The sequence below is a fragment of the Medicago truncatula genome, chromosome 1, assembly GCF_003473485.1.
Source record: "Medicago truncatula cultivar Jemalong A17 chromosome 1, MtrunA17r5.0-ANR, whole genome shotgun sequence".
NCBI classification, from domain to species: domain Eukaryota; kingdom Viridiplantae; phylum Streptophyta; class Magnoliopsida; order Fabales; family Fabaceae; genus Medicago; species Medicago truncatula.
Window position 1 is genome coordinate 56,011,887 of NC_053042.1, and position 71,570 is coordinate 56,083,456.

General features: G+C 32.0%; 8 protein-coding genes and 1 pseudogene across 10 annotated transcripts in view; 5 read left to right on the forward strand and 4 right to left on the reverse strand.

Moving 5' to 3' along the window:
• Positions 1-12,415: 12,415 nt before the first annotated feature.
• LOC11440740 (chalcone--flavonone isomerase 1) lies at positions 12,416-13,757 on the forward strand. Its single transcript, XM_003592713.4, has 3 exons — positions 12,416-12,800; positions 12,936-13,159; positions 13,278-13,757. Exons 1-3 carry the CDS (start codon positions 12,542-12,544, stop codon positions 13,461-13,463), a joined length of 669 nt encoding a protein of 222 aa, XP_003592761.1. The 5' UTR covers positions 12,416-12,541; the 3' UTR covers positions 13,464-13,757.
• A 2,070-nt stretch (positions 13,758-15,827) lies between these two features.
• LOC120579426 (chalcone--flavonone isomerase 1B-1-like) lies at positions 15,828-17,413 on the forward strand (annotated as a pseudogene).
• Positions 17,414-19,031: 1,618 nt separating this feature from the next.
• Positions 19,032-20,707, forward strand: LOC11440741 (chalcone--flavonone isomerase 1B-2). The gene is made up of 4 exons (XM_003592715.3): positions 19,032-19,280; positions 19,529-19,687; positions 19,938-20,161; positions 20,256-20,707. The coding sequence occupies exons 1-4, from the start codon at positions 19,172-19,174 to the stop codon at positions 20,439-20,441; spliced, it is 678 nt and encodes a 225-aa protein (XP_003592763.1). The 5' UTR covers positions 19,032-19,171; the 3' UTR covers positions 20,442-20,707.
• Positions 20,708-22,141: 1,434 nt separating this feature from the next.
• On the forward strand, positions 22,142-25,118 carry LOC11424676 (chalcone--flavonone isomerase 1B-2). Its single transcript, XM_003592716.4, has 4 exons — positions 22,142-22,404; positions 23,207-23,365; positions 24,368-24,591; positions 24,684-25,118. The coding sequence occupies exons 1-4, from the start codon at positions 22,296-22,298 to the stop codon at positions 24,861-24,863; spliced, it is 672 nt and encodes a 223-aa protein (XP_003592764.3). The 5' UTR covers positions 22,142-22,295; the 3' UTR covers positions 24,864-25,118.
• Positions 25,119-28,223: 3,105 nt separating this feature from the next.
• Positions 28,224-29,556, reverse strand: LOC11445536 (chalcone--flavonone isomerase 2). The gene is made up of 3 exons (XM_003592718.4): positions 29,146-29,556; positions 28,796-29,025; positions 28,224-28,665 (listed from the first exon to the last, which is right to left on the reverse strand). Exons 1-3 carry the CDS (start codon positions 29,405-29,407, stop codon positions 28,483-28,485), a joined length of 675 nt encoding a protein of 224 aa, XP_003592766.1. The 5' UTR covers positions 29,408-29,556; the 3' UTR covers positions 28,224-28,482.
• A 4,304-nt stretch (positions 29,557-33,860) lies between these two features.
• On the reverse strand, positions 33,861-35,409 carry LOC11446745 (chalcone--flavonone isomerase 2). Its single transcript, XM_003592720.4, has 3 exons — positions 35,148-35,409; positions 34,180-34,409; positions 33,861-34,049 (listed from the first exon to the last, which is right to left on the reverse strand). The coding sequence occupies exons 1-3, from the start codon at positions 35,407-35,409 to the stop codon at positions 33,861-33,863; spliced, it is 681 nt and encodes a 226-aa protein (XP_003592768.2).
• A 2,247-nt stretch (positions 35,410-37,656) lies between these two features.
• LOC11428337 (cationic peroxidase 1) lies at positions 37,657-39,580 on the reverse strand. Its single transcript, XM_003592721.4, has 4 exons — positions 39,279-39,580; positions 38,868-39,059; positions 38,619-38,781; positions 37,657-38,315 (listed from the first exon to the last, which is right to left on the reverse strand). Exons 1-4 carry the CDS (start codon positions 39,492-39,494, stop codon positions 37,894-37,896), a joined length of 993 nt encoding a protein of 330 aa, XP_003592769.1. The 5' UTR covers positions 39,495-39,580; the 3' UTR covers positions 37,657-37,893.
• Positions 39,581-46,494: 6,914 nt separating this feature from the next.
• LOC11428338 (protein RDM16) lies at positions 46,495-52,330 on the reverse strand. Of its 3 annotated transcripts, none has more exons than XM_024772985.2 (7): positions 51,807-51,865; positions 51,184-51,267; positions 50,980-51,101; positions 50,384-50,830; positions 50,100-50,294; positions 49,831-49,991; positions 46,515-47,798 (listed from the first exon to the last, which is right to left on the reverse strand). In XM_024772985.2, the coding sequence occupies exons 3-7, from the start codon at positions 51,019-51,021 to the stop codon at positions 46,916-46,918; spliced, it is 1,728 nt and encodes a 575-aa protein (XP_024628753.1). In that variant the 5' UTR covers positions 51,022-51,101; positions 51,184-51,267; positions 51,807-51,865; the 3' UTR covers positions 46,515-46,915. The 3 variants fall into 3 exon arrangements, with proteins under 3 accessions (XP_003592771.3, XP_024628753.1, XP_024628756.1); XM_024772988.2 differs by having other exon boundaries at positions 50,384-50,852; XM_003592723.4 differs by having other exon boundaries at positions 46,495-47,798; positions 50,980-51,267; positions 51,807-52,330.
• A 16,605-nt stretch (positions 52,331-68,935) lies between these two features.
• LOC11421924 (ABC transporter G family member 1) overlaps positions 68,936-71,570 on the forward strand; it is a 2,787-nt gene continuing 152 nt past the window's right edge. The window contains exon 1 of the mRNA XM_003592710.4: positions 68,936-71,570. This exon is cut by the window's right edge and continues 152 nt beyond it. Within this exon, the coding sequence (XP_003592758.1) occupies positions 69,239-71,503 (2,265 nt within the window). The 5' untranslated portion in view covers positions 68,936-69,238 and the 3' untranslated portion in view covers positions 71,504-71,570.

Genomic DNA, 71,570 nt, shown 5'->3' on the forward strand with positions numbered 1-71,570 from the left:
TTTTTTAAAATTATATTTATAATTTTTCCAGATTTTTTCATTATTTTTTATTTTACCAGACTTTTTTAATCATTATTAATTTTTCCATTTTTTTTTAATTTTTTATGTTTTTTATTTTTATTTAAAAAAAATCACAAATGCCACGTGGCTACACGCGTGGCATGAAAAAAAAATAAAAATTGACGCGTCACTGCCACGTAGGAGATTCTACTGACACATTGGGGTGAAGGGTCAATCCTGAAGAATCTTCATTTTTTAAGGGTGGAATCTAAAAAAAAAAATTTACAGCGGCTAAAACCAAAAGTGCACTATATTACAGGGGTCAAAAACACTATTAACCCAAAAAGAAAAAACATACCACAACAAAACCCTAAGATCCTTTAAAAAAAACCTAAGATATCAGTACAAATTGAAGTTAAATTCAAAGGAAATATTTTGATTTCAAAACAGATTGAAAGAAAATAAAAGAAAATTATTTACACAAATAAGACAATTAATAATATAAAAATAACAAAATTTATTAATTTTTGTGATATAAATAATAAGTGTGCATGTTTTCGTGAACTTAACCCAGTTTATGAAGGACATTGCATAATAATTAATATATACAAAAGTTGGGATCGAACATCAGACATTCTAGTTATTCACTATAGGCCTAAAAGAACAAACAAAATTTTTGGATAGGATCCAATAAGATAGACCTTCTCCTTTGAAAATAAGACGTCCTCTCACCTGACTAAAGCATCTACACACAATAAAGATAAAGAAAGTGGTTTATGTTTTCAAACATTTAAAAACCTCTAATGGAAAATAAAAAAGATTTACTTTTTATTCAAGTTATCAATGTATACCAAGCAACATATTATTGATACGTTTTTCTTTGTTTCTGAATTCTTTATGTAATTTGAAATTAAGACAGAAGTAAAATGTAAAATTCTCGAGTAATCTACCTCCCTTCGAACTAGAAATTCTCTAAAATTGATAGGTGAATTTTTTAATTAATTGGTTATCTATATACTTATATAAAAAGAAATATCCCTTTAATTTACCATTTTGCCCCTATAAGGGGCAATTTGATAAATTACTAATTGGTTGAGTTTTTTTTAATGTTGGTCTATGAATTTCCATTTTTGCCCCTAATCAATTTTTTTAATTATTTTCTAATTTTTATATTTTTAATAACTTTTAATTATTTTTCAATTTTTAAATTTTTTCTCCCAAATTCAGTTGCTTCTACATTGCCGTTGTGGGTGATTAAGGTATCGTTTGACCCGACTTTTTTCAAACTTCTCTACATTTTTAAGGAGAAGTTAGGCCAAACACAATATCAATGAAGTACTTACTAAAAAAAGAACATTTTTTGAACGCATAAAATTGAATGGAATGAGCTTTGACCAGAAGTTGTTGAATGTTACTTTAAAAAACTACTTCTCGACAATTTATTTCACAAACACCTCTTTTCAACTCACGTTGTGAATCTTTTCTTTATTTTTTAATATTATATTTCAATATGTTTTTTTCTTCCATTTCACTTTATTTTTTTCAACCGTTCCATTTAATCTTTTAAGGAGGTTCCATTTAATTTTATCTTTTTTTCAAAGAAATTTTATCATCTTTTTATCACTTATATATTTAATTTCAATATCATTTAATCATCACAACCTCAAAAATATTTTTATTCATGTTGTCATTTAATGATTCCAAATATTTTTATTTCCTTTCTTCAACCTCGCGAATATATATACACACATTAACATTTAGAGTAATATTTTATGTCCGTCTATCTGTTTTTTTGTTACGCTGATGCATATAATTTTTTTAGTGTTGCTCTGTTGAGTGCTACTTCACAATTTTTTTTTTAACTATTTTACAATTTTTTATTTTTAACTATTTTTCAATTTTTTCTTCCAAATTCAGTTGCTTCTACACTTCCGTTGTGGGCGAATAAGATACCGTTTGACCCGGTATTTTTTCAACTTCTCTACATTTTTAAGGAGAAGTTAGGCCAAATACAATATCAATTAAGTACTTACTAAAAAATTACTTTTTTCAATGCATAAAATTGAATGGAATGAGCTTTGACCAAAAGTTGTTGAATGCTACTTCAAAAAACTACTTTTCGACAATTTATTTCACAAGTATCTCTCTTCAATTCACGTTGGAAACCTTTTCTTTTTTTTTTAAATATTATATTTCAATATGTTTTTTCTTCCATTTAATTTTTTTTAATCATTGCATTTAATTTTATTTAAGGAGGTCCCATTTAATTTTATTACCTTTTTTTCAAAGGAATATTATTATCTTTTTATCATTTATATATTTAATTTCAATATCGTTTAATCATCACAACCTCACATATATTTTTATTCACGCTGTCATTTAATGATACCAAATATTTTTATTTTCTTTCTTCAACCTCAAAATTACACACACACACATTAGTGTTTAGAGTAATACTTTACTTTATGTGCGTCTGATTTTTTGTTACGCTACTGCGTATAATTACTTTTGGCGTTGCATAATGCGTATGATTATTTTTATAAAATTTTGATTTTAATAAAAGTAAAATTGTAGATGTCTTTTCTTCAAAAAAAGTGTAGATGTCTTTTCTTCAAAATTGTAGAAAGAAAACATAATAAGATTTTGTCAAAGAAAAGAAAGATTATGATTGCTTTGGGAGAGAAATTCCAATTAGTTAGAGTAATTTCGTAGAAGACTAACAAATAATCAAAACCTAATTTGGTTAAGAGTGAAATTATAGTTTAGTTATACTATTATTCAAATCCAACTTAAATTAACCCTTTTTAAAAAATTTAATCAATTGATAAGAAACGGGTCACAAAAATGAAAAATAGAAAGAAAAAAAAACATTCAATTGGGGTATGTATGATTTAGGTGGCCATAGAAATCTTCTAACAAAAGCAGTAAGCATCGAGAAGTTGGATGATATATGAGAAGCGTGTGCAGAGGAAAGACGAAGAGTTATGTTTTTTGTTTTAATTGACTGCATAGCTATTGATGAAGTAACATGATTAGTTTAGATCCAATTGTTATTATTAAGTCCTCTCATATCTCATAATAATCACTCCTCTCATTTGAAATGCCTTATATATATATATATATATATATATATATATATATATATATATATATATATATATATATATATTGCACCTTTATATTGTAATAAACTATGCATATCTTTTTCTTATTCAAAAAAAATTAAACATATATGTTTCCATGACGCCAACAAATATAATATCATATAATATAAATTCCAACATTTATAATAATAATTTTTTTTTAAGAAATCATCGGGCTTCTTCATGAGATTGTCAAGACAATGCCAATTGGGACTAGAAAGAAATTGTGTACGAGCATTGTGTTGAAAGATAAATGGTATTATTTTCTAATTTGTCAGCATAAGATGATAGGATTTTGTATAAATTTGATAATGACCTGGAATATGTCTTTCCTTATGCAGTGAGAATATAGTTGATGTAACACTATGGGAAAAATATTTTGTAGCTTTGTCATTTATCATCTATTTACCTTGAGTTTTTTGCTTCCATTTTGTAGTCAATGGCAACCCAAATATATGTAGCAATTGGTCAGGTTCGAGGCTGCTCATCAACCTACATTATCCGATTGTTGAGAAATTTAAGACTTAGTAAGTTTGAATTATGATTTCACAATACAGTGTTAGAGTAAATTATTATTTTCCAATCTGATTTGATTGTTTTTTGACCATGTTTCTTGTATGTTGTCGTGACCTTAACACTTCTCAAGCTCAGAGTCAAAGCATCAGTTAGAACTTAAGTCAGAGTTTGGCTTCTTCTCAATGTACTTCGTACAACGATTTTTCCAATCTGTCTCAGGTTAGGCCAATTGTTGAATTTATAAACTTAGTCAAGGTCTGCTTTTTTTATGCACAAACATGCTTTGAATTTTTTACGCACAAATTAAAAATACATATTGCATTATTCTTTATTTCATGTGCATAATTTGTGTTAGGATACATATTGCATCACTATTTGGAAAGCAATTAAATTTAATCCTAACCAGTTTGGATGATATTACAAGAGTTACATCAAATGTTCGAAGACATCATTGTCAAATGGTGCTAGCTATAGATGCACATGCGGGAGCGATGCTTAATTTGCATCTGTTTCAACAATGTTAATTGGTCAACGGGGTTCATATAATGCACATGAATGCATTTACCTAGCCTTCTTAAGAAGATAATAGGAAGATAAATTAGAAGTCATGATACATTTTCTTTAGCTTAAAATCAGTCATGCTACCTTTATTTTATAAATTATATGTAACTATATTCGCATATGTCTTATCCATGTTAATATGCATTAGACTAATATTGTTGTTATTTCCCTGTGTAGCATTTCTCAAACGAGGTGTCAAGAACAATTCTAAAAGGAAAGCACAAAACAATCACTCTCGTTGATGACCAGACACAAAGAAAATATAAGTGTCGCCTCATTACCGCCGAAAGAGAAAGCTATGAAAAATACTTGGGTGGACAGTGGTTCAATTTCTGCAAAGAACGTGTGATGGAAGAAGGTGGTAAGCTCATCTTTGATCTCGAAAAGTCACCGAAGAACTTGCATGTTCGAGTTGTTCCAAAGTTGATATTTGCTGATGAACTATTTGAACTTCTACTATTTTGACGCATCGCTTTGGACTGTAATCGTAAACTATCTTGACTTTAAGAAGTCATTTGTTCTTTTCATTTTGTCTGATGTAAATATTGGCAAAAATCCCTTTTTGGTTAGTCTATGACACTTGCAGTCTTTTTTATAAACCTAACTATTATGTAACGTTAATCTGCACATTGTTGGTTCCTTCATTGATTCCAATTAGTATCAAGTTAATTATAATGTTGTTTTCCTAATCTCTTGAACAAAATAGAACATGTTCTTTTTCTACAACAAATCTTTATAATGTTTTGGTAAATGTTTTAGAAATGTACTTATATATATAACATCTAATTAACACTGCAGTTTGTTTGTACCTAGCACTTCCCAAATGAGATATCAAGGACATTTCTAAAAGGAATAGGGAAAAAAATCACACTCATCGACAAACAAAATCAAAAAAGGTATAAGTGTCGCTTGATAACGGCAAAGAGAGCAAGTTACGAAAAATACTTAGGCGGTCAATTGTTCAACTTTTGCCGAGAACATATGTTAGAGGTAGGTGATAGGCTAATTTTTGATCCAGAGAAGCCACCTAAAAATATGCATGTTCAAGTCGTTCCCAAATAAAGATTGGTGTTCATGATTCGCACTTTCAGCAGATCACCTTAACTCTAATCCTAGACAAGATTATCTTTACTCACCGATGCTACTTCTTTGTTTGATTTCATATGATGTAAATATGGGTATCAATCCTTTTTTGGTAACTCTACAACAACAACACTCTTTTTTATAATTTTAGATAATATGTAATCATAATTCATACATCATTGGTTCCTTTTTGGTTCCAATTGTTTTCATCCTAAATATTATGTCAATTCCTAATCTCATAAACTGATTATATGATCTCTAAATCAGCCCATACATATTTTATGATGAATCACAATGTTCCGTCGTTTTAACATCTTTTCTTTCGAAGAATTTTTTTTATGTCATGATTATCTAAGGTTATTATTTTACCTTAGATAAACATGAAATGTAAAAGTGTGGAGGGAAAAATTAGGTTAACATTAGAGCTGACATTTTGCATAAATTAAATTTAGGGTTAATATAGTAAAGTCACGTGAAAAATAGGTTAAATATAGGGTTAATATTGTGCCACGAGTTAACATTTAGAAATAAGAGATGACATTTTGCATAAATTAAATCTAGGGTTAATATAGTAAAGTCACACGAAAAAATTAGGTTAAATCTAGGGTTAATATTGGGTCACGGGCTAACATTTAGAAATAAGAGATGCCATTTTGCATAAATTAAATGCAAGGTTAATATAATTTGTTTAGTAAAATTAAAGAGAAAGATTAGGAGCGATTTGTTTATTTTGATTTCCCTAAACGTTAATATATTGATTAAATTAAACAGGGTTAATTAAATAGGGTTAATATAGTAAAATTAAGCAAAGAAGTTAGGTTAAATCTAGGGCAAAATTTTACGTTCGGGTTAACTTTAAGAAATAAAATAGGTTAAGTATAGCAAGACGGGTTAACATTTATAAGTAAGAGATTAGGTTAAGTATAGCGAGACGGGTTAACGATTATTCCTTTCTAAAAAAACAACATATAATTGGGAACATTATTTTATTTTACTTTAGATAAACATTAAATGCAAAAGTGTGGAGGGAAAAATTAGGTTAAAATTAGAGATGACATTTTGCATAAATTAAATCTAGAGTTAATATAGCAAAGTCACGCGAAAAAATAGGTTAAATCTAGGGTTAATATTGCGTCACGGATTAACATTTAGAAATAAGAGATGACATTTTGCATAAATTAAATCTAGATTTAATATAGTAAAGTCACACGAAAAAATTAGGTTAAATCTAGGGTTAATATTGCGTCACGGGTTAACATTTAAAAATAAGAGATAACATTTTGCATAAATTAAATATAGGGTTAATATTGTAAAGTCACACGAAAAAATTAGGTTAAATCTAGAGTTAATATTGCGTCACGGGTTAACGTTTATAAATAAGAGATGACATTTTGCATAAATTAAATCTACAGTTATAATTTATTTAGTAAAATTAAGGAGAAAAATTAGGTGCGATTTGTTTATTTTGATTTCCTTAACAATTAACGTTAACATTTTGATTAAATTAAATAAGGTTAATACAGGAAAATTAAGCAAAGAAGTTAGTTTAAATCTAGGGCAAAATTTTGCATTTGGGTTAACTTTAAAGAATAAGAAATTACAATAGTTGTTATGTTATTTTTTAAGGAATAAGAGATTACAATAGCACGGATTTGTAACTAGTTTGACAAAGAAAATGGGAGTCAAACATACTATCTCTAGAAAACAATACGTTAGACCTATGAGTTAAACACATTTGTATATTCAATATTTTCCGAGTCAACTATTGAAATTATTTCATGGAAACATAATACTCCATAGACTTTTAAGGGGGACTTTTTGTCAAAAAGAATGAGTGAGTTTTTGCTTAAACAGAGATAGCGACTTTTAAAAGTGCATAAAAAAAGAAAAGCGACGAAAGAAGCTTGTATATTAGCCGTCAGTCGAGTTAGGTGGGTAGGTGAGAATAAATGCACAATGTGCACATAAGCATGGGCGAACGAAATTATTGGGGATGTTGATCCTGATTAAATTCTCATTTGTCTTATAGAAGTGAGTTTTACATACCTTCTTCCAAGCAACATTAATGAACCTCATCAGATAATTAAACAAATTTTTTACGGAGGTTTTATCATTTGATGTATTGTATGTACGATTATCTTTTTTTTACACAAGCAATTGTTATTAGAATTTGAACTCTTAACCTTTCAATCATACAATAACAACTTTATTGTTGTGGACATGCTCCTCTTTTTAAATCAAACAATTATTGATAATATTTTATTTACTTTCCAAGCGAACCTCAGAATAACAATAACAATGACTTCTTGACAAAAAAAAAAACAATAACAATGATTTCATTTCCTTAGAATCAAATACTTAAAACACACAAAAAAAATAAAATCACTACTACCTCTATATCTAGTATTGATGAAGTTGTATTAGATTCAACCTGCGTTTTTTGGGCCGTTGAATATTGCATATATTTTTTTTGAAATATCAAAAAAATATTGTATGTATTTGTTGGACACTCTAATCTTATCTCATTAACAAGTTTTTCAAATTGAAATTCAAACGAAGTTAAGTTAGGTATGAAATGAGAGGTGATTTCTGGTGAAGCTTGGTGTTTTCCGGCGAACACTCCGATGAGGGTCATGGGAGCTCGTTTACACGGGTTTTCATGGAACTTTCTCACCATTTTTCTTGCTGAGTATTATCGTACTACTTAATTCCATTTTCTTTCCCTCTTTGCTTCGAATCATGATGATTTCGTTTTACTGAGGTGGTCCGTTTCAAAGTTTTGTATCCTTTCATTTCAATTTCTATCCTTTTAGCTTCGATTCACGATGAGTTAGCTTCTCTGAGGTTGTGCGATTGAGAGATTTGGGGTTCTATCGAACTGGATTTTCATCGATCTTCAGTAGTTGGTGATTTCTTCTGTCCATTCTTACTTTGGGTTTCACCTTGCCGGCGCAGTAGCTATCAGTTGTGACGTTTGGTTCTGTTATGGGTTGGACTCCATATTGAGTTTATCTTCTTTCCGGCATCAACATTGGTCTCCGGTGTCATTGGATTTTTCCGCTCTGTGTTCCTTATCCCTCTTCGACGGTGCCGTCGTTGATTTTCCGGTGCGGTGGGTGTACTGTGTTGTTCTCAGTTTGAAGATTGGTTCGACTCTGGGTTCCATTTGTGACGGATTCCCCTATGTGATCGGACTTGTTTTTGCTACTCTGAAACTGGTTGTATCTGTTGGGATATTGTTCTATGAAGTATTCCGGATCGTTCTAGTGCAGCTGCTGAGTTTGATCGCCTTCGATGGCGTGCTGTTTTGTTGGTTTTGCTTTTAGGTTACCTCTGGCTGTTTGGTTTTGTGCTGGGAGTTTGAATTTTCAGCTCTCTGTTTTGGTGGTAACTCTGGTTTTGCGCTAAGTGTTTAGCTTTGTTCTATCTGGTGTAGCTTGTTTTCTTGGTTTTGGTCTTGTGCTGTTTGGCAGGTGGGTATCGTCACTTGTTCATTGTGGGTTTACATGGTCTGTCTGTGGCCTTTCATGGAATCCTTTGACGCTCCAGTCGCCAAGCCGGTGGCCACTCCGGAGGCTGGGAAATCTTTTGCGCAAGTCTTAACCGGTCCCGACGAGTTTCAACTTGCCAACCCCCCTCCGAAGGTTGTGATGGGGAAAATTGTGCATGTCCGCATTAACCAATCTGAATATGAATTAGGATTACAAGATTGCCGAAGCAACATACATGGCCGGTTGATTTTGCGTAAAGGTGATTCACCCCTTACCACTCAAGCTCTAAAGTTGAAATTATGTAAGCTTTGACCCTCTGTTTTTAATTGGGAATTGACTCCACTTGGTCGAGGCTTCTTTGAGTTCCATTTCAACACAGTGGAGGATATGAGGAAAATTTGGGCTATGGGGACGGTGAATTTGAAGCCTGGATTGATAAGGTTTTTTTGTTGGTCGAGTGACTTTGATACTCAAACACAGGTTCAGACTCATGCCCAGATTTGGGTACGACTTTTACGCTTGCCTCAGGAATATTGCGCAAGACAACTCTCTTGGAAATTGCTTCTGGTCTTTGAACGCCTTTGATTATAGATGATGCTACTATGCACAGGCGCTTTGGCCTCTTTGCACGTGTTTTAATTGATGTGGACTTATCCGAGCAACTGTTTGACACTGTTATTGTGGGACGGGAGGGACACACTTTGTCGGTTTCGGTACAATATGAACAACAACCCTCTTTTTGCACTCATTGTAAAATGCTAGGACATTATGTCCACTGTTGCTTTAAGCTACAGTCCGGCAATTTGCATGAAGATATTCCCAAACTTGTGCATCAGGCTTCTGCTGGTCCTCAACACACTCAGATGCAGACTATAAATAACAGGAAGGGTAAAACACTTGTTAGGCATGTTGGGACTTCTGCTCAACAAGGTAAAGACTTTATGCCTTCTTCTTCTTCGGCTCATATTTCTAAGGTTGCTCAACAGGAACATGTTTTTATTGATGCCACCAACTCTCAACAATCTGCCCTGGTGACCAACAACGTCGGGCAAGGTAAGAGGCATGTTACGTTCCAAGGGGCTTAATATTCTTCTACTTCTAAATCTGCTATCTCAAGTAATATGTCTCAGAAAAAGGTTTCTGTTTCGGCTACTAGTGTTTCTGACATGTTGGGAAAAGCCACTGAGTGGGTATTTCTGGATAACTCTGACCAGGACGTGCTCAATAAGGAAGGAGGTAATGTGGATGTGCCTGAGATTGCAGCAATCCAAGAGAGTCTTAACCCTCCAACATTATCTATTCAAATTCTTTTGACTTATTATATGAAGAAAGTGAACTTCCTTCAGGGGAGGCTTAGTTAGTTGACAAGGATCCCAATCAAACTTCTAATGTCGCTTTGGTTGATAGTGCTGAAATTGTTGATAAGGTATCCGAGGAGATAGTTAGTTTGAGTTAGGCTGCACACTCTAAGGATTCTGATACTTTGCAAAATGTTTTCGACGAGTCTGTATTTTTGACCCCAAACAATACTGAGTTGGTGACTGATGATGGAATACCCACACCAGCTCCAACACCTCATGTGCAGTGCAGCAAGGCTGAGAGGCTGTTATTCCTTGGCGCTGACATGTGTCTGCTAGCTCGGCTAGGGATCCTATTTTTGTTATGCAAACTGCTCCACCTGCAAAAGCTACACTTGGTGACTTTATTCTTTCACCTATCATTTCACCTATTACCACCACTGATGAGAATCTTGGACCGGATAAAGGTAAGGTTACTCAATCTGCTAAAGTTGTTAATTACTCTGAAGCTTGCAGGAAAAGTGAGAAAATTCTGAGTGGACTTTGGGCAGATGATTTGGACACTGATCAGGCATCTGATAGCACATTGGAGCCTGACACTTATACCGAGCAGCAACAAGCTTTGTTAGCGGCTCATCCTGAAGTGCACAAATTCTTATCACAACCTATAGACACTGTTAAAAAGGGCAAGAGAGGGAGACCTAGAAAGCCCAAGAGTCCCAAAGCACTTTCTGGCACCAAATCAAAACACAAAACCGCTACAGATCTTATTGAGACTGGCTCTGATACTGTGAATACAAGATCCAAACATGGTGTTATCAAAAGCAATCCTAGATATGGTGATTAGAGGATTAGGAAATTTTGATGCATAACAAATGCTTTATCTGATTATATTTCTTTAGGGGCATGTGCAGCCCTATGCTTTCTTGGCAAGTTACACTTTGTTTTGTTGCTATAGGATAGCCTTTGGTTTCGTTTCTCTCTTTTGTAAACAGGTTCATGCCTTAATCCTGATTTGCATGTTATTTTCATTGCTTTGAACAAAAAAAAAAAGTTAAAGTGGAGTTGGATATCAATGTAAAAACAAGATTTAGAACCCACATTAAACGTGAAGGTGGATATGAAAGTTTAAATAGTAATTTCATCCATGCCTAAATGATAAACTATAAAATATCTTAGAAGAAGGTATGTAAAACAAAACTAATATTAACAATGACAATACAAGAAAAAATATTACTTTTTTTAAAAGTAAATAAAAATATATTACTTCCCTGAAAGAAAAAAAAATATTGCTCGTAAACATGCAAGTAGATATTTTAATTTTAAAGATACGAACTAGAGTATTAAATTACTCAGTCTAGTTTGGTAAGTCTATATAAAAAGTTTTCATTTAAAAAAAATAAATAAAAAAAGCGCACAAAATTAGACCATTCATAGAGTTTTCTTTTGTACAAAGGACCATTCAAATAGGTAAATTATTTTTCTTTTAAACAAGGTAAAATGAAATATATTAACATCAAACACGCATTCTCGCTGAACACGAAAGTTTTACAAAACACATAACCGGAGAAAACAACCGAAAAAATAAGGATTAACTAGTACCCAAACAAAAAAAGGGTTAAGCCACCATGTATGATAAACGAAAGTAACACTAGGAAACTTAGCCTTTAGCCACAAAAAAGATAACAACTTAGTTTTGTCGAGGAGCTAAGGAATTAAGTTCTCCTCATTGTTAAAAACTTGGTTGTTCCTTTCAATCCAAAAAACTCACACACAAGTAAAGCAGATCAAAATACAATAAATTCACGCGTTGTTTCGAGAAACCTGCCAAATCAATTATTTGAATTGTTAGATGCAATTTTCATCTGATTTAAACAAGTTATCGTGTGTTTAGTTTTGCCATGACGAAAATTGAGTTTGAGAAAATTCATTTTGATTAAAAATAAATTGAAGGTACAATTGATTTATATATGGATAAATTCAAGTAAAATTGATTTTTATTAATTCATGTTTTTTTTATTTGTCGATTAAAATTGCTTTTGGATGGCCAATTAGCAAAATGAGATTTAATGGTATTTAAACTACAGTATTAGTCTTGACCAAACATATAAAAGGGACAAATCACGTTAAATATTTTTTTGAAACGTAGGAGTTATTCGAAGTAGATCGAAACATACAACTAGATCATAATTTACTACATGTTTCGTTGAATTTGTTATTATGTTTTGGTCCAAAAACGAAAATAAAAAAATTGGAAATAATTATTTTGGTCCAAAAGAGGTGAATTGGTCAAATAAAATACATGCAACTAGAACGAAATAAACGCCGCCTGGGCCAGACCGCTTCCTATTAAAACCCCTTCTTCTCTTAACACACACACACAAGTCTCAAACAAAATCTGAATCATCATCATATCATAGCTAAACAAAGATAAATTAAGAAGAAGAATATGGCTGCATCAATCACCGCAATCACTGTGGAGAACCTTGAATACCCAGCGGTGGTTACATCTCCGGTCACCGGCAAATCATATTTCCTCGGTGGCGCAGGGGAGAGAGGGTTGACAATTGAAGGAAACTTCATCAAGTTCACTGCCATAGGTGTTTATTTGGAAGATATAGCAGTGGCTTCACTAGCTGCCAAATGGAAGGGTAAAACCTCTCAAGAGTTACTAGATACCCTTGACTTTTACAGAGACATCATCTCAGGTATGTTATACATCAGCTTCGATTATTCTGAACTAACTTATTAATCACTTAAGTTGCTATATAGTGTATGTATGTATGTATGTATGTATATAGTTAATTGCAAGTTGATTGATTGATAAATTGATAATGTTTTAGGTCCCTTTGAAAAGTTAATTAGAGGGTCAAAGATTAGGGAATTGAGTGGTCCTGAGTACTCAAGGAAGGTTATGGAGAACTGTGTGGCACACTTGAAATCAGTTGGAACTTATGGAGATGCAGAAGCTGAAGCTATGCAAAAATTTGCTGAAGCTTTCAAGCCTATTAATTTTCCACCTGGTGCCTCTGTTTTCTACAGGCAATCACCTGATGGAATATTAGGGGTTAGTTATAATGCCAATTAATTCTGTTTCTTAACTATTTTAATTGAGGTTTACTGTTAATTAATTAAGAAAATTAAGCCTTCCACTAATACTAGTATATTAAAAACATATGTTGCAGCTTAGTTTCTCTCCTGATACAAGTATACCTGAAAAGGAGGCTGCACTTATTGAGAACAAGGCAGTTTCATCAGCAGTGTTGGAGACTATGATCGGCGAGCACGCTGTTTCCCCTGATCTTAAGCGCTGTTTGGCTGCAAGATTACCGGCGTTGTTGAACGAGGGTGCTTTCAAGATTGGAAACTGATCGATCATTATACTCACTCCTATATCACTACATTTCCAAAAGCTTGCAGCACAAGAATGAGACCATGTCACTTTTTTTAAGTCTAAACGTTTAATTTTTTGTATATCTATTTACCTTCTTATTAGTATCAATAATATGAAATGAAAGATCTTCATCAATAAAAGTGATTTGTTTTGTTTGTTCAAATCAGAGTGATAAAATGTTGATTTCAATTCATTCGAGTTGTTTATTTCATTTTCTTTGGAAACAGAGTAGGTTGTTAAAATCAATTTTGAATTTCTTCCTTGATCCTTTCTTCTTGTACTCTGTCTTTACAAACAATGCTTCATCGTTTCCTTATTCCTTTGCCTCAAATTTATTTTTCAGCTCCTTTGAAATAGTAACTTAGTGAACATTATTAAGCAATAGGGGATGTAGGTGAACTAAGGGGCGTTGAAGGAGATTTAAGCCGGAGGTCTCAGATTCGATTCTCAGAAACTAACATTTCTCCCTCCCACTTTAACAATTTGCTAACAACTAACATTTGCCTATAAAAATAAAATAAAATCAAGAGATAAGGATTCCTTGCCATAAACCAATGTGTCAAAAAGATTTTCTTAAGAACTTGGTAAAGAATGAACTTGTAAAAGAGCTTGATCTTAATCTTCCATACTCACATCAATGTTCTCAAGATAAAAAATGCTCTTGTTGAACTCATCAATCAATGTGTTCTTCAACTGTTTTTCCTACTTGCATATTGAAAGTGTAGAATCTTTGCTTCAAATAAATTTTGTTGGCGAAAGATTTCACGTAATGATTTTTCAATTTAAGCAAAATTGTTGTAACAAGTTTTTCTTTTGAAACTTACCTCATTGGCTTGTCACCCGAACTCAAAATTAGAGCATGATGAGCTTTCTCCATGATTTCTTTTTTATTCAAATAAGAAAATGTAGTTGGTAAATTCTTTTCTCCAAGTAAAACACCTGCTAAACCTTTATGAACTATATGAGTTTCGTCTTGAGTCGCCATAGACGAAAATCATTCTTGCCATTGAACTTCTCTAGATTGAACTTAGTTGTTGTCATTTCCCCAAGAAGTAGGGGTGTTCGCGGTCCATATATTGAACTGAACCAGATTAATAGATTGGTTTAGTTTTTAAAAACAACTTTAATAAAAATTGGTTAGTTTCTCAAACTAGTTGCAGTTCAGTTCTGAACCAGTTTAAAACCGGTTTATAGTTTTAAATCGGTTTAGTTTATTTGAACCAGTTTTAAACCGGTTCTGCTATTAAAACTATATTATTAGTGAATGTTGAGTTCCTTGAATTCCCAGCGACGGTGACACCTCCGGATTCCACCAAGACCTATTTCCTTGGTGGCGCAGGTTCTTAAAACAACAGACATTATTGCTTTCCTTGTTTGTGTTTTCATTATGGAGTATTTTTGTTTTTCTTCATAAACAATTAATTAATTAATAAGTTTTTCATTCATTCAAAATTAATTATTACTACTAATAAGTTTCCATGCATTGAGTTGTATGTTTAGAATAATATGATTGACTGTTTTCGTTATATAGATCTAATCTAAAAATATCAATACCTTTATAATGTTTTTCTTTACAAGCCTTATTAATATATTATTAAGGATAATGTTAAGTATTCACGTATAATAAAACTAGCATTAAAAAAAAAAATGTTATTTTCAATATGATTATTTATTTTTGTTTCTTTATAAATGATCTAAAGACAATGATTAAGATGTCCATGTTATTGATAATGAGGAGTCATATCCAGAATGAACTAGTTCCAAACTAAATAAAAAAATTATTAATTTCTTGATTCCAATACTCCCTATAAAATAGGGGTGTTCATTGGTTAAGACAACATATTCACCCAAAACTAAACTGACTCGCGAGCACTCTATTGATCATAGAAGGCGTTTTAGCCTAATAAATGGGCGGTCTAGCTACTGTTTCTACTCACATCACATGGACTTCCTTTTCTAAAACAAATTTTCGAAGCGTTGAGGATAAAAAAAGAAGCAAAGTTATAAAGTGATAATGAAGTCAAAAAAGGGATTCATATAAATTTATCATCTTGTTTTTTTATAGTAGATCGAAGTTTCTTTTACTTAATTAATTAAACAATCTAAATTTAAATACTATATAGACTTGTAGTTTGTCCTATTATTTGGAGCACAACTAGTAGATGTATGACAGATAAGAGTCTTGGGTCTAACATTTTTTTATGTAAACAGACTCGAGCAATCCAAAGGGATTCTTTGACTAAAAAGTGATGACTATCTATTGCTAAGTGATTTACACGCTGAGTTATGATTTTTTTTATGGTATATGTCAATTATACATGTGTTCTTGACTTCTTGATGGAGTATTTGTGAAGGCCACGGGAATGCAGTGACAGCACTTGCCTCAAAGTGGAAGGGTAGGACTGCAGCTGAGTTGTTGGAGTCCCTTGACTTCTACAGAGACATCATCAAAGGTAGGTAGTTGTAGCTCACACCTAGTCAATCCTTTGAATTTTCTTCAAGGATAACGTGAATGTCATTTTCTATATTCTTGTTTTATGAGGCACTCATTTTCTAACCTTAGAATATGAATTGTTATCTTTATTATAATATATGGTTTAATAGCAGTTTTAACCCCTCAAGTTTTAAGAAGTTGCGATTTTAGCTCCTTAAGAAAAATAACAACAAAACCGTCCCCTAAGTTTTGATTTTCGCCCCCTATGCCAATTTTGACTCGGTCAACGCCCCTAAGTTTTGACTCTGTGACAGTTTTGGTCCCCTAGGAGTTTATTTCTATATACTAGTTTATTATTTGTGAGTGAAAACATATGAATTTATCATTAAAAAGGAGTTTTATTTCTATATACTAGTGTAATTTTATTTTACACATACATCCAATCCAATGTTATATTACCACATCATTTAATGAATATGATAATTCATATGTTTTCACTCACATGATGTCTACCCGAAAAAAAACTCATAACATGATGTGACAATACAACATTAAATTTATTTGTAAAATAATTTTATGTTGATAGTGCATATAAATTAAATTCTTTAAAAAAATAGTGGAGTTAACCCGATTTTTACCAAACATAAAATCTGATAATATTTCGGTCTTAATTTTAATATATAAGAAAAATGTCAAATTAAATTGAGAGTTAAATAAAATCTAATCAATAATTATTTTGATCATGATTTAAACATGTGGTTTTCTGAATAATCCATCTTTAACCAAAGCTTAACCGAAACTCGTTAACCACTTGATTATTATATTTGTTTGTGATCATAAAAAGTTACGATCAACTTTGTATTGAATGATTGAATAATGAAATATGACTCCTATTATATTATAGGTCCCTTTGAGAAATTGATTCGAGGGGGAAAGTTAAAAACTTTGGACGGTCGTGAATATGTGAGGAAGGTGTCAGAAAATTGTATTGCTTATATGAAATCTGATGGAACATAATTTAGAGAAGCCTTCAAGGATCAAAATTTTCCAACTGGCGCTAGTGTTTTCTACAAACAATCACCAACTGGAACATTAGGGGTTAGTATAATTTACATGAGCACATAAAATTTAAAAGTCTAATATCTCAACAATATGTGCACTAATTTGATTTTTATTCTATAAACAAATTAATCACAGCTTCGTTTCTCCAAAGAAGAGACTATGATTGGAGAAATTTCTGTTTCCCCTGCTTTGAAAGAGAGTTTGGCTACAAGATTTTATGATCTTATGAAGATTAACAATTTCAACATGGGAAATTAACTGATGAGTGAAAGCTGTGTTCAAGGGTGGTGCCAAAGAAAAAATGATATAAAATGTAATAAACATATGTTTGTCATTAATAATGTTCTATACTCTCTCTCTCTCTCTCTCTCATATTATTGTTTTACTATAAGCCAAGATATAAGGTGAGGACGGCTGACAATGCCAACTCATTTTTGTCCTGTGTAATATTAATTAATATAAGATGTTTCTTTATTGAATCCTGATTGGTTAATGTTTTTATTTAAAGTTGAACAATATTATGATTAAAAAAAAACCAGAAGTTCAAAATCATTTGGTTGGTACTTACTTCTATCATTTTAGTGTATTGTCCTTAACGTGCACCTCAAGTTGTTGAGCTAGTGTGTATCCAAATGAGATTTAAAATTCAAATTTTGACTACTATCTAACATTACATACTAGCAAGTATAATCCGTCAAAAAAAGAGGTAGCAACTAATATAAGAATAATTTTTAGGTGGAAACAAAGATTTCAAAGACATTATTTGATCACACAATCAACAAAATTTTGACAGCACCAGTTGTTACTATTGAGGTCAAACAAAAATAGATTCCCTCCTTTTACAGGCATGCAAAGAAAACTGAATTTGTTGAAAGGTTCAATTCAAACTGTGACGGGTGCAGTCTGTGTTGTTTGGTGGGTAGCTGAAGGAATTGGAAATAGGGTTTTGCATCTTAAATCATACTCTCAATAGGTAGGTGTGTTTAATGCAAATTGATTCAAAATATTGAAAATCCCACACAACTAATTTAGTTCTTGCATTTTAACCCACTTATCAAATTAGTTGATAATATTGAATAATCAAAAACAATAAAATTTCAAAAAATCCTCCTAATAAAACTTCAGTTTCAACTTCATAAATTATTCATTTTTGTAATCTAATTGGTGAAATATAAATAATTAATACACTTAGATGATTCTACATCATCATCAAGTTGTATGTCATATACAATTAGGTGACATTAACGTGGTTTTCAAAACTAAACGACAAGAATAAAAATTAAAGATTGTATATTTGTAAGGGTTGGTGTTTTTTTACGTATGCTAGACCAAACATATCTTTTAACATCCTTTTAAAAAAAAAAATCTTTTAACATGTTTAATATTATTATTAGAGAAGGCCCATGAATTCGATTTTTATTGTTTTGGGTGTAAAAAAAAGTATGGATAATGTTATTTGGTGAGAGATACATACAACAAAGTATGTAGTAGATCCTACTATTAAGTGGATCTCACCGCTATTAATTATTTTTAAACTTATTTGTATCTTTATCTCTTCAATAGAACAAATGGAGAGACCAATAAATAAATATAATCCTTCTTTCTTTCTTTCAAAAATAGAGAAAATTCGAAGGGTAATGTTTAATCTCTCATCATTCAATATGAGAAAAAACATATTAAAAAATATTGACTCCAATTTTTTCGTCCATATCCTCTAGTGGAAGGTTCATATCACATTACACAAGTAGTATTTTTTTTTTGAAAGGACATAATATTTTATAGGTTTTTTTTAGATTACCTTTGAAAAATGGTGGGTAATTTACCCACCAACCAATCATAATGAACAATTTATTGGTGGGGTCAAGATAATTTATGAATACCACCTAAAAAGGTGAAATGTTCATTGATTGGAGTAAATTACCCACCAATCTTCCATGGGTACCCTAGTTGTCACCAAATATTATCTTATCTATACGCTTATGCATTATTGATTTCATTGAATATATTTATTGTCATATGTCTCACATTATCAAAAAAGTTACATATTTAATCAGGCATATGTTTCTCACCCCCTAAATATACATGATTGAAATTGAAATGCCTCACATATAAGCACTTCTCACTCAGGGTCAAATCTTATTTATAGTGATAAAAAAACACTGATAGATCAAACAGAAAGTTGTATAGGTATGGCGACAGCAGCACCCACAATCACCGGAGTGAAGGTGGAGAATATTGAATTTCCGGCAGTGGTGACACCTCCTGCCTCCCCCAAGTCCTATTTCCTCGGTGGTGCAGGTATTTCTTATTTTATAGTGATAATAACAACTGAATATAATTCCTTATGTTGTTTTCACTACTAGAACTAGAAGGTTCAAACATCTATCACTTATGTCACATTATATTGTTTTTTATCGCAATTTTGCTGCTGAAAATGAAAATCAAGGAGAATAAATTGGTTTCAAATTTTAAATTTATGAGATTCACTTAGTTTTATCTCTGTGATCGAAGCATTTTGAATTTTTTTTATTGGTAATGGGATGTAGGGGTGAGGGGGTTAGATATTGATGGAGAATTTGTGAAGTTCACTGGAATAGGAATTTATTTGGAAGAAAAAGCTGTAGCATCACTCACTCCTAAGTGGAAAGGCAAAACTCCATCTCAGCTCTTTGAATCCCTTGAATTCTATCGAGATATCATCAAAGGTAGCAACATACTACTCCATAATGATCATATGCCCCTAATCATCTGTTTTTCTTTGTTCCAAAATATAACTAATCATGTTTTTCTATTTTTTTTAACAGCAAAAACATGTTTTTCTATTTGTACTTCCAGAAACTATACTTCTATTAGTACTTGCACATACTATTGAATGGAGTAGTTTTTTTAGCAATGAATTATAGTTAGTAGCATGTGTGTAAATGTATATACTCACTTATTTATGGGTGTTTTTAGGTCCCTTTGAGAAATTTATTCGAAGTACAAAGGTGAGAACACTAGAAGGTAGTGAATATGTGAGAAAGGTGTCAGAAAATTGCATTGCCCATATGAAATCTGAAGGAACATATGGCGATGCAGAAGAAAAAGCCATTCAAGAATTTAGAGAAGCTTTTAAGGATCAATTTTTTCCACCAGGAACTGCTGCTTTCTACAGACAATCACCAAATGGAGCATTAGGGGTTAGTGTCATTAATATTACCTATTGCATGTATCTAAATATCCATTTTAATCAACACATTTTGATATTTCTTTTTCTACAAATTAATCACACAGCTTAGATTCTCCAAAGATGAGACAATACCTGAACATGAGTATGCTGTTATAAACAACAAGCCGCTTTCGGAAGCAGTGTTGGAGACCATGATTGGAGAAATCCCTGTTTCCCCTGCTTTGAAAGAGAGTTTGGCTACAAGATTTTATGAGTTTCTGAAGATTGACAACTTCAACATTCGAAACTGATATTTGAAAAATGAAAACTGTTATCTATAATCTTAAAGGCGAGGGGCATGATCTTTCAATGCATTATGATGCAATAAACGAATAATCCAAGTGACATATCTATAAGTCACATGATAATGTTACTTTATTTTTGAATTTGCTATCACAAGTCACAACAGTTTGTGGACTTGGTACGTCATTATTTGAAATGAATGGCTTAGTTACCTGGTTGTTTTTTAATCTGTTTGTGCATCATTTATGAAAAAAAGTTATTATTATTTATTTTATTTTATTTAGCAGAAATTAAAATTAAGGATATCATATGCAAAATGCAATGAGCAATCATAAAATTAAGAAGACTAAAAGGAAGGAAGAGATCACATTCAACATATTATGCTCATTGTGGCTGCCCATTCTGTGATGTGATATATATTCTCTCATTTTAAGATATAAGCTTGAAACTTAATTTATGTTTTACTTTTTCCTTCTTTTGTTTATTGTCTTGTCACTTTGTAGTTCTACCAAAAAGAAAAACTTTACGAAGACTAAAAGTAAACGACAACAGATGTTTTTTTTTTACTTACACTAAAATTAAAAAAATGGTAAACTAAGTAAGTAATTAAGCTCAAGTGATTTACAAGTTTTATCAATGACAAATTGTTCGAAAGAATTCAAATTTGATTCATAGGTAAAACAATTTTTGGTCAGATTATTATTACTTTACGGCCGAATTCCAAATTATCAGTGCTCATTTCTCCTGGGAATTTCAGAATTAACCAAAAAAAAAAAAAAAACACTAAAAAGTGGTAACATGTTATTGTAACATGTATAATATTAGAGAGATGAGCCATAAATTCTACTTTCATTGTTTTGAGCAGCCCCAAAATGTTGACTCCAGCTGGATCACCAGTTTTATTAAGGTAATGTGGGCCACTAATGCACGAGTCAATCAAATTTGTACAACTCATTTATTTTGTCTAAAATACCAACGATTAAGGTGTTCGTTTGAACTAATTTTGATATAAAAATTTATCACATTTAAAGATAAATTTCTTTTTAGTTTGATTTAATTTTATATGATTAATTTGAAAAATCCGATCAAATTTATTGCAGTTTAGTTTGGATTGGTATTTGAATATCGAAATTACTAAATTGTAATTTTTATTAATTTTAAAATTATAAAGACACCACAAATTAATAGGTTTGATGAAACTAATATACTAAACATTAATATATATTAGTATAAAATAACAATGATTGATTGTGTATGAAATTATAACTCAAATAAATAATTCATATAGAGTTGCGTCTTAAAATATTGACTCCAATTTCTTCAAGTCATAGAGAGATGATAATTCCCTTTATTATATTATTTTTAAGGGAATCTCATACTATTTTTTTTTTGTCAATTTCCTTTATTATTTTTATGGGAATCTAATACTATTATTTTTTTTGTCAAGTAGTCTTAGAGTTCGCACATTTTAAATATGGAGAAGTGAGGTGTTTGAGATTTGCATCCCGGTCCAAACATGATCTATGCAATATCTCTACCAACTAAGTTAAGCTTGCGGAAACCTTATCCTATTTTATATTATCTGATATATATACGCTTACGCATTATTGATTTCATTGAATATATTTACTATCACATGGCTCACATTAAAAGGTTTTTACAAGTTTTTTTTTTTTTATCAAAAAGGTTACATATTTAATCATACATATGTTTGTCACCCGCTAAACATACATGATTGAAATTGAAATGCCTTTTATATAAACATCTCCACTCTGTGTCAAATCTCAAAGCTAAAAATAAAACAGACACTTGAAAAAAGCACTGGAAGATCAAATTGACGCAAAGTGGGATAGCAATAAGCTATGGCAAAGGCAGCATTCATGATCACCGGAGTGAAGGTGGAGTTCATTGAATTTCCGGCAGTGGTGACACCTCCGTCGTCCACCAAGTCCTATTTTCTCGGTGGTGCAGGTATTTCTTTAATAATAAATAATAGTTGGATCTACTTTCTTATGTCGTTTTCACTGCTAGGAAAATTAAATTTAGAAAGATTAGTATTTAGTCACTAACGCTCATAAATTCTGTTACAAAATACTTCAGTAACGAAAAATCCGTAGTCATTTTTGGCCTCACAACGGGTTATGGAATAAATTCGTCACTAATTATGGCCATCCGTCATTAAATGGTGAGCAGAAAATTACATCATAATTCATACATAACTAATATTTCCATCACTGATTACTTCATGAAAAAGACTCTTCTCTATAAATTGTTCAAGTTTTTTTTTTTTAACAATTCGTTATTTAATAGAGCTCGTGATTAACTACTTAAAGTCAATTGCTTGGTTACAATACAATTTATTTAAGAGAAATTCTAACAAGCACTCTTAAAAGTTTAGTACAAACTTTCTCTTTAAAATTGTGTATTTAAAATATTAAAACATTAAAAACAACTTTTTAAACATAAAATTTATCAACTATTTACTTTTTTAAATCTTTAACAAATGTCATAAGGGGTATGTCAGGAAAAGCATTAGCTTAAAAAGAAAGATCAATAAAAACGCTAGTTTAAAATTCCCCAACTCCCTCTAACTAGTAGATGATCACTTTGTTGTTTAAGATATAACATGTACATCCAAACTATTGAAAGTAAAATTTATTAGGTCTTCTTCCTTTGAAGAACTCATATGGTGTTTAGTTCAATCACTTGCTACTATGTGTTAGTCCAAACTCATGAAAGTAAGATTTATCAGGTCTTCTTGGTATATATGTAGGGGTGAGAGGGTTAGATGTTGATGGAGAGTTTGTGAAGTTCACTGGATTAGGAGTTTACTTGGAAGAAAAGGCTGTAGCATCACTCACTCTTAAGTGGAAGGGCAAGACTCCGTCTCAGCTCTTCGAATCCCTTGATTTCTACAGAGATATCATCAAAGGTACGTAGCAACATATACTACTCTATAATGATAATATACCTCTAATAATTTGTTTTTTTTTGTTCCAAAACATTATTGATTTAGGAAACCAAAATATAATTAAACATGCTTTTCTATTTATACTTGCAAAAACTAAAAATATGTATTGAATGAATTTGGCTTTTATAAAATAAATTATACTTCTACTTGTATTTGCACATAGCCACATACTATTCACTAGTATAGAAAAGGATTTTTACATCGAGTGAAAAAGACTTTTCATATTGGATATCACCCGATGTGAAGTAAGGTTTTTTATGTTAGGTCCGCACCTTTTTACATCAGATATGTATTTATACATGGTGAAAAGTACTTTTACACATCGGGTATTTATTATCTTTCATCAACTTTTGTATATGTTAATAGAGCCATGCTATACGCAGCGATAATATTTATCAAGAATGAAAATAAGCCAATCAAAAGCAGGCTTTGAGCGGAAATCAGGGAGGTGCATGCTATTCAAACTGGAACCTTTTTAGACTCATCCTCACCTTTTGTCTTAGAGTCTGTTCATGACCCACCCTTTGAACCAAATCAATCTGCTGCTACTGAAATCATAAGCACAGATTTACCTAGCTCTTCAACACAAATCATTCCTCAACCTTTAACTACAAAGAGAAAAATATGGAAAATCCTAAAATAGTGGATGAGTAGCATACATGCCACATGTATCGTGAAACACTCGGGAAGCTTATTTTCGCTTTAAATAGCATTTTTGATGTTTATAATAAATACTCATTTGAGCAATGTTATATATCAAGAAAGAATTTATCAAGAAAGAGTTCCGAAATTAATGTTAACCAATAAAATCTCAGCCTGGCCAGAAATCATGGGTGGTAGGTGTTATGTATTTATTTTTTATTTTTTATGAAACGTTAATAATTAAGACTGAAATCTAAGGGTGATTATTCTGCTATGTCATTCTTGAATCCATCGCACTCATTTATTTATGGGTGTGTTTAGGTCCCTTTGAGAAGTTTATTCGATGTACAAAGGTGAGAACACTAGAAGGTAGTGAATATGTGAGAAAGGTGTCAGAAAATTGCATTGCCCATATGAAATTTGAAGGAACATATGGCGATGCAGAAGAAAAAGCCATTCAAGAACTTAGAGAAGCCTTCAAGGTTCAATTTTTTCCACCAGGGGCTGGTGTTTTCTTCAGACAATCACCAAATGGAGCATTAGGGGTTAGTATCATTAATATAACAAACTGCATTGATTTGAATATCCATTTTAATCAACACATTTTGATATTTCATTTTCTGCAAATTAATCACAGCTTAGATTCTCCAAAGATGAAACAATACCGGAACATGAGTATGTTGTTATAAACAACAAGCCACTTTCAGAGGCAGTGTTGGAGACCATGATTGGAGAAATTCCTGTTTCCCCTGCTTTGAAAGAGAGTTTGGCTACAAGATTTTATGAGTTTATGAAGATTGACAACTTCAACATTTGAAACTTATAATTATAAGCAGTCGTCTTTGATCTTGAAGGCGAGGTGATCTTTGATGCAAGATATAATGGACACATAGTCCATGTGAAATATAATTATAAGTCATAGATTTAATGTTAGTACTTTTTTGAATTAATTCTTCCAGCACTTTGTGGACTTGGTACGTCATTATTTAAAATGACGGATTTAGTTATTTCTGGTTGTTTTTTCACGTGTTTGTGCATCATTTATGAAATAAAAGAAAAAGTTTTGATTGAACAAAAATTAAAATTAAGATTGTCAAATGCAAAATGCAATGAGCAAAATTGAGAAAAAAGTTATCAAAGAGGAAACTAAAATAGAAAAACAATGCCTTAAAAGTTGACATGAACGGCGAACCACTTATGTGACATACACATTCTATAATTTCCTTACCTTTTCATTACCATATAAAGTTTTTTTTAGGGGACTATCATATATAGTTGTTGATACTTTTGGGCCAGAAAGGAATAAAGGACGGGAGCAATTTTCTTCCCCCCACATATCCAAAAATAACCGCACGTAGTATATATGATAAGATAAGATATAATCGAATGATCTATAAAACACTAATGAATGAGGGATAAAGATCATAGATATAAGCAAGATAAGAAGTACGGGTATTCATGAGATAGAATGTCAAATAAAAATGTATAGATTGATAAAAGAGAAATAATAACTATAAGGATGGTCTTATTTATAGACCTCAATTATACCGACTAGAGTTACTAACTACCTTAACACTTAACCACCAATTCTAAGTACCTTAACCAACTCCACCTATCTTCTAACTATTTAATGATTACAAGGTATAGTTTTCCTCATGGACAGTATTTCTGTTTTCAATGCACTTGCTCTAACACTAATGTGTTGGCATACCTTATGTTTCTGATTGCGAGTTTTGAGAGAGATAATGGTTTTTAGGAAGGAGCAACCGAAAGAAAAGAGAATATTGGGAAGGGAGAATTTTGAGAGTTTATTTTTCTTCATAATACAAAATCATCCTCATTTGTAGGAACTTAAAAATTGTACTCGATGAAGGTTGTTAGGTGTTTTAAAGGGTTTATATGACTTCTTCAAATTTAATATATTTTGTTTGAATATACTTAAAGTAAAAAATATAATGATCATAAACATTAATTTATCATTTTTCAAAAAATTACTTTTTCAAAAAAATATGAATGATTTCTCTATTTTTCCATATATTTCCCATAATTGATAACTCTGCTAGTGTTTGGTATACGACTCAATCTAAACTAGAAGCATGCATATATGGAAATCAAGGAAAAACATAGGTTTCAAATTTTTAAATATTTTTGGTTGATTTAGGTGTGCTCCATTTACTATAAAATAAAGGCTTAAATATTGCACTCGTCCCTGCAAATATGGCCCGTTTAAGTTTTGGTCCTTGTAAAATAAAAATTCAGAAATCAGTCCCCGCAAAATTTTTTGTTTTTGAAAATAATCCCTCCAAGGACTATTTTCAAAAACAAAAAATTTTGCAGGGACCTTTATAAAAAACAAAATATTTTGCAGGGACCAAAAACTACAAAATGGGTTCAATCAGCGTGCGCCACGTAGGCATTTTGATGACTTGTCATGACTTAAATGGGCCCAGGGGTATTTTTAAAAGATAAATTTTTTTGCGGGGACTGATTTCTAAATTTTTATTTTACAAGGATCAAAACTTAAACGGGCCATATTTGCAGGGACGAGTGCAATATTTAAGCCTAAAATAAATACCGAACAGACCGACACAGTGTATAATTAAAGCAATTTTGTGACTTATTAAATATTAAAAATTTAAAGTTGTTTAATCTCATTGCATCTTGAGTCAACAAATTGCAACGAGACTATACAACTTTGAAGCTTCAATATTTGACTAGCCCCAAAATTGTTTTACACATGCTCATACCCAACAATTTTATGGTGTTAAATAATTTTTCATCTTGATATTTGGTGAACAAAATATTATTTTGTATTTGTGGTAAAAAGTTGTGTCGTAGTTTAGTGAGCGGCAATAATTTCAATTTTTGTTGTATGTTCTTTGTCCTCGAGTTTGTACAATCCCTAAAACAGTTTTACAAAGTACAATTGAAGTTGTCCTATATAATTCTTTATTTTTTCAACGGATCGAACACATTCTTAGTTTTATCTATATGATTGAGGGGCATTGTTGTTTTTGTTTTTTTAACAATCAAGTTATCTAGATAAACATTTTGTTTTTTTTATTGGTAATGGTATGTAGGGGTGAGGGGGTTTAGATATTGATGGAGAATTTGTGAAGTTCACTGGAATAGGAATTTAATTGGAAGAAAAAGCTGTAGCATCACTCACTCCTAAGTGGAAGGGCAAGACTCCATCTCAGCTCTTTGAATCCCTTGAATTCTACCGAGATATCATCAAAGGTAACAACATACTACATAACTAATTTTTAACTGCTACACTAAGATCATGGCCAAAATTTTAACTAATTTTTAATTGTCAACTTCAGGATTTAAATTCTCCACATTGCAGTAAAAAAATTGTTTCGAACTATTGCTCATATTGAGTGTGACCACATTCTATATTGAATATGTATAGAAATTAGTTAGTTGTTGACAAATACAGAATTAATATACACGTGTATACATGAATGTGAATATAATTGCACAACTGCACATGCACCTTAAAGATTAACTTTCATCAACAGTTGTAATTTGTTGATAATATGTACTCGCGTATTTATGGGAGTGTTAATTGGTTCGAAGTACAAAGGTGAGAACACTAGACGGTAGTGAATATGTGAGAAAGGTGTCAGAAAATTGCATTGCCCATATGAAATCTGAAGGAACATATAATAGACACAGATATAATAAACACACAATCCATGTGATATCTATAAGTCATTGGTTTAATGTTACCTTCTTTTCTAATGCATTTCCCTGCACTTTCTGGACTTCTATGTACACCATTGTGATTGGCTTAATTATTCCTGTTTGTTTTTTCTTTCATTTGTTTGTGCGTCATTTATGAAATAAGAAAAATATTGAATCAACGTAAATTAAAATTAAGATTATCATAAACCAAAGGCAATAACCAAGCATAAAATGAGAAAATGTTAACTAAAAATTAACAAGCAATGCTTAAAAGCTGACTTGAATCCCATACCGTGACATACACCGCATACATTCGGTATTCTTTGGATGGGATTAGTACTACCTACTTGTACTTAATCTTGTATGTATGTTTAGATTTAGTATCACTTTTACTCATTCCTTTTTATTCAATAAAATTACCTTTGTTTAGATTTAGTACTTGTAATATGATCCCAACTCCCACCATATATAATACTAATATTGGATGTCTGGGGGAAAAAAATTTGTGGAAATCAATTATTCCTGCAAATAAATTTTCAGAAACTGATATAAACATATAAATGTTACATATCTTACCTCTTTTTCTAGAATAATATTACAAACAAACACAGACAAACAAACGATCTTTATTAGTACATTGAGAAGCCAGTCCCATTGAAGTAATTTGAAAGTACACCTAAGATAAAATCTCCGCTTGGTCTTTATTGCAGAATAGAACTTTCAGCTTCTTCCGTTTGTTGATATACTCAGTTGTTAGCATTACCACCCTCTTTGAATAACTTGGATAATCTGGAGGCCAAACTCTGTTTTGCTGCAGGGGAGACGCCATGCGCACCTATCATTGACTCAAGCACAGCTTGTGAAAGTAGTTTATTCTCTATAACTGCTGTCTCAACCTCTGGAATAGATCCATCTTTTGAGAAACTTATCTGTTCCAATTACAAAATATATTTTTAACTAAGATTGTGAAATTAAGAGTACTAATATTATTACTCAAAAACAACAGATAAAAATGCAGAACAAATAATATATTAGACTCTAAATTTTGGTGTTACTAACCGTTAATGATCCTAATCCTTTGGGTGATACTGTGAAAAGGATAGAGGAGCCTGGTGGAAATGTTTCATCTTTGAAAACAGAAACAAACTTGTCTATTGCTTTAGCTTCTTCATCAGTATAAATCCCAAGAGACTTCCAAATGGCTACACAATTTTCAGACACTTTCTCTGAATATTGGTGTCCCGTCAACGGCAAGATCATTGTCACCCGCATGAATTTCTCAAATGGACCTACAACAGATAAGACTTTCTTAGTTTGCTAACATTTAAGCTTCATTACGAGCCAGAATACTCATGTTTGTTTTGACATAAGCTATAAATTGCTTTCATAAATAAGCTAAAAGTAATTACCTGTAACGATGTCTCTGAAGAAGGGAACGGTATCCGTTAATTCATGAGCAGATCTGGCCTTCCATTTCTCTGCAAGATATGGAACAGCGATATCCTGCAAATAAACACCAATGGCGGTGAATTTGACGAATTTGTCTTGAATTTGAATGCCTCTCTCTCCTGCACCGCCGAGGAAGAAGTTGTTGGTGGATCCGGGTGGTTTCACGGTGGGAGGGAATGCGTAGTTCTCGATCTCCAAAGCTGTCACTGACGGAAGTGCCATTACTAACGGTGTTGAAGTTAAACTTAGAATTCGTGAATTGTATAGTAGTGTGGTTGTAGTAATATAATATAATACAGGTTGTATGTAATTAAGTGGTAGGTAGGCGTGAATGATGTGAAAGAGTTGAAAATGTAGAAGAGAACGACAGGTAGTCGGGTACACGTACACCCCAAAGCAACCAATCAAAAATTCAAAATCCCTTACCTACCTTCTCACACATAATCATACTACTCTTCTTCCATTCACTATCAACATCAACAATGGACATAATTCATTTAAGATAGGAGGTCTACATAGAGACCTAGTTTTTATTAGATATATTATACTCAATAATCTATATCTATATTATATACAATTGCAAATGCTTTTCTTCACTTGGTAAATGATGATTAAATTTTCCAATTTTCATAACACTATAATATAAGGCAATGTTAATTGGCAAGGTTAAATTTTCCATTGGTCTTTTCTCTGTCCTCATTTAAATTTGTTAATTTTTTTTTTATTTGATCAAACAAAAAATAATTCACACAACTTCTTTCAATTAAATAGTGCATCACACATTTTTCTTATACTTTGACATCATTGTCTCATTCTAACTCTAATGTAAGCTCCTTAAAAAAAACTCTAATATAAGATATACAGATTTCTACATAAATAATTTATGATTCTCCAATTTTAACATTAATTTTTTTTATTTGATTCTCAATTTCAATAAGTTGATTCTACCATTAATGTTGTTTTACATTTGTTTATCAGATTTTAAATGGTGTCATCCTCTCCAATAGGAAAAATTGATATATGTGACATGCACACACGACAAAAACAACAAAAAAAGTCACATTCAATCATTTTAAACGAAAAAATTATAAATATGATTCGTCGCAAAAGAAAAAGAGTTGTGAAAATTATTTCGCAATTGGTTCTTTATTTCAAAATAAAAAATTAAATAACTCTTAAGATGGATAAAAGTTAACAATCCATGAGGGTCACTTGAACAAAAAAATTACCCTACAAATAAACATGTAGAAGAATAGTGTACAACAAAAAATTAAGAGAATATTAGTGAAATATTAATTAGAATGAATCTAATTATTAGTGAAAATGAGTGACAAAAAACATGTAGAAAAATTATTATAAAATTGTGTAGCAGAATATTATTGAGAGAGAATTGTGTTGATTTGAAATTGCCACATGATGTGATTTTAATGCATATTCCTTTTCATTAAAATCTAATTACTACAAAAAAAAAAGTAGATTTTTTGTACCTACATGATTTATTCCTTGTTTATTTCATGGTTGAGCATATGTGGTTGGACTAAAACTGTCATTTATGTGCGTTTCTGGAGTTGGAAATAGGGAGATATGACTAAAACTGCAAAAAAAATATAGTTTAGGGACGATTTTGTTCGATTTAAAAGAGGTAGGACCAATTTCATGAGTTGGTCAAAATGATAGAACCAAAAGAGTAATTAAGCCTTATATATTTGTGGATACGTTACTATTCATTTATGTATCAAGAGCTTAATTTTGTATGAACTATCTTTTTTTTGAAAAAGCCAAAATGAAATTATATAACAATGCAGTCTCTAGAGCACAATGTGTGCCATAGAGATTACAACAGGAGCCAAGAGTTGCAACAAAACAACCAACCCAACAGAGCTACATCAGCCTATACCCAAACACACAAGAGGGCATGACCACCACTGCTGAGTACCAAACACAAAAATAGCTTTTTTATCTTTCAACCAAGCTAAGGACAACATCTTGACCTTGTCTAACAAACGGGGAATGAAAGTTATTACATTATTAAACGGACAACATATTTGATTTTATTTCCAAAATATTTTTAAAAAAATCGTATTTTCGGTTAGCTTTAATTTTCCCTTTCATATGCACAAAGGGTTGAGTTTTTGGGTGAGAAAATAAATAGAGTGTTTGATCTATTTTTATACTAACACAAAGAAGAAGGGGACAAAAAGTCTAAACCTTCTAGATGAACACAAAATGACAAAATAAAAATAAGACTTCTTTAATTGTAATGTTCCCTCTTTTTCCTAGAATTTTAAGGTATTATTGATGTACCCATTCTGATCCTTAATATAAGAAACAAAATAAAAAATTATCAAAACCAATATAATCATTAATTTTTTTTTTGAAGAAATTAAATTAGCCCATCCAAATTGACACCAGAGATAATCGAACCTGAGATCTTAAGGAGGAGCACACTCCCAGATCCCAAGCCAATACCACTAGGCCAACACCAATATAATCATTAATTAATGTAACTTTTTAGATATTTTTACTAATATACCCTCATAAAAAATACACCCACTAAGATAAAAAAGAGAATCATTAAATGAAGGATAAAAATGTTTTTAAGCAATAACTATACCTTAAAAGATGTGACATTTTCTTATAAACAGGGCCACAATTTTTTTTAAAAACCCACAAGAAATATTTAAAAAAATATATATATGTTATATAATATATGCAAAATAATTTTTGGAAAAACATTTTCCGTGCAAGGCACGGGTCTCAAACTAGTTCTTCCACAATAGGCTATCTAATAACTACCAAGTCAAGAGAGATCCTCGTTGAGATAGTCTAAATATTTCATTTAAATACTTTCTATTATCATATTTATAAGCAAATATTCACTTTTTATGTATTAATTAATTAATTAATTAATGTATTTGACTATATTACAATTCGTATCCATTAATTATTCTATGAATATGAAAAAGAAGTATAATTTGTTTATAAATGCGATCAAATAGAGTATTTTTAAAAGAATTTCCACCCACTCAAGCTTAATGTATACACTCAACAACTTTTCTAAGAATCCTCGATCCTCTGTTGGCTGGCTTTTTAGTTTTGTTTTTTCCTTGTACTTATGTCTTTTTTATAAAAAATAAAAATAACATTTCATATGGGATTTGCTAGATGCTTTGTACTATTAATCATTTTTGAGCAATTGTACTATTAACCATGTGTCTGGTAAGTTTTGTTTTATGCTTTAATGGCCATATATTTTTAATTTTTAATAGTGTAAAAGTTATCTGCAGGTTATTTGTTTTTGTAACAACCGATTTCTTTTAACATGTTTCATGTTTGCCTTTTGATTAACTTTCCGTTGGTAATTTGTTTATGATGCTATAGCTATTAACCATGTTTGCCTTGTAATTAATGCTTTAATTTTTCTTGTAAGTTTTTTTTTTGAAGAATCATAAAATAACAACCTTTTATTAATAATAACAATTATTTATTAAAAATTTATATATTTAATATAAAATACATAAGTTGCAATGCATATTTACTATTTTAAACTTCTTAACATGTTCAAACTTGTTCATGATAAAAAAAAATCATTTTAATAAGTATTTAAATAACGGTGCGACTTATTGTGTGATATAATATTTAAGTAACATAAATTGCAAGCATCAATCGCAAATATTGTCGGAGTGGGAGAAACCAGCATCAAAGAGAAAATAATTGTATTATGAGACTAAAAAAAAATCATTTATTTATTTCTATTTATATGAGTGTGTTCAAACTTTTTTATTTATGTTTATACCCAAATAAGACTTGCCCGTATGCTAAAATTCATGTAAATAGGATGAATTCTCCAATTTGAATGTTATAGAAGAGATGTCACTCTTAGAGAACAAACTTTAGAAGAGCATTTAAGGAATGACCCGATTTCAACATTCACAACAACTTTTGAATCCACTAATTTGAACATAACCCACTTCAAATCCATGTCTTGAGCCGAATTAATAAGTAATTTTAACACACAAAGGTCAATCCACACGCCTCATTGTAAGAGCCTAAATCATCATTAAAAAAAAAAAAAAACTTATAACAAAGTGGCCATTAGAGTCTGGAATAATCCTTCCACGGGAAGATTTTCTACTGGAGTTAATATGTGAGTCATCGACGTTAATTTTGAAGCAATCTACAATAGGGGGTTGCCAAACAACGTTGATCAATTGTCGAGAGTAGAGAGTCACTAGGATCCATCCATGCACATATTTTATTGGTAAATTTACTCCTCCAGTATTGTCCAACCGAATAGCCCAGCAAGATAATCAACGCAAAAATTAGTCTTATATTAAAATAAATTCGCCAAGAAAGAACAATCATTTATCAAATTGAGGATATCAAACGAGATAGCAAATAGCAGTGCATCGATTTTCAAGCCAGTAACCAACAAGTGCAAGAACAAAAAGTGATGTTAATTCACTAAGAAATTTTATGTATTGTCATACATGATAATGAACTAAATATGTAATTTTTAACATAACAAAAATTTAAACAATATGTAATTTATAAATTTATTTCATATATTTTAATTTGTTAATATTATTGCGGAAACAAACAGACTATTAGATTTAGAACAAGAAAAAGTTCCAATGAAATCATTTGAAAGTAAGATAAAATCTCCTCTTGGCCTTTATTGCAGAACAGAATCTTCATCTTCCTCTTTGAATAACTTGGATAATCTGGAGGCCAAACTCTGTTTTGCTGCAGGGGAGACGCCATGCGCACCTATCATTGACTCAAGCACAGCTTGTGAAAGTAGTTTATTCTCTATAACTGCTGTCTCAACCTCTGGAATAGATCCATCTTTTGAGAAACTTATCTGTTCCAATTACAAAATATATTTTTAACTAAGATTGTGAAATTAAGAGTACTAATATTATTACTCAAAAACAACAGATAAAAATGCAGAACAAATAATATATTAGACTCTAAATTTTGGTGTTACTAACCGTTAATGATCCTAATCCTTTGGGTGATACTGTGAAAAGGATAGAGGAGCCTGGTGGAAATGTTTCATCTTTGAAAACAGAAACAAACTTTTTTATTGCTTTGGCTTCTTCATTAGTATAAATCCCAAGAGACTTCCAAATGGCTACACAATTTTCAGACACTTTGTTTGAGTATTCTTGCCCTGTCAATGGTCTGATCATTGTCACCCGCATAAATTTCTCAAATGGACCTACAACACATAACACCGATCGCAAGTTAAGTGTATATTTAGTTCTACGTTGATAAAAATTGATTTTGAAATAAATGATTATGTAAAATTTATTCTGCTTAAAATTGAGTTGAAGGTAAAATTATTTATATTTATATACATTCGTGTAAATGTGACTTGAACAATAAATTTGAGTATAAAACTCAATTCTAGTATTAGAAGCTATAATTTTTAACTTCAAATAAAATCAACTCTAGAGACAATAATTTCTAGTGTAGAGGAACCAAACATATCAAAATCTATTTTGCTTCCCTAGACTCTATTTTACCTCTTTCAAATTAAATTGGAATCAAACTTGCACTAATAAAACTTATGTACATATCATAAGTTGGTTTCATACATTCTCTCAAAGAGTCTCGGTCTCACAATTAGTGCTTATACAAATAAATCAATCTAACTAAGCTCAAATTTTCCACATATCTCACTGTAGTGTCACTTTCATAATACACTATTTCCAAACATATTGTCATCTAAGATAAATGGTGAGACCTAATTGAATTATAGTGTGCATGCTAGTATCATATTCATGCATTTTAATGAATTTAATCATTGTTTCTGGAATGATTATAAGTCTACTATGTAGGAAATTATTATTATCAATATTTTATAGTTTAATGGACATGCATGGGTATGATACTAATATGTACCATCTATGATTAAATTTATAAAATTGCCCATGACAATGAGAGAGGTATCTACCTGTAACAATGTCCATGAAGAAGGGAACGGATTCTGTTAACTTGTGAGGAGGTTTACCCTTCCATTTCGCCGCAAGATATGGAATAGCGATGTCTTGCAAATAAACACCAATGGCGGTGAATTTGACGAATTTGTCTTGGATTTGGATACCTCTCACCCCTGCGCCGCCAAGGAAGAAGTTGTTGGTGGATCCCGGTGCCTTCATGGTCGGAGGGAATACTATGCTCTCGATCGCCAATGAGGTCACAGACGGTGTAGCCATTGCTCCCTAATTATAGCATGATTTCGAGATTATTATGTTCTTGACAATATAATATTGCATTGTTTTGTGAATTGTGATGTTGTGGTATATAGTTGAATGTGAAGTAATTGAAAATGGTGAATAGCGGGTATATATGCGTACATCCAACACTTAGACCAACCTAAAAACACTAAGGTCTAGTTTAGCAAGTGTACACCTTTTTATATGGGAAAAAATCATTAATATATATATATATATATAAGAATCTATTTGTTTATATGTAAGAGAATTAGTTAGATATAAAGGGAAAAAAAAACATGACAAAAGGAAAGAGTATAGAATGAGAGAAATTACAGAGAGAAAAAAATGGATGAGAATCAAAATATATCCAATTTTATGGCAAGGTAGAGAAACACATAAACTGAATCGACTTTCCGGTACGGTTGTTACAATTTCCGACACAGTGGTTACAAAATGAGACTCCGTGGTCGCCGGCAAAAGTGTTGTGGTCATGATTTTTTTGTGGGTTTTGCAGAGGAGGTATATATGTGGGAGTGAGTATTAATGAGGTGATATTTTTTTGAAAAGACAAGTGTTTTGGACGAGATCTGTCTCAGAAGGTGAAGGTTAATATTATTAGTGTTGATTGATGATTTGGAAGAAAAAAAGAGAAAGAGATAATAAAAAATACAATAGTGATTACTCAAAAAGTGTATACTTTTTGAAGTTTTTTTTTTTTAAGGAATAATTTTTGAAGTTATAGGCTATATTCATATATTTACAGAAATATCAAATTTTTAATAATATATAGAAATCTTTCTTCAAAAAATAATATATAGAAATCTAACTACATGTATGTATATAAGTCTTGATGTGTTTCCCCTTAAAAAAAAAAAAAAAAGTCTTGATGTGTTTCCCCTTAAAAAAAAAAGTCTTCATGTATTTATGATGATTTAATACTATTAACCATGTGTCTCGTAAGTTTTATTTTATGCTTTAGCGGTCATATATTTTTAATAAGTATACAAGTAACCGTGAGACTTTCCCTCAAAAAAAAAAAAAAAAGTAACCGGGAGACTTTTTTTTCTAGAGGAAGTAACCCTGAGATTTTTTTCTAAGATAGTAACCGTGAGATTTAAAGTGTGACATACAATATAATACATAACATATACATTTGGATATTTAGATGAACAGTTATTTTGAAAAGAGAGCTTCAGCTCTATTTTTTCTTGCCAATTTTTTTTATATTTCTTTTAAAAAGACAAAAAAAAATATCCAAAATTCATTTTTTATTAATATTTTCGACAATATATAATATATTTTTCTCTTCCCTATCATTGACTTTATTTTTTTTATCAATTCCGTTGTTGTTTGTCAAGACTAATAAGATTCATGTGAATGTGTGAAAGACTAATTATATGTTTGGTTTGGCATCGAACCACCATTTTTAGCGTTTCATAGCACTTCCACCGTGAAAAAATAGAAGCTATAAATAGTCACTTCAAACTAGACGTACTTTGTTGCAACTTCATTGCTAAAACAAACACTGCATAAGTTGAATATAAAATTAAGGAAAATTATATTGTGAATCGTTTTGATTTTATAGACGAAAGTCATGAAGCACACCTGAGAAATCAGCAACCACATCAGAGAAGTTTCCAATGTGATAATAAAATCCTTTAATATACCACTAGAAGGATTCTCGAGAAGTGTAAGACTCATCCTCTAATTATTTGAGTCTACTATGTCTAATAGTAAACTCTAGTAACACATGGGTTTCTAAATAAAGAAGAGAATAAATAACTATGATCTTTATTTAAAACTCATTTTGAATTTACTATGAGACAAATCGATGAGTTAGCTTTCTTGCTAGAACGGCAACATCTTTTATTAGTTTTTATATCTTTATTGATATCTGACATATAATGAAAAAATATAAGTGCCTTTTAGTAATAAAATAAAATAGTGCACTATAATGTAAGAATCAAAAAAGATAAAGAAGATTTAGATTGAATAAGTGAAATGAGGATTTATTGTAAAAAGTCAATTGAGGATTTGAATACTTTACTTGTGCAGCGGGCTATAGAGCCATAACCAGCTGATCAATGTTAAAAATATACTTTGGGATTCGTTCATGCAATTAATTAAGCAAAGTCGTCTATTATAATTCAAGTTCAAACATGCAAGAGATCAGATCTAATTTGCACATGCAGCTGCCTGCAGATTGAGCAGCATTTTTTTTATATTGAATCTACAAGCCATAGCATGTAATAAAGTGTTGATATTATTAAACAAATTAGTATTGAATCTGCGACTGTTCACATGTGTAATAATACTTGGCATACTATAACAAGTTGCATTCAATACAAATCATATTTTTTTACTAACAAGTTGCATTGAAGCAAATTAACGAAATTACATTTAAGACTTTATTATATATATATATATATATATTATTAATTATAAAGAATATAAACACCAAATTAGTATGGTGATTAATTTAATTTAAGCAGTGGTAGTGTTTGATATTGGAGCATTGACGAAATGGCAGTTTGTCCTGATTTCACCTTCAGTGCCAGTAAGTGGACTAAGCATTGACATCTTAAACATTGCATCTGCAAAATCTTTTTTGAAACGTCCAAAATTTCTGCTATATCTTCTCACTTGAGCGTTTGTGGATGTTCCATTACCAAATAGTTGCTGATCAGAGTGTATCAGACCCTTACTTTTCACCAAGTTTTGGTAGTAACCATTATCAAAATCATGAGCCTCTGGTTTGGAGGAGTCAAAAGGAGAGAAATTGTCATCACCCCCTTCAAAAGGACACTCTGCTTGCATTTTTGCAGCAAATGCTGGATCTATGTTTGTTTCATTGTATATCCTTGCTCTGAAAAATCTGCACCTTACTAGACCTATTGTGTGAGCACCTGACCAACCAACAAAACCATCAAAACTGTTATATACAAAACAGACACATGTCAGTGTGTCATGTACGGTGTTTAATTTGTCTTTCATAAATAAATATGTCATTCATCGATTTGGATTTCATGAAGTTAGAACTACTGCATGCATTCATGCACTCGCCCCGGCCATGTGTAGATTTCAAGTTCGATATTTTAGATTTTGAAATAAAAATAAAAAATTACTTGAGATCATCTCGGACCATCGATCGGCCTACGTGTAATGTGTCAACTAAATGAATGCGTGCACTATTACTACTAATTAATTACCTGATAGGGTAACCATTTCTTCGGCTGTGAAACCTTTCTTGGCAAAAGCAGTGATAAGGCCATCAAGATTCAAAAAGGGAGCAGGTAACGTATTAGCTTCACTTAAGTTTGCTGTTGTTGAATCTCTTCTGCCTAATAGTACATTCCATCTTTGTCCACCAAGCTATACATAATTTAATCTTAGTTATTATCAAATTAATTAATAAGAATATTGTATAGATCAAATGTGTTTGTAATGTATATATTTACCTCAGCAACACCGTCCCTAGCAGCAAGGGCTAAGATGTCAGAACAAGAGACAGTATTGGGACACATATCCTCCAATTGAGATTTGATGTCATCTATTAACTCAAAACCTCTTAGCGAATTTGCATTTGGAAATGCGTTCTTCTCTCCTGTGAAATTTGATGTGTCGTCTAACAATGCTGATGCATCACATCCCTGCATGTATGTGTATAGTACATGATATATATATATATATATATGTCGTAACCCGGTTTCCAGAGAAAAGAGAACTCTGATAATCTAAAGTTTGAGTCCTAGGGCAATATTAGTGAAAATATTTAAACATATGCAACATTATATATTATGTATATTCACATGTACGTATCAAATTAATTAATATATAGTATATGAAAAGAAATGAGAGTAATTAATTACTTGCACAAAGCAGTCATGGAAATGGAGACGAAGCAAGGATGCTCCCATACGTCTCTCATTCATCACAGCATCCTGCACTGCTTTCCTAATTGTGCGAACAGCTTTTGGACAAGTTTTACCATAGAAATTTTCTGATAACTCAGCTGAAGTATTCATCCCAATCATACATGTAATTAATAGCAAACAAAAGAAGCCTTTAACAGAACTTAAAGCCATTATTGCAAAATGGAATTAATTGTAATGTTTGTAATAAGTTGTAACTAATATTTGCATGGATGTGATTATTGGCATGAAATGCAAAGGTTTATATAGGAGCCTTCAATTTGCAACATACCCTTATGGTCAACAATGCAAAATTCAAAGAATGGAATAAAATTGATTTGACTATTGCAATATGGGTAATATATGGATCGAGGATATATCATATATGTGAAGACTTGCAAAGTGCAATTGCAAATGTTATAGCTGTATATCTTATCAAATAATTTTTTGACTTCATCAAATTTTTTACACATATTTTGATTGCAAAACACTGTACTTAACCTACAAGGCCGGATCCAGCCAACTGAAATAAAATCATTTGTTTATAGTCGCCACTATTACAATGCTTGAATTTCTCATCTTTATTGGTTTCTGATCCTTAATTTCTCTTTTGTTTGCTGGCCAAAATGAAAAACTATATAGATCTTAACTACTAAATGTCAACGCTTCTGCTCTAATAAAATATATAGATCATGCACTAAAAGGTTTTCTTTGTAAGAATAAAACAATTAGAGGAATAAAACCACTCCAACTCTTGTAGAGCTCCTAGTCTCACATTATTGGTTTTCCATAAATAAAAGTCATGTCTATAATGCAACACAATTAATTAGTGACCTACAAAAATAAGAAGATACAGTTAGGAATTATTTGAAGAAAAATATTAAAAGATGACAAATAGTGTTTTTACAGAATGAAATATTAAATAGACCGGCAAACAAGAGCAAACATGCGTGTTGAAGGATAAAAATCAAATTAACTATTCCTTGCTTAAATTAAATTTGATAACTGGAATGAGTAACAATATTTGTTTATTAATTCGCCAATTGATATAAATGTTTTGTCATAATAAATAAAGGGAACTTCTACGGTACACTCACAAAGTGAGGTGTACCGGTACTCTTGTTTCATAATTTTATAAATTAACGATCATTTTTTGTGAAATAAATAACTATTTATCAACATTTATATTTTATAGAATATCATTTCATAAGAAAAAACATCATTTCATTGTTTATAAGAATTTTAGTAATATTTTTACATATTATCGTAAAAAAATAATCAATGTTCTCAATTATGAGTGATAAAAATTCAAAAAAATATTAATTTTATTACGTTGACACTTTTGATGAATAAGATTTAGTTATTATAATTATAAATGATAAAAAAAAATATTTTTTATCAAAAAAACAACTCATTTAACTATTAATTTAAAGAGTGGGTGTACTGGTACACTCAAATATATTGGGTGTACAATAGAATTTACCATAAATAAAATATTTAATTACATTATAGAACTATAAATCCATTTTTGTCATCTTGAATAAGCATTTTATTAAGGGACATCTTGAATAAGCATGGTGAGGGTAATGAGGTCAACTAATATATTTTTTTTTTAATTAGGTCATTCCATTACGGTTGTCTAACATCAATGTATCAGAATAACTCAATCACAAAAATTATGGGACTTAATTATAATTCTTTATTGGTTTAAATATGTTATTGGTCCATGCACTTTCATCAGATTTTGGCATTGGTCCCTGCACTTTTTTTTGTTTGACATTGGTCTCTGCACTTTGTAAAAATATTGGTATTAGTCCCTCTGTTAAAAAAAAAATACAAAACCAACAGAGTGCCGCGTGGCCCAATCATTTCACGCCACGTGGCACCAATACCAATATTTTTACAAAATGCAGGGACCAATACCAATAGTTTTGTATTTTTTTAACAGAAAGTTAATAGAGGGACCAATACCAATATTTTTACAAAGTGCATGGACCAATTCCAAACAAAAAAAAGTGTGCCAAAATCTGATGAAAGTACAAGGACTAAAAGCATATTTAAACCTCCTTCTTTATTTTAGGGTTAAAATAGTTTAGGGACTACATGGTGGTAAAACCTAAATAAAATACCTCAACTTGATTTTTATAGTTCATAAACACAATTTACTAGAATCCTGGCTGACACTAGAGAATAGAGCCCCTAAATTAAGGGCTTCATAAATAAATAAAAAATTAAAGGGAAAATGTAATTTTTAGTGGTTATTAATTATCTAACTAGTTCATTATTTCAGAAACATACTATCTAACTAATACATTATTTCTTGTCAAAAAGAATAAAATAAAACTAATACATTATTTGATAACGATTAACACTTTTCTCCTTCTTTTAAACCCCTCCAAATGGATGGTTTATGGTCAATTTTGGCTTGAAAGCACACACTCCAAATTGTTTCATTCTTCCTCTTTCAATTTAATGAATGATTTTCACATTTTTAGTCTTTTTTTAGTATGTTTTTGTGATTTCGTCGCTTTTGCGCAGTGTTGTTTGTTTTGATTTCTCATCTTTATCCGATGTTTTTTTTCTTCATCTTAGTCTGATGTTTTCTTGATTCATATTGAAATATTAACTTTGATTCAATGTGGATCCAATTAATAATATTGGCATCTTCAATATTAGCTCCGGTGGCATGGGTATTGCACACTTAAATATAATCATATTGTAGACTGATGTATTTTGTTTTTTTATTCTATTAAATGAAAGTTGCGAGTTTGTTTTCAGATTAAACCTTTTTAGTTTTAGCAAATTTGAATTTTTGTTGTATGAATGGCTTTATCAACCTGTATGAATGAATATCTTTATTTTTTTAATTAAAAAAATAGTACATTATTTGGGTGTAAAGAAATTTGGTTTAGCCTAGGCTACCTTTGAAGAATTGTGGATGATTTACACATCAACCAATCAAAATTAGTTCATGGATTAATTTACAAGTGGAACCCACAAACTCACGATTGATTGATGGGTAATCTATCCACAGTTCATCAAAGGTGAGAATTCTCTAAAAAAGTAAGTTAAAAAGAATTTAGAGGATGCGTGAGTAAATTGTCAATTTTACCTTATTTTGGATTATATAATTTAAAAGATTTCTATGATATTTCGAATTATTTTTATTTGAATCCTGTAAAAACTCATAAAAACGTACAAATTACCATAGTTCCTACAATTTTATTTTAAAAATAGTTCAAACAACATAATCTAAAAATGATATAAACATCTCGTATTGTATATCCGAATTGTGTTAAACCCTCATTTTGACACATTTTAGATTACTATAATCAAGCATACCTGATCTATGTGATATAAAATAAGAAATGCGTTAACTAATTTAACGTATGGCTATTACCTTGTAAAATAAGGAATACGATTAAATCATTTAACGTGTAAATAGCTGCGTGATTTAATTTAACGTTGGTTTGTATTGTTAATTTTCTTAACATACACGTGATTTAAGTTTACATATAATTTAAGATTAGAATTTTGAACTACTTGTAGGAACCGCAAACCCAGAAAAAGAAAATCAATAGTATATATATAAAGTAAAGTTTTTTTATGTCACGTGTCACTTCCACGTTTATTCGCAATATTTTTATTATTTTTCTATTTTTTAAAACCAATATTTAATTTAGCATAAATATTGCAACATACATTTAATCTCATCTATTAAATATTTTACTTATCTTTTTATTGAATCCCTAATATTTTATGTAACAAAAATATCTCAGCAAATTACATACGATACATCATCAATCAATCAATTGTATATATATAAAGTAAGGTGTTTTATGTCACGTGTCACTTCCACGTTTATTCGTAATATTTTTATTATTTTCCTATTTTTAAAACCAACATTTAATTTGGTTTAAATATCTCAACGTACTTTTCTTACGTGTTTCAAATTAAAGTTTACTTTGTATATTAAAAATTGTTTGCAAATGTTTATTTTTTTTTTTATATTTTGGACTTTTAGAAAGAAAAAAAATATGGGACTATCAAACACACCCTATAATAATTCAAAACTAATAATTAACGATGTTGTTCCTGAAGTTCAATAACTCCAAACCAGGTACTCACAAATTACTAATCGAACAAAAATCTTTAATTAGGAGATCCAGTTATATATTATTTTATATAACACAACAATTGTATAATTTTATAAATTTAATAACGATTATGGATTTATGTGAGTCCGAAAACTTAAAAAAAAAAAAAAAATATTCTATATGTGTTAATATTTTTACTAAATCCCGTTATTTTATCTGTATGTGCATCTATAAATTTACAAGTATTTATAATATGGTTTATTTTATTATATTCGTGTGTATTTATCAAGATATTCGTCACATACCAATCCGTGATAAAATTTATTTGTGGATATCATACATAAAATTTTTTGATCTTCTTAAAATATGTCTAACTCGGACAATGCCGGATAAATACACTGGTATCTCTAGAAAATCATCTTTGAAAACCCAGAAGTTCACACCTATAAAATGGAGTAGTAGTAAAAGATCTTATAGTTTAATCTTTGATCTTTTATTGTGCTTAATCATATTTGATGATGGATGTTTGTGAGAGAGGAGGATGTCTAGATTGAAACTAGAATGAAAGACGAAAAGATGATTTTGAGAAATGTCCATGAATAGGGGTAGTTTTGGACTTTGGTATTAATGCATTATTATCAAATTTTAATTAATTTTGGGTGTAACCATATATTTTTGGGGTGTGACTAGACAAATTCATTTGAAATTGATCATTAAACCCACAAAATTAGAAATATTATTTGCTTTACCAAGGTAAATTACGTGGCCATTTTGCAGAAGTAATAGATATTTCTTTTAGAAAACAAATAGTCCCTCGCGATAAATAGCATAGCTCAAACAAATAGAAAAATGCTAGATAGAGCGAAAAAAAATTATCCCGACTGTATATTCTTACATAGTTACCTCACCTATCCGCCCCGACTGTTTTGCATAAATAAATTCCAGAATTAAATGATAAAGATAATTGTTCAATGAAAATCGGTAGTGAGAAGAAAGAGGAGGGGTCCACATGTTCCCAAAAAAGGAATGGGCATCACATTTTTTCTATCGAGTTAGTCCCTCGCGATAAATAACATAGCTCCCCGTAATAGATATTGTCAGTCTAGAATATACGCATGCCTGAAATAATTTATTCTAACTTATTTTCATAAACCATTTATAATGACTTATAAAAACAACTTGTTCCTAGTATGAAAATAACTTTTATCATGAAAATAACTTGTACGTAAATATTTATAGGTTAAATATATCTAAAGGTCTTTTAAGTTTTTCATTTTTCCCAAAGTCGTCCTTTTAGTTTTTGAATCGTTTCAAACAAGTCCTATTGTAAATAGCATAGTTGGTAATTGCTTCCTTAAACTCATCTTTTCTATCAAATTTGGCTCTTAACACCCACTTAAAATTAGTCATCTTTTTAGGCATGACAAATAGTGGATAATGCTCTTTGTTGCTATCATCTAAATCATCACCATCATTCTCTAAAAGGACTTGTTTGAAACGATTCAAAAACTAAAAGGACTTGTTTGGGACTTTTGAAACTTAAAGGACGACTTTGGAACTTTTGAAACTTAAAGGACGACTTTGGGAAAAACAAAAAACTTAAAGGACCTTTAGATGCATTTGACTATATTTATATGATTAGCGCTTCTTTTAACGTATATTTTGTTGGAACAAAATGTGTTTTACAATAAACCTTAATGAGTTTTGATGATAACAAGGTATTAAAAATTGTCAATTGGTTATTGCTAATATTTGTTCAAGTGTACAGGACCATAGACAAAGTTGATCAATTTAATAGGTCTTGGAAGAACAAAAGAGAGCAAAGGAATCAACGTGAAGAGAAACCTAGAAGCATCTGAAGATTTGCCTCTGAAGACAAAATGCATCTGATGACGTCATCAGAAGCAAGACCTTCAGAAGCTAATTGTTCAGAAGCTATACAAACATCAGAAACTGAAGTTGATCAGGAGATTTAACCTGAAGTTTCAAATAGCTGTCTAGTGGATTCAACCTCATCTAAGAAAGCGAAAGACTAAAAGGGAAGGTGCCAACGTTCACTTGAAAAGCACTGGGTGCTTGTCCTTCATTGAAGAGTTGACAAAGTACAATTGTACAACCACTACCTCCACAACTCTGCTTGTGTCTACGCTACAAGACAAGATAATAGCTCTGCCTGCAGAAATGTCCCTTCAAGTTAGGAATGGATTTGAACTTGATCCTTCATAGGACAACATCCAAATCAGGCAAAAGATCATTGGTATTGATCAAGGTTTCTCAATGACTCTTTGACGTGCTTAAAGAACTCAACGTCTCTCAACACACCTCTATATAAAGGAGTGAAGACTTGAAGATTATTAGAGACAATTCAACAAGTTAAAAGCGCCCAAACTCTGCCAAATTTGTTTCTCAAAAAGCACTTTGAATTTCTGTGTTGATTTGATATATCTTAGAAATTCTTAAGTCTAGAGTCTTTCAATTGCATTGTATTGTGAACACCACTGATTGTATATCAAGTGTTCAAACTCAAACAATTTTCTGTGTAATTCTGTTTGATTAGAAGTCTCTTGCTTTAGTGCTTGAGCATAGGAAGTCTCTTACCTGCGTGCTTGAGCATTTGTGAAGTCTCATACTAGGTAGTATTGAGCAGTTGGAAGTGCAGGGGGGACTGGACTACTTCCGGTTTGTAGAAGGAACCAGTATAATTGCTTGTGTCTCTCTTTCTTTTCTCTACTGTTTTTACTCCGTTGCGTATCCGATTCTGAACAATACATCAGAAGCAATTTAATTGCATCAGAAGTATTATCACATCAGAAGCACTGTCAAACAGCTTCTGAAGTGATATCAGAAGAAGATTTTTTTAAGAGAAAAAGAAAACACAATTCGACCCCCCCCCCTCTCTTGTGTTTTTCTCACCTTCATATTTTTCTTTTATTAACATAATCAAATATTATTCTAGAATTTAAAATGCACAATATCCTTCCTATGAAAAATCTTTAAAATCTTAATTTTTTAAAAAGAGTAACTCCATGCATGAACCTGATACATGCCATGCCACCACCGATTTTCATTGAAACACGTTCAGCAACACAGGATAATATTGATATACCAGAAGCCGGATCAATATAACATCATTGGCCACATGAAACACGATACGATAGTGTTAGAAATAAAGTATTCAACAAAAAAAAAAATAGTTTACATAGTCAGAAACATTGCAGTACATGACGGCCTAAGATTTTAAACCAAGTACACAACCATTCGCATATTGAATGCACACTTCCTAATTGGAAGCGAGAAAGTTCACACCACTAAATGATATAGCAAATCTATCATTGTTGTAGGCATCATTGACCACAGCAAACAAGGGAGAGCACCAACAGCTATGGCATTTCTTATTTTGTTCAAAAAACTCCACTAGAAGCAATTGCATAACTGTTAACTCACCAAAAGACTGGATAGGCATCCTAATTATGTTAACCAAAAACACTAGAAGACAATTCAAACAGCATCGTCCTCCGTATAGTTGACAGCTTGGTCCCAATAATGAGGAACCCCAGCATCCACAAACACTTTACGAGCAGCTGCTTCAGTGATGCAGTCATGAACACTGAACCTATTGAAGCTCGATTTGGCAACACTTCCTTGCCACACCAGAACACATTTATTCGCAGGCTTTTCATCGTCTGAATCCTCATCATCTTCTTTCTCTTTTGAAACATCGCTCCAATTGATGCGTCTAAGCATAAGTTTCCCATACCTCTTAATTGACTTGCTTCCACCTTCAACCACAACAACGCTAATACCATCACAAATCACAGCACATCCAGTCAAACGATTTTCTTGAGCATTAACATCAACTCTAAAGCGGGCCTTGGGATGAGAGAGGTCATTTACCCTGTAAAGTGAGACAAGTGTGTCCAATGAATTTGGGTCATCAAAGAGCTTCCTTTCTTTCTTCTCACGCAGCTCAGCAGGAGTAAGCTTGCGTGCAATATTCCTATCTATGTGAGCCTGCTCACGCTCAGCAGCAGCATTACGTACTTCCTTTTCAAGCCGGGTGGGATCTTGAGTTGCTTCAGTCCCTAGTACCTTATGTAAATTACTCATCTTGACCTTTGGTTTTGGCGGTTCTATGACACCCTGTCTAATCATCTCCTGTCGCTCTTTCTCCTTAGCTATACGCCTTTGGGTCCTTAGTTTCTTCTGCTCTTGTTTAGTTAGCTTGAGAGGTTGAGGTGGTGGAGGGGCAGGCTCAGCAGGCGGCTCAATAGGCCGAGGATGTTCCACATAGAAGTTGATTTTTTCCATTTTTATATTGCCTTCGTCTATTGTACCGTTGGCAATGTCACCATAATTTCCAGAATGCAGAAGTGCCACGTCCCTGACATAATCCAAAAGTTAATTGAAGATTTATAAAACATAAACAAACAAGGAGAGGGGGGATATTTCGAACACGTTTTCTGCTTCTAATTTTTTTACTATTTAGATAACAAGCATGACAATACTAGATTTGCAAGTAGCCGTTCATGACATATTGTTCATTTTGCAGTCAAGTCCAAGTTTGTTACAACACTAAGCACCTAAAATACTATACATGATTTATGTATTTTCTCCACGGCCTGGGGGAAAGATCCCAGCCTAACTGACACACCAATTGCATGCCCCCCTATCATAACAGCTCAACCTATATTTATTAACTAACAACCTTGTCTCCTTGCTCTAAATATACTTTACATACACTGGGCTAGGACCAGGGACTAACATCTAGTCCATAGCAAGCTCCACTTCTCTGCTATGCACCACCTGCGCTAACATCATTATCATCCACTGAGGTTATACCATATAATCAAATCAAGTTTTCATCAAAAATACCAACAGGACTCCTTGTAAAGTATAGGTTTCTAAGAAGAATGAAGTGATTGTATTAAGAGATCTAGTCAAGACACATTCTACGTGTGGTATCCTCATTGACTAGAATGAAAGGGTTGAAAGGCGCATGAAGCCTAATCTTCCCTTGCTGCAACATCCATTACCTGCCTCTATTGCATCCTTATAATGATGACAAGGATATCTTTAAGGATTGATACTTAGAGCATCCACAATGAAGACACACATTTTAGGGTACTTAAATGGGTCCCACGTGTACACATCACTAATTTATAATTTTTTAATAGCAGTACCTAATAAGCACTCGATCCCTCCAAGCAGCATCTCACACAAATTTCTTAAATAGAACCCACTAATCAACTATCAATAACTTTATATCATTACATTTCAATTTTTTAATATTAAAAAAGTATGGGTCCCAATTATTATTAAAAAAGTGTGTGCAAGAATGATTAATTTAATGGAAAATATTGTGGGCCCCACTTAAGAATGGGATGCTTGCTTGAGACCTTGGGTCCTATAGGACCTTCAAAAGAATTCTTCCCAATGGGGGTACCTAATAGGTACCGGGTCTTAAATGTTTGAGACCCTCCCATTGTGGATGCTCTTATTGGTCTTGTTCCTAGCTGTAATGCAATCACATGGACAATGTTCCAAATGGGTAGCCATGTAATCACCTTAAACGGTAAAAGCTTTTCTTGATGTTGCTTGGACACCAAAACGTCTTACTATTAGGGAGTTAGTTAAATTAACTTAATCATATGGCCCATAATATTCAAGTTTGACACACAGCTGGTTTCAAAATCAGAAGCTATTCAAAGGGATTATCAAACTTCATCCATAGCAAGCAACCAGCGCACGTCTCAATTTTATCAAACACCAAATCGTCTTTACTATTAGGGAGTTGGTTAAACTAACTTATCATATGGCCTACAATATTCAAGCAAGCTAATCTATCTTTCTACTCTACTCATCCAAAGTGTCGTGAATTTTGATGACAGATGGTAATATGATCGACAGGATCAACCACAATAAATGAAGGCAGCTCCACCTCCCGAACCGATAGCCTATCCCCAAACAGACCCACCTATATTTACTCTCCCTATGCATGTTACTAACTCCAAACAGTGCAGACTTCTGCCTTGTTATATGATATACACATCATACATTAGGTTTCCTAGGACGGAGTTCAACACATAGCTCCACTTCCCTGACTGGCCTCCCACACCCCACTCAACGGAGTTCGTAGACATCAAAAGGCCTTTGTAATTTCTATTCAAATAGCATTGTTGCACAGTTGCGGGTTTTTCCATACAGACAAGCAGGTCAATCTAATTTATCACCTTGTGTCTTCTTCTAACATGATTATAATCAACATTTCAATCAATAGAAAGAAAAAAGCATACAGCCATAACCTCTTAAACAAGCATATAATGCATACTATACTAGTTCAATTTCTTCGAAACAAACTACACAAACACAATACTTATGTAGAAAGCAGGAGTCCAAGTAAAGCATGAACTTACCACCACTCAATATCTGGAATACGGTCCTTCAGTTTTGCTTTCATTACAACTCTCTCTGTAATTTCTATTAAGTTCGGATTGATATCAGGAGCAGCCTTTGCCTTTGCTAGCTGTGCTTGTTTGGCCTTCTGCTCTTTTGCTTGAGCTTCTCCAAATTTACTCTGCATGAGGCAAAATTATAATAGCAAAGCGCATATGAGACAATTGGAAAGAAATAAGTAAAAGGACGGGTAATTATAATGAGAGAAAGAGGAAGAACATAGAAAAACCTTCAATTTTATTGATTCAGCGTCTCTTGACCATTTTCCTTCCTCCACAAACAGAAAATTCATCCTCTTAGGCCGCAGGAGCTTTGTTTTGTCGATACCCATTCTCTCATCAAAATGAGGATTAGATTCAGGATCGACATCCAATACAGGTTTTAGTATTTCAAATGCATCTTTCTTCTGTTTATTAATGTTGACCTGGAATACGACATATAATGTAAGGTTAAGACAATAATCACAAGTAGAAAAAGATGAATGATAAAAAGACAATTGAGAAAACTACACACCTTTAATGTGCTAAGGTTGCTTGGCTTAGTCACATTAACAACATTTCCATGTTCATCTATTTCACGTCCCTGGGCATCAAGACGAAGAACAGGAGCCTTGGTTGGTTTCTGAGGGATAGTAACGTCTGGTGTAGCAATCTGGCCAGGAAACATATTTATTAGAGGAGCAAATTGTGGATCATGGCGGAATCCCATCCTGGCAGCAAGCTCCTGAGCACGTCTGACAGCTTCAAAGTTTGTTGCAGTTGCAACACCAGGAGCACCAGTGCCACTGGCTGGAGGATTTACAGCAGCAGCAGGAAAAATTGACATATTTGCAACAGGCCCTGCAGAAGCTGAGGTGGCAGGTCTTGATGCCATTCCAGCACTAAGAGAGGGCGCTGTAGATTCGGTCTTGTTACCAAACTGTGTGCTTTCTTCTGAATTTGAGGTAGAACTCTTATTTAACTGCGCAATATAATGAACAGCACTAAATCCATTCAGAGAAAGACGTATAAGTATAACTATGGTGAAATAAATCAGTATCCTAAGGAAGCTATCAGAGAACTATCCAGCTAACAGAGTATAATCATGAGTAGAAACAATAAACAATTTACCTGAGGAATTTTCTTCAGCTTCGCTGACAACAATTTCTGCATTTGTAAAGCCTTCTTAGCCTTTGCTAAGGCATCACTACTAGAGAGGCTTCCAAGTTTTCCAGCAGTTGTAGATGACCCATCTGTACTAGATTTTCCAGAATCCTCATGAGACCTGTTATTACTAACGCCCTTATTTTCATTTGTGGTAGTAATCGAAGATACCTTGATAGGAAAGGAAGGAGGAGGGGCCAAAGATGTCACGGCCACACTAGCAGGCACCACAGCAGGTGATCCCACGGCAACGCCCTGAAACAGCACACATCAAACACCAATGAATGTATTTCTCTCTTCAAATATCCCAAAATAAATAATACATGAGAATGAAGGAATTAAGTAACACCAAGTAAATTAAATTGGATAGAAACAACAACGGTACATATCTCTCTGCTCAGGCATATCACCTATAAAGCATTGCCACATACACTGGACATAACACTGACCCATCAACCAATAATGATTTGAGAAAATAACAAAATTGAATGTAATCACGTAGTTAAGTGTTGTGCCAGTGTCAGACACAAAATTGATTGCAATCATGTGTGTTAAGTGCCGTGCAGGTGCCGGTGTGCGCAACACCAGACATGCCTTTGATTAGAAGATATCAGTATTCCCGTTCAAATCCAGGAAACAGTTAGTAAAAAATAACTACAATTTGAAGTGATATTCTAAATCAACACCAATACTATGGAATCAAAATCAAACATTCCAACAAAGTAATCATAAGAACAGAAAAAACTATAAATTTAATGAAATAAAACCAAGTTAGAGGCATAAAAGAATCTCACGTTATGCAGTGAATCAATGCTGTCTTTGGAATCACCATTAGTAACTTCCTCCTTAACCCTAGCCTCATTATCATAATAATCGTCTTCTTTCTTCACTTTATCCCCAAATCTCCTACGTTCCTTCTTCGCTTCAGAAACCCTAATTCTCTTATCGTCCAATTCCCGATCCTCGCTATGTTCTCTGTCTTTCCTCTTATGCGAGGAGTATCGCTCCAATGAATCTTCCCTCTCTTCATCGCGCTTCGATTTAGACCTACCTTTGCTACCCTCTCTTTCGTCTATATCGTATACCCTATCCCTATCTCTGCTTCCTTCTCGGTCTTCTCTGTGATTCCGGTCAGATCGATGATGGCGGGGGTCATCGGAATCGTGGCGGCTCCGATGATGGCTACGGTCGCGGTCACGTTCGGAGTGTCGATCTCTGTTTCGCCTATCGGATTTGTCTCTCTCGTCCATGTTAGGGTTTGGGAGATAGATACTCGCGTCTCTTCCCTCCCTTTCCTTTCTATCGTTAATTGGTGTGTGAACCATTTCAGCTTAGGTGTAGTATTGGCAAAACGGGTCGGACCGGTCCATTAACTTCACATTATGGGCTATGGCGGGATGGGGCGGGATGGTTTGCAGGCTCGTTAAAAGATATTATTTATTTAATTTTTATTGTAGTAATAAATTACCTAATTTTATTTAAACAATTGTTTTTCTCTTTCGATAGGATTAGAATGGAAGTAAAAAGATTTTGAGAAAATAAAAATAACTTTTCATAACGGCATCATATTTTTTTAATAGCATTTATCGCAGAAAAAAATTGAAAAGAAAGAAATGTTTAACAGGCAAACAGTTAAACCGCCTCTTGGTGGGATGGGATGGATATTTGAATCCACCACCTCGAGTGGCCCAGCTCACCACGTTTTTTGCGGTCTAACAGTAAGTTGAGTCTAAACAAGGCAGGCTAGCTCGCATTGTTATCCTTATATTTTAGCATACCATTAAAAAAATGGATAAAGAAATAACCAATAAAAGATATTTCTTGCTGTTATTTTTATCCTTTTGTGAAGTTTATCTCTGTTTTAAAATCCAATGATTTTGATATGTCCCTCATATTTTAAAACTAAAATATTGGTGAATAATGATGTGATATGTATCAAATGGCGTGGCATATGATTTGATGATGATGATAAAAGAATAACATCCATGAAATTTTTTCTTTAAAAAATTCATCTAAAATATGTTATATCATCGTATTGAAAAAATTCTGTAAAATGGTAAAAATTGGAAGACCAAAACCGCAATTAAATCTAAAAAAATTATCGAGCATTCAAAAACCCATTTTTTTAAAATTTAAAAGAGATTGAATGACATAACATTTAAGTAGAAGTTTTATGCTACAAATTATAATCAATGAAGTGAATGACTTTAAAATGAAATTAAACTTTTTAACAATATAATGAGTGTGATTTGTTGCAGGGGCATTTTCAGTGATTATAATGCTAATTTCCTGCTTCTTTTGCTTCCAGCAATGGTCATGCTACTTCCTTTTCGGCTGAGCTAATGTGTGTTATGTTGGCTATTGAAAATAGGACATTTTGATTTCATAATTTTATTTTGATATCATAGTTGCTAATCCTTACATTTTGGCCCTTCAAGTATGGCTCTGTCAATTAATTTGGTCTATAATCGTTAATTTTAGCTCCAAATATTTAAAGTGGAATACAAACAACGTTGGTCCACCATACACCTTATTAATTTATTTAATTTCAATCATTCGATCTTTTCTATTAAAAAAAATGATTATTGTATCATTAAGGTCCATTATATCTTACAATATATCACCAATGGTCACTTCTTAATTTTCGATTTTATTCCAGATTTATGGTTGCTTTCTTAAATTTATGGCTGCATCTTAATTTAAACACTCATAATGATTTGTAACATGAACGCAACATCTTTCTCATTAATTCATCAAACATCTCTTTCTTCCCTCCAGATTTATGGTTGCTTCTTTCTCCGATCCTCCTTAACGACGCCACAAATACGACCGTAAACAAAATTCCATCGGTCTCTTGTGCACCAAATATTTAATTGTCATTATCACTCTTACCTTTTTCTCTCGGTTAATGATTTTCGTGCAATGTAATTCATTATTTTCGTTAATCTTTTTGAAGAGCACTCCATCCTTGTTTGTTTTGCATAATCAAAGCGGCGTCGGAGGACATAAGAATCTCAATGGCGATTGGATCCCTTAGATGGACGGTGAAGGCAAGAGAGGTTTCTCGACCAGGAACATCGCGGCGGTCGATGACAGAGGAGATTTTATCGGCTGAATCTCAACAGAGAGGGATTCATATTCGGTGTTGACTTCAGTGAATTTAGAGACGGTGGAGATGAGACGGCGGAGGGAGGCGTGCTCGAGATGGTGAACATGACGTTTTGCAAATACCCCCTGAAGTTTTCCACTTATGTGCAAAATGCCCCCAAACTTAAAAATTTATATTATTTTTTTCTTAAAAACAAACAATTAATAGTTAAATATTAAAACTAACTATTAATTTTGGAATTTGGGAAAACTACATGCATATATACATCAAAATGGGGAAAAATGTGTATTTTTTAAAGTGACAATAATGGGATGATTTGTGGATTAATTTCAAAGGTAAAGAAATATATGTCTAAGTGTTTGACATTTCTCAACAAGTGTTCCTCTATGCATACCGATCACATATTTCATTTTCTGATGATTTGTGTCTTTTTTACATGAATATTACTTAATATGTTATATGATATGTCAGTCTGATAGTATTGTGGTGTGAGCTAGATTGTATACGATGAATGATTGTCCCTGCCTGAAGCACGAACAAGAAGTTAGAATGAAGTTTTCTATAAAGTGTGTAAACAAGAACAAATCATATGAAAATATTGGGGGTTGTGTAGTTTAAATGGTTTGAGCAAATTGTTGAAGGAGTTGGAGGAGTTAAAAGACTAAGATGGAGAAGGAGAAAATATAAATTTAAAACTGATTATTAATTTGTCTATAAACCCCTAAAAATAATAATTTGTCTATTAGAAATAACCATTATTGTCACTTTAAAAATACACATTTTTTCCTATTTTGATGTATATATGCATATAGTTTTTCCAAACTCCAAAATTAATAGTTAGCTTTAATATTTAATCGTTAATTGTTTGTTTTAAGAAAAAAATAATATAAATTTTTAAGTTTGGGGGACATTTTGCACATAAGTGCAAAACTTCAGGGGGGGTATTATCAAAACGTCATGTTCACTAACAGAAAAATTTGACGGAGGGGGTAAATTGATTAACGTTGTGAAATTTCAGGGGGGGTAATTGAAGTTTTTTTAATTTCAGGGGGGTAATTGATGAAACTTACAATTTCAGTGGGGTAATTGCCTATTTACTCTCTGGATTTTGTATGAAGGTTGCTGATGAAGATGTGAAAGATGATGAAGAAATGGAGAAAAAATAGCTATTTATGATATATTGTAAGATACAAGGGACCTTCATGATCCAACAATCACTTTTGATGGAAAAAAATGAATGGTTAAAATTAAATGAATTAATAAGTTCTATGGTGGATCAACATTGTCTGTATTTCACTTTAGACATCTGGAGTTAAAATTACGATTAGGGACTAACTTGACTGACAAAGCCATACTTGAAGGACCAAAATGTAAGAATTAATAGTTATGAGACCAAAATGAAACCAGAAAATTAATCAAGGGATCAAATATCTAATTTAGCCTTGAAAATACTTCTAAAAAAGGTTGGTTTCCTCTTTGCTTAGAGACCGATTCACAACTAGTGACATTGGCTTTTAAACATCCTATCATTATCCCTTAAAAGATCAAGAAATACATGGTTAAATTGCTTGGATATGAGTCGGGGTGGCAATAGGATCCATGAGATCCAATCCATCCACCAAATAAAAAATTTGTTAATGGATTGGTTTGAAATCCATCCATTAAAGACTATGGATGGATTGAGTCCATCCATCTAATTTTTAAAATCCAATGGATCACCTATTTAAAAAAGAAAAAAAAAATCAATGGATTACTTCAAATAATATTTATTTAAATAAATATATATTTGATAAAATAAAAAAAATTAATAAAAAAACAGACAACAAACAAAAGAAAAAAAATTAGTTTTTTAATATTTAAAAATTATTAATTTAATATATTATTAAAATATTATTTATTATAGGTGGTGGTCAACGTCGGAGCTCCGCCGCAGTTCACCGTTGGTCGCCGGAAAAATGGCTGGACCTCCGCCGTGCACCGCCGTGGGTTCGCTGGAGGACAACCGTGATAAACGCCGGCGGCGGTCGGTTGACTATTATCACCACCACTGTTCACTATTTAATTAATAATATATTTGAATTATTTAATTATTGGGCTTAAAAACAATGAAGTACTGGGCTTAATTATATGAAAATTATTTGGACTGAATTTGCTAAGAAACCATTTTAATAAACAATACACATCTTCAGACAAAATAATACATCTTGATTTATGGATCGGATGGATTATCCATCCAATAAAATCTAATAATGGATGGATTAGATGGACATAATATTAATCTTCATTAGGAACGTAATCATTGGACTATTTTTGGTTTTTAGAGTGATGAGATGAAATGAGGAGATTCCATCCCTTATAGCATCAGAGATGTTTTTTCATATAAACGAGCCTGACCTTATAGAATTTAGAGTTAGTTACACATTTTGTTGATTATGTTGCTTTGCAGTGCACTTTTTTCTTTCATCTTGATTTTAAAAGGCTACACTGGGTAGGAGAAAGCATCATTGCCGCATAAATTCTGATACTTACTTTAAAGGCAGGGCGGACCTATTCAAAGCTTATGTTTGGCTAAAACCATACATCCAACTTTTCCATTTTTTTAATTATAAATCACAACAGTGTTTTAATGTATTAAAATTTTAAAATAGTCTCTGATTTTGCACTTTATTATTCAAAATAATCAATGAAGTGATAATAAATAAGTATATCGAAGAACTAATATGATAATATTAACAAAGTATTTTAATGTTAAAGATTATTTTGACCAATGAAACGTATCAAATGTCTATATCCGCCCTTGTTTAAAGGGCTACATTATTTGCTCTCCTTAAGTTGATTCGAAAGTGAAGAAACTACTCAGCCCTTATTATTTGACTGTGAAATTTTTGGTCAATTATGGGGTAATTTTCTTAGATGGATGGGTATATCATGTGTTTTATCAAATAATGTGGTTACGCATGTGAAAAGGTTTTCTTTTTGTATTTGTACAACTATTTTATAACAGTTTTTTGACAATTTTTTTACTCACATAATATCTCTCTCTCTCCATTGTTTTTGACATTAAATAGATATACAAACATCATTGCTCATTCTAAAAACATGTTCATAATTGCTACAAAATTATTTGGTTAGCATGCACTCGGTGCATATGAAAAGAGAAATGATATTTGAACATCCATTTTATGACAACTTTTGTGACAACTTTCTCTCTCATACTCACATTATTTTTTACTTTATCTCTCTATTGCTTTGGTTTTCGTGCAAATACCAACTTTTTCTTTATAAATTATGGTTGTCCTAAAAGTTGTCAACCAAATGGTTGTTCAAATAACACTCCTCATATGAAAATAGAGAATCCATAGGATTTTTTTTTCTCGCGGAGAATCAACACATTACCGTAAATCCTTGGTAAAAATAAATTAAAGGGTGACGGTCGAGAGCAAAGAAAAAAAAGCCTGGTTTATGATTTAAATCATTTGCGACAATTTTTAGATCAGGTTTATATAAGGGATTCACACTTTTCTGCAGTATACGTGTGATTTATCTTTTTCGACACACCTTGTATTAAACTATACTAAATTTATAATAAATAAATTTGGCTTATTGAAAAAAGATAACATTTTGATTTTTGACATGTCAACCTTTTATTACTTAATCATAAAATAAAAGATATCGAGTTACATTTCCGTGAACATAGTTCAGTTGACAGAAATAATGCATTGTTATATGTAGGGGCTGATGTGAATTCATTTAATTAATTTTTCATTTTTTTTTATACAGTAGCTATATAGAGTGTTTTTTATGCCTTAAATAAAGTGTTTTTTTTTTTTTTTTTTTATAAATAAATACTATTTTTGTACTAATACTGGTACAAAAATAAAGATTTAATTGCACTTTTGAACCCCTAACTAATTTAAATACAAAACAGCCCAATATGTTTTGATTCTTTGGCAGTTTTGGCCCCCCAAGGCAAAAAAAAAAAAAAAAATTTGACACATGGCACCTCACTTAGGGTGCCACGTCAGCGTTGACCGAGTCAACACTGGACTTGAGGTTCAAAACTGCCAAAGAATCAAAATATAGGAGGCTGTTTTTTATTTAAATTAGTTAGGGGTTCATAACCGCAACTTTTGGAAAGATAGGGGTCAAAAAATGCAATTAAGTCAAAAATAAATTACTAATACTGGTACTATTTTTGAACAGTAACTCTTTAGTGTTTTTTCATTTTTAGGCGTACACCCTCTTTTACTACAAAAATAAATTTAAAATTTTACAACAATTCGACGTGACATAAATTGACATTCAAAATTTAAAATTACATGATATCTCTATTGACATTACATAAAAGACAAACTTATACGATAAAACTCAAGCTTCACATTAATAAATTAAAATAGGATTATAATTTATAAAAAGTAGCACCATATGATACAAACCAGCTTTGTAAGACTAAGTTAAGACCCCATTTCATTTTGAAGTTATAAAAAATAGTTTATGTAAATAAATAAGCTTTTATTTTAATTTATAAGTTCTCTCTACCTTAAAAATTTATATATAATATAGAAAAACTTACTTATTTACATAAGCTATTTTATATAAACTCTAAAATAAGTTAATCCAAATGGATCCTAAATCCAATATAAAACTCTAATAACTTCTAAAAAAAGGAAAATGTTAATTAAAAACTAAGTTCCAAAATAGTTTTTCCACGTCCCAATTTTTAATTTTTCCAACCTACCCTTATCCCCTAACTCTCGAGTCTCTGCAACCCCTATCACCCCATGCCCTGCAAGCATATCAAGGTTCAAGTCCCCCACCTCATTTCCCACTCTTCCAAAAAAATGTCTAATGGCTAGTTAAAAAATATTTCACCTCCCACGGTTCATAATATTTACACTTTATTTGTCAAAATTTTTTTTTTTACAGATTATTCAATTTAAATTTAAATTTACGCGTTTGAAAATAAGTTTTTAGAGTATCTGAAATTATGAGGAAAAATAATGCATGTGATGGGTGAGACGGTGGTGGAACACATGTTTGTGGTTGGGGAATGGGGGGTTTGGGAAGCAAATGAAGGTGGGAGATTATATGTCGTTGTGGTGATGGTGGGAAGAGGAAAATGATTAGTATTGAATTTCTTTTAGATGCATGGTTATTATAGTAATTTCACACCATGTGGAATGGGATATATTTTAAAATTACAGTGGGATGGTGCTTTTAACAACCCTCTAGAATATAATATATCTATCTAGTTCTATTTTGATTTCAACGATTAGTTAGTTGCGGAAGAAAAAATATATATTTGGTAACTCCCCCTATGAAAAAAACTATTTGGATCTTAATTTAGAGTTGCATTTTTGAACGACTATGTGCGTGTCTATATATATATATATATGCATGTCTTACTTTCTCTTCTCTGCATGAAAAGTATTTTGAGGGAAATCTATATTTATTTTTATATTTTGGTTTCAACCTCAAATTTAAAGGGAGGAGTTTATGATAATTAATCTAAAAATCAGTTGAGAGATGTGTAAAGTTTAATTAAATTCGGTTTCAATTGAGATTTAAGTTTGGATTTTTTTAAATAAACTTTTTTTTGGTTATATAGATGAAATGTTAAACATTATTGAAACTCACACACAATCATAAAATTCAGAATTCCCACACGATGAAAGCGTTCGAAGAAGCAATATTATTATTGTCAGTTGAATTAAACCTTACATACCAAATAATTTGTCTTTTACTAAAACTCATCATCACTTCATAATTTGAGAGATTAGCTTGCTTGGAAAAATGTGAAAAATAAAAGACAAACAAAGGTTTATTTAGATTGACTTATTTTTAGACTTATGAAAAATAGCTTACGCAAGTAAATAGTTTTTTATATTGATTCATAAGTTTTCACTACCAAAACTGTATCTTCATTAACTGTTTTTTAATTATCTTGACAAACTTATAAATAATGCATTATAGATTATTCATTTAGATAAATCGTCTTACCTATGCTAAAAATAAATCAATTCAAAAAAAACTCTACGAAATAGAAAGCAAGAAATTAACATGTGTGTAAACCGGTGGATGAGTCTCATATGCATGTGATTAGATCACAGATATTGACCTTTGTTGCCAAAAAAAAAAAAAGATTAGATCTTGACCTCATGTCATTGCTTATGGGAAAGACATTTCTTTCTTTAGGAACACCTTAAATAACTATTATATATGTACTTTGATAAAAAGTGTGAAAATGAAGGAAATGAAAGGATTCGTGATTGTTCTAGAAAAATAAAAATGATAAAACTTAGGTACTATGTGTAATAAACTAACGATCAATTTTATGAAATAAATAGTTATTTGTCGGCATTTATATTTTACAAAAACGATTTCATACGTCATTCATTGTTTATAAGAATCATTGTAATTTTTTTAGATATTATCGTATAAAATAATCAAAGTTCTCTATTATAAGTGATAAAAAAAAAAATCAATTTTATTTCGTTTACGCTTTTGATGAATAAGATTTAATCATTTTTTTTTGACAAAGAAAAAAAAAATAATATTTTTCTTCATAAAACAACTCATTTACCTATAAAATTAAAAGTTTGGTGTGCCGGTACATTTAAATATGTTGGGTGTACCGTAGAATTTACCTTATAAATAATCTTGATAATATTCATTGTGCATTGAGATCTACTTTAGAGAGCAAAAAATAATAGTACATTTCTTTAAAAATACCTTGAATGGATCATATTAACCAGTGTCGATGAGAAATTGTTTTTTCTTTAAAAAACCATATACTTCTAATACAATAATAATAAATTATTATTGAAACAAAATACAGTAATGACAAACCGAAACAGAATATGAGCCAAACACACAAGACATTGACAGTTAACTAGATGACCAAACACTAACACTATAGTATATATAGATAACTCCAAAGTTACGACTCAAAGGGTTTGTTTTATGACATACGCTTTATGGTATGGACAACAAATGAATGAATGAAGGGCATGCAAACATGTACATGCTCCTACCCAATTTTTCTGTTTTTGACTTTGATTGATATACGGTTTATTGGTAAGAGTTAGCTTGTTAGTCGGTAACTGAATGATGGGCAAGGTAGCCCATCTGCATTAACTACCATGTTTCATCAAATCTCAATGCCAAAACAAACAAAAAAAATCAAATCTCAATCTAAATAATACTAATATTAAGACTTTGCTTGCTTTTCCCATTTTGCTATTTGTGCATTTTTCAAATTGCTTTTCCTAGAAGTTGCCTGCGGTTGCAATGTGAACTCTTTCAATTTATTCCTTTTCCTAACAAGACAATCCGTTTCTCCTCTTTTTCATATTCCTCATTTAGTATAATGCTAAACTTTTCAAAAAGTTTTTTTGATTCACATAACCATTTTTTTATGGCCCAAATCTGAATGTACCTTTTTATGTTTGACTTTTTTTATATAACAAAAACAACGGATAAACCAAATTCCTATGTGCATAAAACTTGAATTTCATAAAGAAACAAAAGATAGCACAAAAAATAATAATATAAAAAGAGGTTAATTTTGAAAGAAAACATATGTCAACCGATCACTAATTATGTGTGATTTTTAAAGTTTCTGCTATAATTAAAGTAAATATATTTAATGATGTGTCAATTCATCATTTACTAACATAGTAAAAATCATCATTATAAAAACATAGTAAAAATTTACAATAAAATAAATTAAAATTGTGAAAAATGCTAACAAATATCTAAAATATACACCCCGTAAACATAACTCGGTTGGTAGAAACATTATATTATATAGGTAGGGGTTGAGCTTCAAATCACTAATTCCTCTTTCTTTTTTTCTGGTACAAAACTAATTCCTCTTTTACTCACCTTAAAAGTAAAATTCTGATTATCATGCCATTTGACAAAAAAATTACTCTAAAACATTTGTTAAAGAATGTGATATGCTTTGGAATGTGTATAATCAATGTTTTCAAAATCTAGAAAGTGTTTCTTTAATATAAAATTTTCTTTTTTGTTTTTTTTAACAAATGTCTTAAACGCACGTCATAAATTAGAATTCACCCTAAACACATAGTTAACATGATCCTAAAATCGTTTACACTAAATTGGATTAGATTCAATCATAACATGTGTAACGATGGAAGTAAACATTTCGGCTTACTTCAACAATATTGACAACAAAGTTGACAAATTTGCTTATTTCAGTGGATAGATTTGCAGTATAGTGTAGCATGTGCCAAAAACTACGGATAATGGAGGAAGAAAAATAAATTTGTTCTTAAAAAAAAACGAAATTTGTATAAATGACACTTACGGGTACGTTGACCATGTGCATATCTTTTTGACATAAAACTTTTTTTAAGATGCTAATTCAACTATTCGGTCAACATAACAAAAAGATGAATATTTCGCAATCTCAAATGTACAAAATGTAGCTTTTAAAAATCATGGTAGTGACAAACTCACTTATTACAAACATATACTTAAATATTCCATCCAAAATGAATTCAAACTGATGGATATTTTAATTTTGGTTTTTTCTGGATTACCTTTAAAAAATTGTGGGTAATTTACCCACCAACCAATCATAATGAGCAATTTATTGGTAGGGTCAAGATAGTTTATGGATACCACCTAAAAAGGTGAATGTTTATTGATTTAGATAAATTACCCATCATTTTTCCATAGGTACCCTAGTTGTCACCTTTAATTTTTAAGTCGACTGATTTTTTTTAGTTTAAAATTGATCTAAAACTAAATGCATTTGCCCTCACAATATTTCAAGCTAGCAATAAATAGACCATGTGATATTAATTAACCCAAATCCAAGCAAACTATTGTGTATTACTGGAGTTAGGACAATATGAGAGTGATTGCGCAGTTATTCTGACTACTTGCTAATTTATCTACGGATTCATAGCCGTGTATGTGGGCAAAAAGGACACTGATATTGATAGTCCACTTCCATGTAGCCCCAAATTCTTGACTATGCCTTCTTCTGAGTTGTGTGTTCATTGCAAATACAAGCCTAAGTTAAGTAAAGACCCCACACGTATATGGAACCTTGCACGAGTGAAGAGTATGAAAGTTGTTAAAGCTGTTATAAAATAGTTACCAATTACTGTTTGTGGCAGTTACTAATGTAGTTTAGTTATTCTTGATTAATTTAGACAAAAAAACTGCTCAAAAGAAAAAGATTTAGACATCAAAAGGTATATTTAAAATTGGGATTCTATGGATTTAAAAAAAATCTAAATAGTTGTTTCTTTCATTTTGATCTTTATTGCCACCTTACATCTTATCCTTCATATAAAAAAATAAGAAATGATATTTGTATAACCTTTTTTGACAATTTTTACACAACTTTCTCTCTCATACTCACGTTATATTCTTACTCTCTCTTCCTTTTTCTTTCTCAAAAAGAAGGTTGTCATAAAAGTTATTGGCAAATGGTTGTTTAAATATCATTGTTGTAAAAAATAGCAGGTCAATTTTTTTGTGAAGTTAACCGTCAATTTAACGTCAAAATTATTGTTTTCCCTTATTATTTTCCACAATTGTAATTAGATCTTGGCAATATGGTTTCGCTTTCTCGAAGGAGAGAAACGGGAGCATTAAAATTGCACAAATATGTCATATCATTCTTAAAATAGTAGTGATATATGTACAACTATTTAGTACAACTTTGATGACAACTTTCATTTGCTCTATTCTCATTGGTCCAAAACAATAGAGAGAGAAAAAGAAAGAGAGAGAATAAAAATATAATGTGAGTATTAGAGAAAAAGTTGTCAAAAAGTTATAATAAAGTAGTTGTACAAATATCATTTATCTTCTTAAAATCCTTTCTTAAACAAAAACAAATAGGCTCCAAATCTTCTATGAGTGGTTTTTCTTTGTTTAGGGGTGTTTAGTTTTTTCTTCTTTTTTCTATTCTTTATTTTCTCCCCCACTTTGGTTGTTTTTTCTCTCTCATAAGTGTTACTCTCCCAAATATTGAATTTTATTGCTACTTTAATGGTCTTTTTTTCTTATATTTATTTTAACTTGTCTAGACCAATATATAAATTGGTGAGTAGCTTTAACAGCTAGAGAAATTCATCTTAAATGTGAATTAAATGTGAATAAGTAGGATGTTTTAGGTTCGAACCCCAACTAGGGTTAGAGTATCCTTAATTACTTCCTTGGTTTTATTTCATTATGTTCCATATCACTTCTTCTACCAATAGAAATACAATATTTGTATTATCGTGAGTTTAGCTCAGTTGGTAGGGATATTGCATATTATATGCAGGAGCCGAGGTTCGAACCCTGGATACTCCACTTCTCCATAATTAAATTGTGTGAGCTCTAGCCACTAGACTACTTGACAAAAAAAATACAATATTTGTTATTGGTCCATTTTTTCCTCTAAAAACATCATTTTAATTGCCTCGTGATTTGACAACTTGAAAGAAGTGTTTAACTTAATTTGATGACTAAATTTAATTTTGATTTTAACATAAAAGAACTAACTATAGAAAAAATATTCAAGTCAATACGCAATGTGTATTAATGTTTGTGACGGGTTAGAAACTTAGAATATCCTTATATACTTTCTATTTCATTTTGCTCCATATCACCTCTTCTACCAATATAAATACAATATTTTTTATTGGTCCATTTTTCCCCCTCTAAAACATCAATTTAATTGACTCGCGATCTGACAACTTACAAGTGTTTAACTTAATTTGATTTGATGACAAAATTTAATTTTGATTTTGACATACAAGAACTAAGTATAGATAAAATATTCAAGTGAGTACTCAAAATAAAAAATAATAAAGATATAAGAAAATCATTTTATATATTTAATTTGTGTTATTATATGGTAGATTCTTAGGTAAGTACTTTGAAGTTTGGTTCAGTACCGATACTTGCTGATAAAATCTGGCTAACAATTGAATTTATTTGAATATAAATTAATAAAAAACATGAGCGTTGAATGGTTGGATGATGGGTGCACATCGAACCAAATTTAAACTTTATAGGTATCATCGTATTAACAATAACATATTCTATATATTTTTCGACCTAGATGAACTAATCAATTCTCTCTAACGTTGTTGTTTTTTGCTTAAAAAGAATTAAAGTTTATTATATAAATATTATTATCAATAAAATATTAGAGACTCATGCAAACCTCTAGATGATTATTCATTTGGCTAAGAATAAATGACAGGGACACATTCTCTAACACACATTATAATACACTCTCTTCTTTTTTCGGGTACATAATACACCTTCTTCTAGTGGTTGAAATTTAGATGAAATCTCATAAATTTGAATGCATTAATAAAAAAAAAAATTAATAGAAGAGAACATGTTATAATATGTGTGTTAGAGAGTGTATTGCTGCTAGCACTTCTCTTTGGTCAGATTATCAAAAAATTATTTACAAATATTAAATTACCACTACAATAAAAGTTAAATTAAATAATTGTAAAAATACTGAATAATTTTTTTACTAAATTAAAATGATAAATTAATTATTTTTATAAATTGGCAATATATTAAGGTAAAGAGAAAAAAAAAACATGGGAGAAATTACTTTTAAACATTGTTCCTGTCTTCGAATCATTTTTCTTTGGCTTAATACATGCTTTGGTCCCTTAACTTATTTTTGAATTTCATTTTGGTCCCTTAACTTTAAACCGTCTCAATTTGGTCCCATAACTTTGCCTCCGTTTACCTAAGTAGTCCCTTCTGTTAGTTTTTTTAACAGAAGGGACCACTTGGGTAAACGCAGGCAAAGTTACGGGACCAAATTGAGACGGTTTAAAGTTAAGGGATCAAAATGAAATTCAAAAATAAGTTAAGGAACCAAAGCATGTATTAAGCCTTTTTTTTATATATAATAATTAAGAAGCAAATGATTTGTTATATACTATGTAACATATAACACTTCAGATTGAAAGGTTGTTCAGTTTCCAACAAATCAAAACATATGTTTCTATTCAATAAATTAATTTTTTTTCTCGAGTTATTAATCGTGTTGATATGTGTCCGCATCAATATTTTGTGTCTATGTTAGTGTTTCATAGATTATATTATATGCACATGCAGATCCTGAAGCAGAAGTGATATCTTTATCACCAAAACCATTGATGGCAACAAGCAGATTCGTGTGTGAAATTTGTCTAAAGGATTTTCAAAGGGATCAAAATCTTCAACTTCATCGTCGTAGATATAACCTACCTAGAAATCCAGGCAAGCTTCTTATAATTCCATGGCTTATCTCTTTTTTATTTTCTTTATCTCTAGTTACTTATTCTTATCATAAGTATATTAAAATTTCAAAGTTAATTAATTATCACGGTAAAAAGAAAACCAGAAATAAGTTCAAAATTACAACATTTATTAACATTTATTTTTGAATTTCATTTTGGTCCCTTAACTTTAAACCGTCTCAATTTAGTCCCATAACTTTACCTCCGTTTACCTAAGTGGTCCCTTATGTTAAGGGACCAAAATGAAATTCAAAAATAAGTTAAGGGACCAAAGCATGTATTAAACCTTTTTCTTTTAAGAATCCTCTCTTCGAATCATGTTAGCTAAGTTGACTTTGATAAACTACAACATGAATTATACCTCCCTCCAAATATGATCTACTAGGAAGTTTATCTTCTGTCATTGCATCAATAAAAAGACAGATAATGTATGTATATCAAGAATTACTTTTACACGTTGTTCCTCTTTTAAATCATGTCAACTCAATTGAATAAGTATTCGATAGCAGTGGCATTTTCTTCGACATCCAAATAGACCATACCAGGGAGTTGATATTTAACGGTATCAACAACATTAACTAAATGCATATATGTGTCTACTGACTGTGTCACAAATAACATTATTCGGAGACAGATACACACTTGTGCATCATAAACAAACACGTTGGCCATTTATGAAACCTTATCAATCTTAAATATGGCTCATAAATTTGCTTGTAACGGGGAATGCCCCATAAATTTGCTTGTAGATAGAATTCCTACCATGTTCAATCTTAGTCATCGTGGTGTCCCGCTCCCGGTCGGGGGCTTTAGGGTGTGTTTTTTGCGATCCTTCCAGTGTGGTACCAGGTCTCTAGGTGGTTGGGTTGGAAATTTTTGATCCCTATAGGTTTAGCCTGACAGTTCCTTTCCTTTACCGGGTTAGGTAGGGGGAAGCGTGTTAGAATATGTTTACTTATTGTTTGGCATGCTATTATTTGGACCATCTGGACCTCCCGGAATGACCTTTTTTTCTTCTTCTTCTTCTGGTGGCGCCCATAGTGAGGGGTCTGTGGTGGATAGAGCGAAACTCTTAGCTTAGAAGTGGTTCCTGGCTAGGTGCCCTGCTAGTTCCTGCTCTTTTTATGAGTGGGAGGTGCAACCCATCCTTTGTTGGCAGCGGTAGGGTGTTGTGGTGGTTGTGTTCCTGGGGTTGTGGGGGGTGTTGGTGGGGGTGCTTTGCCTCTACCTCTCCGGCCTGTCTTCTTGGGTCTCTCCTTGCGCTTTTTCCTTGCTGGATGTGGCGGGTTCCTTTCAGGGGGCCTTTTGGGTGTTTTTTTTTCTATTTTCTTGGTGTGTTGTTTGGTTGGTGCCGCTGGGTTTTCCTCCTCCCTCGTCTGTGAGGCTAGGGGTTGGCCCTAGTGTTGTGTGTGGGGTGTCTTTTGACAAACTGTTGGTGTATTTGTACAGTTTTACTTTTTTCGTTATATATATTTTGCCATTAAAAAAAAAAGTATATAATTTTGAGGTACAAGGAAAGGAAACAGAAAAACAAACTCTAATTATAGTAGTAATAATTTTGAGGTGTGGTTTTTGGAAAATTGCAGTCTATATACTATGCTTGATGGGTGAGCAGGAGTATTCATTTAACTAGCATTTAATCCTGTACCAAAAAAAACTACTGCATTCATTCAGAATATACGGAAAGATTTAAATCCATATAAATGACTTCTTTATCTTCGCTGGCTGAGATTGGTGAGGTGTCAATTCAATTAGAGGCAGTTCCAAAATCTAATAAATGGAGGTTCGTAGAGAAAATGGGAACCTTATCTCTGTTTTAATGATCAAGCTGTCTTCCAACTTTATTCCTAGATACATTTTTCATGAGCACATATTATCAAAAGACATTCTTAAACAAAATATCATTTAAGTTTATTTAACGTTTCTTTTTTGACAAGAAATTTATGAACCTTTCTAGAATATATCTTGTGGAATTAATTATAATTTGAAACTAGGATTCAAAAAAAAAAAAATGAATAAAATAAAAAAGGAGGGACCGGTTTGGAGAAATAATTGAGAATTTGACATCAACAGTGATTAACTCTTTAACCCTTTGAAAACAAATACTAGTTTTTAATAATTAAATGAATAATGTTGATAAGTATAGGACTGGACCGAAATAAACAGTAGTATTCTATAGGGCAAATGCTTACGCAACAGTAGATGAACGCCCAACCTAACTCAACTCCCATGGAAATTGAAAGAACAAGTAAAAAAGAGTAACCCATCATGTGTCCTGAATGTGCCAATAACAAATCTTCACATGTTCCCATTCAACCTTATTATACTACTAGTATGTTGTGTTGAAGAAGAAATGAAACAAAAAGGGAAGGGAGACGTATAGGTAATTGATGAATTAGGTCACCACTCTCACGCCTCATAACAGCTAAAAAATCAAAACCTATAAAATAAGTCAAAACCGCACAATTAATATCAAACAAGACCCACGTCCATAAACTACCCCTTCCACACCATACATACACTGCATCCTATCTTAATTGCTCCCTTTCTCTCAACTTCATCATAAATATACTTACTTATATATTCACACATACAACACAAACACTTGCACATTGTTTCATTGTTCTCTTCCCTACCCACATTAAACACTACCACCTGCTTTCTCTCTCTCTCTCTCTCTCATTCATATTCTTATTACGCCATAACTTCACTTTTCTCCAACCGTATGCTACTACTACTACTACTCAATAACTGTTCCTTCTTATTCAAACGCTGTTAAACAAAATTAACTCAACTCAACCAATTGTTTCTTTTTCTTCAATTAACTATGTCGGCTCGCATTGTAGCTGAAGATGTTCCCGATTCTTATTTCGATTTTATGGAAATGGACGACTTCACGCGCCGCCGTGACGCCGGTGATATGCCGACTCTCGGACAGCTTCTCAAACACGTTGGAGATGTAAGGAAAGAAGCTATTGGTGATGGCAGTGAGACGCCGGTGCACCACACTCTTGACATCAACGGAATGGAGGTTCGATCACTTCCTTTCGTTCTTTCCTTCAACAACCTTACCTATAGTGTTAAGATACGTAATAAAATGAGTTTCACCGACTTATTCTCTCGCCGCCGTGCATCTCCGGTCGCTGAGACGCCTGCACTCGGGGAGACTGCGTTTTCACGGAGTAAGATTCTGCTCAACGAAATCTCCGGTGAAGCACGTGACGGTGAGATCATGGCTTTCCTCGGAGCCAGTGGCTCTGGTAAATCAACTTTGATTGATGCTCTAGCAAACAGGATCGCAAAAGGTAAATTGAAAGGAACTGTGAAGCTCAACGGAGAGTCGGTTGAGTCTCGTCTTCTGAAGGTGATTTCTGCCTATGTGATGCAAGATGATCTCCTCTTTCCAATGCTCACAGTTGAAGAAACTCTCACCTTTGCAGCTGAATTCCGATTACCGCGATCACTCTCAAAATCAAAGAAAAACGCTCGTGTTCAAGCTTTGATTGATCAACTAGGACTCCGCAACGCAGCGAAAACAGTTATCGGAGACGAAGGTCACCGTGGAGTCTCTGGTGGAGAAAGGCGTCGAGTTTCAATCGGAATCGACATAATCCATGATCCAATAGTGCTCTTCCTAGATGAACCAACTTCAGGATTGGATTCCACAAGTGCTTTCATGGTTGTTAAAGTACTTCAGAGAATTGCACAAAGTGGAAGCATCGTGATCATGTCAATTCATCAACCAAGTTACAGAATCTTAGGTCTTCTTGATCGTATGATCTTCTTATCGCGTGGACAGACAGTTTACAGCGGTTCACCATCGCAGTTACCTTCATACTTTGCAGAATTCGGCCATCCCATACCTGAAGGTGATAACCGAACAGAATTCGCGTTAGACCTGATTCGCGAATTGGAAGGTTCACCAGGAGGAACAAAAAGCTTAGTTGAATTCAACAAATCATGGCAAAGCATGACCAAACTTCACAACAACAATGACATTTCACAAAATGCAACACCGTCGTTATCTTTGAAGGAAGCTATCAGCGCTAGCATTTCCAGAGGGAAATTAGTTTCTGGCGCAACAGCTGCAACTAATTCAAATGCAATAGCCACATCACCATCTTCTTCATCATCCTCAATCGTGCCTACTTATGCAAATCCGTTTTGGATTGAGTTATTAACACTTTCGAAGCGTTCAATAACTAATTCAAGGCGAATGCCTGAACTATTTGGGATAAGATTGGGCGCTGTTATGGTAACTGGTTTCATTCTTGCAACAATGTTTTGGCAACTTGACAACAGTCCAAAAGGTGTACAAGAAAGGCTTGGATTCTTTGCTTTTGCAATGTCAACTACTTTCTACACCACTGCAGATGCACTACCAGTTTTCATTCAAGAACGGTTCATTTTCATGAGAGAAACATCTCACAACGCTTACAGAAGATGGTCTTACGTGATTTCGCATGCTATTGTTGCTTTGCCTGCTTTGTTGTTTCTATCACTTGCTTTTGCCTGCATAACATTTTGGGCTGTGGGGCTTGATGGTGGATTCTCAGGTTTTTTGTTTTACTTTGTTATCATTCTTGCTTCATTTTGGGCAGGGAACTCGTTCGTTTCGTTTCTTTCAGGTGTGGTTCCTCATGTGATGTTGGGTTACACTATCGTGGTTGCAATTCTTGCATATTTCTTATTGTTCAGTGGGTTCTTTATCAATAGGGATAGAATCCCTGGGTATTGGATTTGGTTCCATTACATGTCATTGGTTAAGTACCCATATGAAGCAGTTCTGCAGAACGAGTTTAGTGATGCAGCTAAATGTTTTGTGAGGGGGGTGCAGATTTTTGATAACTCACCTCTTGCTTCAGTGTCTGATGCATTGAAGTTGAAATTGTTGGACAGTATGAGTGATACATTAGGAATGAAAATCACAGCGTCTACTTGTTTGACAACTGGTACTGATTTGTTGAAGCAAAATGCGGTGACGGATTTGAGCAAGTGGAATTGTTTGTGGGTAACTGTGGCTTGGGGTTTCTTCTTCAGGATTCTATTCTATTTGTCTTTGTTGCTGGGTAGCAAGAACAAGAGGAGTTGATCAAGATGAACACCATCCATCATACTGTCTGTGTTTCAATTTGTTTATCCTTGGTTATTATTTTTTT

Coding starts and splice junctions, on each gene's coding strand:
- LOC11440740 (XM_003592713.4), top strand. CDS start 12,542: ATGGCTGCATCAATCACCGCAATCACTGTGGAGAACCTTGAATACCCA. Junction 12,801..12,935: donor TTACAGAGACATCATCTCAG/GTATGTTATACA, acceptor ATAATGTTTTAG/GTCCCTTTGAAAAGTTAATT. Junction 13,160..13,277: donor CACCTGATGGAATATTAGGG/GTTAGTTATAAT, acceptor CATATGTTGCAG/CTTAGTTTCTCTCCTGATAC.
- LOC11440741 (XM_003592715.3), top strand. CDS start 19,172: ATGGCGACAGCAGCACCCACAATCACCGGAGTGAAGGTGGAGAATATT. Junction 19,281..19,528: donor CTATTTCCTCGGTGGTGCAG/GTATTTCTTATT, acceptor AATGGGATGTAG/GGGTGAGGGGGTTAGATATT. Junction 19,688..19,937: donor CTATCGAGATATCATCAAAG/GTAGCAACATAC, acceptor GGGTGTTTTTAG/GTCCCTTTGAGAAATTTATT.
- LOC11424676 (XM_003592716.4), top strand. CDS start 22,296: ATGGCAAAGGCAGCATTCATGATCACCGGAGTGAAGGTGGAGTTCATT. Junction 22,405..23,206: donor CTATTTTCTCGGTGGTGCAG/GTATTTCTTTAA, acceptor GTATATATGTAG/GGGTGAGAGGGTTAGATGTT. Junction 23,366..24,367: donor CTACAGAGATATCATCAAAG/GTACGTAGCAAC, acceptor GGGTGTGTTTAG/GTCCCTTTGAGAAGTTTATT.
- LOC11445536 (XM_003592718.4), bottom strand. CDS start 29,407: ATGGCACTTCCGTCAGTGACAGCTTTGGAGATCGAGAACTACGCATTC. Junction 29,026..29,145: donor CTTCAGAGACATCGTTACAG/GTAATTACTTTT, acceptor TATCTGTTGTAG/GTCCATTTGAGAAATTCATG. Junction 28,666..28,795: donor AAGGATTAGGATCATTAACG/GTTAGTAACACC, acceptor TAATTGGAACAG/ATAAGTTTCTCAAAAGATGG.
- LOC11446745 (XM_003592720.4), bottom strand. CDS start 35,409: ATGGCTACACCGTCTGTGACCTCATTGGCGATCGAGAGCATAGTATTC. Junction 34,410..35,147: donor CTTCATGGACATTGTTACAG/GTAGATACCTCT, acceptor TATGTGTTGTAG/GTCCATTTGAGAAATTTATG. Junction 34,050..34,179: donor AAGGATTAGGATCATTAACG/GTTAGTAACACC, acceptor TAATTGGAACAG/ATAAGTTTCTCAAAAGATGG.
- LOC11428337 (XM_003592721.4), bottom strand. CDS start 39,494: ATGGCTTTAAGTTCTGTTAAAGGCTTCTTTTGTTTGCTATTAATTACA. Junction 39,060..39,278: donor TCCATGACTGCTTTGTGCAA/GTAATTAATTAC, acceptor ACATACATGCAG/GGATGTGATGCATCAGCATT. Junction 38,782..38,867: donor CTAGGGACGGTGTTGCTGAG/GTAAATATATAC, acceptor AATTATGTATAG/CTTGGTGGACAAAGATGGAA.
- LOC11428338 (XM_003592723.4), bottom strand. CDS start 52,262: ATGGACGAGAGAGACAAATCCGATAGGCGAAACAGAGATCGACACTCC. Junction 50,831..50,979: donor AGCTGAAGAAAATTCCTCAG/GTAAATTGTTTA, acceptor TATATTGCGCAG/TTAAATAAGAGTTCTACCTC. Junction 50,295..50,383: donor GCAACCTTAGCACATTAAAG/GTGTGTAGTTTT, acceptor GTCGTATTCCAG/GTCAACATTAATAAACAGAA.